Genomic DNA, 72,089 nt, shown 5'->3' with positions numbered 1-72,089 from the left:
TAGCTTCATTCAGCAAGAACCCACAGCGTAGCATTCACGCCGCATGTCACTGGAGAGTGGCATTAGTCGAACATCCCTTCTGTGGGTATTAGCTACTCACAAATGGCACCCTTACAAACTCCAGCTACTGCAGCATCTCAACGAGGATGACCAGATCGGCACACTGAATTTGCAGAATGAGCAAAACAAAAATTGGAACAGTATATTTCTTGTATCAAAGCGCAACAACCCCTATGCACTCTTGTCAGTATTGTGCTATAACCAGGCCTGGCAGCCTTTCAAGAATATACAAATGTGTTGAAGCGCAAAACAAAAGTTGATATGCATACACATAAACCACAAGTTCACATAACATATCCCATGTGCACCATCGATTAGTAAATGTCCCATCAATATTTTTTAGTTATCCCATATACATGGTACAGGGCTTGATGAAATAGACAGTTCCAATTTTCCTTCTTTCATTCACCAGGATCACCCAAATGAAAACAGACTCACCAGATGAATCTGACCACTATTAGACTGGTCAAATATGCACATATCCAGGGAGCCTTGGTGCCTCAGGGTCCTGGTACAGACTTTTGCCACTTTAGTTAATGAAGCATCTTCAAGCTTAGCAATCTTGCTTTGCATTACCTCAAAGAACAAGCCTCATATAGCGTAATTCTGACTGGATGCACTGGGAATTGCAGAGACTACAAGCGAGGAGGACGCGCTATATATACATCTATAGGAGAGGAAACTGATGCTGCCGGGCCCTGCATAGGCCACAGGGGAGAGCCTATATGAAAACTTTGTGCCTGAACTAAAGTCTACCTCATGTGAGTGCAATTTTTTAAGATATTGTTTTTAAACGGAATTACACTATATAAGGCTTGTTCTTTGAGGTAATGCAAAGCAAGTTTGCCAATCTTGAAGATTCGATGCTTCATTAACTAAAGTGGCAAAAGTCTGTACCAGGACCCTGAAGCACCATCGGCTCCCATTGGCTCACATTGATAGGCAGGGTCAGGAGCCTATGAAAACGGCTCCTGACTGGCTCACAGGAACTCTGCCGTCATAGAGACAGCAGAGTGGGTGGCCCAGGATCCTGACGTGCGGCGGTGACGACGGTTGTGGCGGGTATGTGCGGCGATTCATCAGTATTCATTGCTATTCTACCGTTTCTTGTACCAGCAATCTCTGGTCCTTAACCACTTGAGGACCACAGTCTTTCTACCCCTTAAGGACCAGGCACTTTTTCCCCATTCAGACCACTGCAGCTTTCACGGTTTATTGCTCGCTCATACAACCTACCACCTAAATGAATTTTGGCTGCTTTTCTTGTCACTAATAAAGCTTTCTTTTGGTGCTATTTGATTGCTCCTGCGATTTTTACTTTTTATTATAGTCATCAAAAAAGACATGAATTTTGGCAAAAAAATGATTTTTTTAACTTTCTGTGCTGACATTTTTCAAATAAAGTAAAATTTCTGTATACATGCAGCGCGAAAAATGTGGACAAACATGTTTTTGATAAAAAAAAACCCCATTCAGTGTATATTTATTGGTTTGGGTAAAAGTTATAGCGTTTACAAACTATGGTGCAAAAAGTGAATTTTCCCATTTTCAAGCATCTATGACTTTTCTGACCCCCTGTCATGTTTCATGAGGGGCTAGAATTCCAGGATAGTATAAATACCCCCCAAATGACCCCATTTTGGAAAGAAGACATCCCAAAGTATTCACTGAGAGGCATAGTGAGTTCATAGAAGATATTATTTTTTGTCACAAGTAAGCGGAAAATGACACTTAATGACAAAAAAAAAAAAAGTTTCCATTTCTGCTAACTTGCGACAAAAAAAAAATGAAATCTGCCACGGACTCACCATGCCCCTCTCTGAATACCTTGAAGTGTCTACTTTCCAAAATGGGGTCATTTGTGGGGTGTGTTTACTGTCCTGACATTTTGGGCAGTGCTAAATTGTAAGCACCCCTGTAAAGCCTAAAGGTGCTCATTGGACTTTGGACCCCTTAGCTCAGTTAGGCTGCAAAAAAGTGCCACACGTGGTATTGCCATACTCAGTAGAAGCACTATAATGTGTTTTGGGGTGTATTTTTACACATACCCATGCTGGGTGGGAGAAATATCTCTGTAAATGACAATGTTTTCATTTTTTTTACACACAATTGTCCATTTACAGAGTTATTTCTCCCACCCAGCATGGGTATGTGTAAAAATACACCACAAAACACATTATACTACTTCTCCTGAGTACGGCGGTACCACATGTGTGGCACTTTTTTGCACCCTAACTGCGCTAAAGGGCCCAAAGTCCAATGAGTACCTTTAGGATTTCACAGGTCATTTTGCGACATTTGGTTTCAAGACTACTCCTCATGGTTTAGGGCCCCTAAAATGCCAGGGCATTATAGGAACCCCACAAATGACCCCATTTTAGAAAGAAGACACCCCAAGGTATTCCGTTAGGAGTATGGTGAGTTCATAGAAGATTTTATTTTTTGTCACAAGTTAGCGGAACATGACACTTTGTGAAAAAAAAACAATTAAAATCAATTTCCGCTAACTTGTGACAAAAAAATAAAAACTTCTATGAACTCACCATACTCCTAACGGAATACCTTTGGGTGTCTTCTTTCCAAAATGGGGTCATTTGTGGGGTTCCTATACTGCCCTGGCATTTTAGGGGCCCTAAACCATGAGGAGTAGTCTGGAAATCAAATTCCGCAAAATGACCTGTGAAATCCTAAAGGTACTCATTGGACTTTGGGCCCTTTAGCGCAGTTAGGGTGCAAAAAAGTGCCACACATGTGGTATCGCCGTACTCGGGAGAAGTAGTACAATGTGTTTTGGGGTGTATTTTTACACATATCCATGCTGGGTGGGAGAAATAACTCTGTAAATGGACAATTGTGTGTAAAAAAATCAAAAGATTGTCATTTACAGAGGTATTTCTCCCACCCAGCATGGGTATGTGTAAAAATACACCACAAAACACATTATACTACTTCTCCCGAGTACGGCAATACCACATGTGTGGCACTTTTTTGCACCCTAACTGCGCTAAAGGGCCCAAAGTCCAATGAGTACCTTTAGGATTTCACAGGTCATTTTTGTTTCAAGACTACTCCTCACGGTTTAGGGCCCCTAAAATGCCAGGGCAGTATAGGAACCCCACTAATGACCCCATTTTACAAAGAAGACACCCCAAGGTATTCCGTTAGGAGTATGGTGAGTTCATAGAAGATTTTATTTTTTGCCACAAGTTAGCGGAAATTGATTTGAATTGTTTTTCTTCACAAAGTGTCATATTCCGCTAACTTGTGACAAAAAATAAAATCTTCTATGAACTCACCATACTCCTAACGGAATACCTTTGGGTGTCTCCTTTCTAGAATGGGGTCATTTGTGGGGTTCCTATACTGCCCTGGCATTTTAGGGGCCCTAAACCGTGAGGAGTAGTCTTGAAACCAAATGTCGCAAAATGACCTGTGAAATCCTAAAGGTACTCATTGGACTTTGGGCCCCTTAGCGCACTTAGGGTGTAAAAAAGTGCCACACATGTGGTACCGCCGTACTCAGGAGAAGTAGTATAATGTGTTTTGTGGTGTATTTTTACACATACCCATGCTGGGTGGTAGAAATATCTCTGTACATGACAATTGTTTGATTTTTTTTACACACAATTGTCCATTTACAGAGAGATTTCTCCCACCCAGCATGGGTATGTGTAAAAATACACCCCAAAACACATTATACTACTTCTCCTGAGTACGGCGATACCACATGCGTGACACTTTTTTTGCAGCCTAGGTGCGCTAAGGGGCCCAACGTCCTATTCACAGGTCATTTTGAGGTATTTGTTTTCTAGACTACTCCTCACGGTTTAGGGCCCCTAAAATGCCAGGGCAGTATAGGAACCCCACAAGTGACCCCATTTTAGAAAGAAGACACCCCAAGGTATTCCATTAGGTGTATGGCGAGGTCATCGAAGATTTTATTTTTAGTCACAAGTTAGTGAAAAATGACACTTTGTGAAAAAAACCCAATAAAAATCAATTTCCGCTAACTTTTGACAAAAAATAAAATCTTCTATGAACTCGTCATACACCTAACAAAATACCTTGGGGTGTCTTTTTTCTAAAATGGGGTCACTTGTGGGGTTCCTATACCGCCCTGGCATTTTACGGGCCCAAAACCGTGAGTAGTCTGGAAACCAAATGTCTCAAAATGACTGTTCAGGGGTATAAGCATCTGCAAATTTTGATGACAGGTGGTCTATGAGGGGCCGAATTTTGTGGAACCGGTCATAAGAAGGGTGGCCTTTTAGATGACAGGTTGTATTGGGCCTGATCTGATGGATAGGAGTGCTAGGGGGGTGACAGGAGGTGATTGATGGGTGTCTCAGGGGGTGATTAGAGGGGAAAATAGATGCACTCAATGCACTGGGGAGGTGATCGGAAGGGGGTCTGAGGGGGATCTGAGGGTTTGGCCGAGTGATCAGGAGCCCACACGGGGCAAATTAGGGCCTGATCTGATGGGTAGGTGTGCTAGGGGGTGACAGGTAGTGACAGAAGGTAATTGATGGGTGTCTCAAGGTGTGATTAGTGGGGGGAATTGATGCAAGTAATGCAATGGCGAGGTGATCAGGGCTGGGGTCTGAGGGTGTGGGCGGGTGATTGGGTGCCCTAGGGGCAGATGGGGGTCTAATCTGATGGGTAGCAGTGACAGGGGGTGATTGATGGGTAATTAGTGGGTGTTTAGAGGAGAGAACAGATGCAATGCACTTGGGAGGTGATCTGACTGCGGGTCTGCAGGCGATCGGATGGTGTGGGTGGGTGATCAGATTGCCCGCAAGGGGCAGGTTAGGGGCTGATTGATGGGTGGCAGTGACAGGGGGTGACAGGGGGTGATTGATGGGTGATAGGTGATTGGCAGGTGATTGACAGGTGATCAGTGGGTTATTACAGGGAAGAACAGATGTAATTAATGCACTGGCGAATTGCTAAGGGGGGGTCAGAGGGCAATCTGAGCGTGTTGGCGGGTGATTGGGTGCCCGCAAGGGGCAGATTAGGGTCTGATCTGATAGGTAAAAGTGACAGGTGGTGATAGGGGGTGATTGATGGGTAATTAGTGGGTGTTTAGAGGAGAGAATAGATGTAAACAATGGATTTGGGAGGTGATCTGATGTCGGATCTGCGGGCGATCTATTGGTGTGAGTGGGTGATCAGATTGCCCGCAAGGGGCAGGTTAGGGGCTGATTGATGGGTGGCAGTGACAGGGGGTGACAGGGGGTGATTGATGGGTGATAGGTGATTGGCAGGTGATTGACAGGTGATCAGTGGGTTATTACAGGGAAGAACAGATGTAATTAATGCACTGGCGAATTGATAAGGGGGGGTCAGAGGGCAATCTGAGCGTGTTGGCGGGTGATTGGGTGCCCGCAAGGGGCAGATTAGGGTCTGATCTGATAGGTAAAAGTGACAGGTGGTGATAGGGGGTGATTGATGGGTGATTGATGGGTAATTAGTGGGTGTTTAGAGGAGAGAATAGATGTAAACAATGGATTTGGGAGGTGATCTGATGTCGGATCTGCGGGCGATCTATTGGTGTGGGTGGGTGATCAGATTGCCCGCAAGGGGCAGGTTAGGGGCTGATTGTTGGGTGGCAGTGACAGGGGGTGATTGATGGGTGATTGATGGGTGATTGATGGGTGATTGACAGGTGATTGACAGGTTATCAGGGGGGACAGATGCATACAGTACACAGGGGGGGGGGGGGGGGGTCTGGGGGGGTCCTGGGGAGAATCTGAGGGGTGGGGGGGTGATCAGGAGGGGGCAGGGGGCAGGGGGGGAGATGAAAAAAAAAAGCGTTGACAGATAGTGACAGGGAGTGATTGATGGGTTATTAGGGGGGTGATTGGGTGCAAACAGGGGTCTGGGGGGTGGGCAGGGGGGGGGGGTCTGAGGGGTGCTGTGGGCGATCAGTGGGCGGGGGGGGGCAGATCAGTGTGTTTGGGTGCAGACTAGGGTGGCTGCAGCCTGCCCTGGTGGTCCCTCCGACACTGGGACCACCAGGGCAGGAGGCAGCCTGTATAATACACTTTATATACATTACAAAGTGTATTATACACTTTGTAGCGGCGATCACAGGGTTAACATCCCGCCGGCGCTTCCGTATGGCCGGCGGGATGTTACGGCGGGTGGGCGGAGCCAGTTGCCGGGGGAAGCGCGCGTCATCAATGACGCGATCGCTCCCCCGGCTAAGGAAAAGGACGCACCGCCTTAAAGCGTATTGCGGTCCTTAGGGGATCCACTTTGCCGCCGCCCATGGGCTGTGGGCGGTCGGCAAGTGGTTAAAAGGAACCTGTCCTGAGTAAAATTATTTAAAATAAACACATGAGGTAACTTCTAATGAATATTACATAGTTACCTACGGGCAGGACGGTGGCGTAGTGGTTAGCTCTCTCGCCTTGCAGCGCTGGGTCCCCGGTTCGAATCCCAGCCAGGGCACTATCTGCAAAGAGTTTGTATGTTCTCTCCGTGTCTGCGTGGGTTTCCTCCGGGCACTCCGGTTTCCTCCCACATTCCAAAAACATACAGATAAAGTTAATTTGCTCCCTCTAAAATTGGCCCTAGACTACAGTACTTACACTACATAATATAGACATATGGCAAGGGTAGGGATTAGATAGATTGTGATCTCCTTTGAGGGACAGTTAGTGACAAGATATATATATATATATACACTGTACAGCGCTGCGTAATATGTCCGCGCTATATAAATACTAAATAATAATAATAATTACCTCACCATCAGTTCCTCACAGAAGCTCACCATTTGCTTCTGACAATGATCCCTTCCAGTTCTGACAACATTTTGTCAGAACTGAAATATATCGGTTGCTGTCAGTTACAGCTGAGAGGAGAACTGATGTGTCCATGTTTCCCTAAGGCGCAAGTGGGCGAAATTACAGTTAAACTGTGGGCTGAACAGGAAGCCGTTAGGGGGTAATGGCCATTTTCAAGATGGAGGATAGAGAATTCCATTGATTACAGTGGACAAACAGGACACAGGAGAGGAGAAAGAGATTGAGGAGTAGACTACACAGCAGGTAAGTATGACTTGTGTATGGTTATTTTGACTTTTAATGTTTAGTACAAGTTTTCTTTAACCTGCTGGGCGGTCTGGACGAGCTCAGCTCGTCCAGTACCGCCGGAGCCTGCCGCTCAGGCCCTGCTGGGCCGATTTTCTTCAAATAAAAAGCAGCACACGCAGCCGGCACTTTGCCAGCCGCGTGTGCTGCCTGATCGCCGCCGATCTGCGGCGATCAGCCGCGAGCAGCGGCGAAAGAGGGTCCCCCCAGCCGCAAGAGCCCAGCGTAGCCGGAACAAAAAGTTCCGGCCAGCGCTAAGGGCTGGATCGGAGGCGGCTGACGTCAGGACGTCGGCTGACGTCGATGACGTCACTCCGCTCGTCGCTATGGCGACGATGTAAGCAAAACAAGGAAGGCCGCTCATTAATAGAACGCCAGGCAGGTTAAGGGAGCAGAGACCGCTGGTACTTAAATGGTTAAAGAGGAACTGTAGTGAGAATAACATCATTAATAAAATTGCTTATGCTTTACAGTATTCATTTATTTATTATTTAGTCAGTATTTGCCCATTGTAAAATCTTTCCTCTCCTTGATTTACACTCTGAAATGTATCACTGGTGACAACTTTAGTCCTGCCAGGTGATCTGTACAGAATGTTTATTACTGAGAGTTCAATGCACAGAGCGATATATTGCTTGCTTGGCAGTTGGAAAAATATGTTATTTCCCACAATGCAATGACATTCACAGGCACAAAACTGTCAGGACCTTAGTCACGACATCACACTGTGGAAGGCGTTTCATCACAATATCAGCCACACAGGCCCCCCTGATGATTTATTTGAGGAAAGGTAAAGATTTCTTGTGGGAAAGGGATATCACTTACTGATTGGAATGAAGTTAAATTCTTGGTTGAAGTTCTATTTTAAAAGCAAAGTGGGATTGCTGGAAATCAAACTATAGACATGCTAACTAATGCCTACAGGACAATACTACTTTAGTGTTAGACCCTGGCTTCACATCTCATGGGATGTTTGTATCTTTGTATGCAAAATTAAAGTGTACTTGAAGTGACATGTGACATGGTGAGCCAAACATATACACATAAAGGGCTTGATTCACTAAAGCGTGCTAACAGTTAGCACGCTGGTGAAAAGCCTATTATCATGCCTAAACTTAGTTTAGGCGTGATAAAATAAACTCGCGTGCAAAGTCCAGCGCGCAAAGTTTTGCGCGCAACAGCGCCCATTAAACCCTATGCGACGTTGTGCACGCACTGGACTTTTGCACGCGAGTTTATTCCTCAAAACGGTGCTAACCTACTTAGTGCAATGGTTATCATGCCTAAAAGTCTTTAGGCGTGCTAAGTAGGTTAGCACCGCTTTGTGAATCAAGCCCAAAGTGTTAGTCTTACTAAGAAATAATGTGAAGTCCCTTTCTGTTTTTCAGTACAGCAAGAGCTTAAAAAAAACTGCGTTATTTGAAAAAAAAAAAAAAAAAGAGCTTGTGGAACAGCTTGTCAAATTTAGTCTGGTTTCCTGAAAAGTAAAAAAGTAAAAGTAAAGAGAAGTTAAAACAACTGACAAAAAAGCGAGACACTGTGTGATAAAGTTTTAGTTCAGAAAAGTTCAAAGGGTCATTACTCCTGCTTCTTTTTCAGCTTAAAAGGCAGAGTGTAGATTCTAAACAGTAGCTGTGACACTCTGATTTAATATTAAAATATAGCTATAAGACTGAAAAAAATGTAAGACTCTTTTCTTTGCTACTAATGTTCTATTATTTATTATACGTACTACATATACAAATCGTTATCTCATAAGTATATTTTCCCTTCAGGTTTACTTTTAAAAAAAGTATTGTTCGAAACAATTTTCATGAATGTACACAGAGTGTAGGCAACAGAAAAGGCGTGCGCAAAAAAAGAAACGTGATCACAAAAGTGGGCCACAACACTTGAAGGAGAGAGATCTCTCTCCCAGCAGGGAGCGGCAGGGGATGCGGCTAGAGAAAGAGCCCAATGGCAGCTAGAGAGAGCCCAATGGCAGCTCTGGAAAGCCTGCTAGAACACCCCTAGTGGGCGTTTTGAGCAGGAAATCTCTCTCCGTCTATTGACCTCCGAGATAGCGACAAATATCCTCGCTAATTGCAATGGACTATTGCACGGCGGTGGGGGGTCAGAGAGCGGCAATGGGGGGACACAGAGGCATGTCATAAGGCAGAGAACATGCCTCTGTGCCCCATCTGCCCCCCAAGGAGCTTGCTTGTGTTCTCTTTAACAGTAATAAAATAATTTTGACTTGCCTTCAGCAAATAAATGTATGCATCTTGCAGAGTCTCCGGGAACCTGTTAAGGTTCTCAGTACTTCTGGGACTGAATCTTTACTGATATGTGTTTGCCAGTGGCGTAGCAAAAAGTGTGCAGAGGTTGTGACCGCACCGCTGCCCTTAGGCCCTCCCCCAACCACAGTATTAGCTCTCTATTGGTCCTGGGCTGGTAACAATAACTTCTATAGATGCTTTGAATAGTGGTAATCATTAACAAACTGTTCCCCATCCCCGTCTTACACCTCTGTCACTGTGGTTGTCCTTGGCAGGTTTTAGTCAGCAGTATCAATTGTCACGTATAGAGTGCTTGGACGGCCCATTGTAATACTTGCATACAGCTCCTTAGCTATGGCACTGGTGTTGGCTTATACATTTGGGCCCAAGGTGAGTATTTGTTCTGACATACTATGGTCCACTCTGTAGGGAATTCACTGAAAAGCTGTATTGCCAATTTTGGGTTGACTTTGGATAAACTGCTATAGAAGGTCAGTATAAAAACAACTGGCTTTGTACTGAACATTTGCCTATAGAGGAGGCACCATGGTTAGGCCTGTAATTAAACATTCATTGCCCTTCACGTAGCTGTCCAATGCCCTGGATGATATATTGGATAATTAAAATTCCCCAGACATCATTATGAATGGAGTTTAATTTAACATGACAAGTCAATGTTCCATGTTCCCCTAATTGACACATCAAAGTCACAGTTTGTTTTTGTGTGTGTGTGTTTGTACCAGTGTATGCGCATGTATGTGTGTCTTAAAGAGGAACTGTAACATCAAAACGTCCCCTGGGGGGTACTCACCTCGGGTGGGGGAAGCCTCCGGATCCTAATGAGGCTTCCCATGCCGTCCTCCGTCCCTTAGGGGTCTCGCTGCAGCCCTCCGTGCAGCGGTGACATCAATATGTACCTTCCCGGCTCCTGCGCAGGCGCTCTGATGGCCGTCGGCTCCGAAGTAGGCGGAAATACCCGATCGCCGTCGGATCTGCTCTACTGCGCAGGCGCAAGTTTCCGGCGCCTTCACAGTAGAGTGGACCCGACGGAGATCGGGTATTTCCGTCTATTTCCGAGCCGAATGCAGCCATAGCGCCCCAGCTGGAGCCAGCAAAGGTAAATATTGAATCTACAGTCGGGTCTGTCGCCGGCTGTTCGGAGGGCTGCAGCGAGACCCCCGTGGGACAGAGGACGGCGTGGGAAGCCACATTAGGATCCCGAGGCTTCCCCCACCCGAGGTGAGTTTTTGATGTTACAGAGTCTCTTTAAATGTATTATATAAAACTTTACCCTATTAAACCATAGGGGTGGGCAGAAATTATGCCTATGCGTAATCACGCATCTAACTTTGTGGATTACGCGTAATAAAAAATGTCACAAGCAAACGTAATAGCATAATTTATGTATAATTTCATTCGCAAAACCGTTTTACGCATATGAACGGATTTTTCACATTCAATATTTAAATAGCCGAGTGTGTGCAGTATTCTGGCTGATGAACAACATTTTTTTGCGTTGAATATTTAACTAATAACCTCGCATGCGCAGAACACTGGTGAATAGATGCAAATATTTTTACAAATTAAACACAAATTACGCGTATTTGTGCAATAACAGGCATATTTAGGGTTCACAAACGTAGTATGCAGTATGTAACATAATTGGAATTACGCAATGTGTAATTGCGCTAAATTACACAAACTTTAGCATAATCATAATTGACCCATTACGAGCAGCACTATTGTACTCTGATAGGTTGGAACTGGGTGGAGGGTGGAGCTGAACTTGAAGAGCAGCTGACGGTGATGATGAGTGACTGTTCAGGTCACAGACAATAAGCTACCTAGGTTTGCTGCCCCTTCATCCCCTGAGTTGGCAGCTTGAGTGCATGAGTGTGCCAACCCACAGCCTGCCCCTTGCTTCCTGGTGCCCTAGGCCATGGCCTTTGTGCCAGAAATCTGGCCATGTCAATGAGAACTTAGACAGATACTTTGGAAACAGAGATGAGCAGATATGTCCCTAACCAGTGGATTACTGGAATCAAAGTACACAATAAGCCTGATTTAATAAGACATCTTCAGAGATATGGAAGCATCTCCCATGGGACTAACATAAGTATTTCAGGAAATCTGGAATAAATGTGCCTTCACTGTGGCTATGTAGTTAGGATTTGTCATCCTAAGCTGAATAATATCAGGTCACCCTGAGGGTCACAGAGATTTGTGAATTAGTTGTGTGTTTGCAACTGAATGCAACAAAAACATCTCATGTATATTTTTTTGAAGTAACATTGCCAGAAAAATGTAAAAATGTAAAATACAGTACATGTAAACACATACAAATCAGAAGCATGTTTCTTGCAGAGTAAAATGAGCCATAAATTACTTTTTACTTACTATGTTGCTGGCATTTATAGTAGGTAGAAGGACATTACCAACAGATTTTGGGCTAGTCCATATCTCCAGGGGATTCTCAATATGGCCTTTATTCTTTATAAAGCAACTCCTTGAGGCCTCATTCACACCTAAAAATGCAAGCGTTTTGTGTTTTTGTGTGCTTCCCCCCCGGCGCTCCACTGCGCCCTGCGTTTCTGGTAAAATCGCTTTTTTAGGCACTTTTCCAGCATGATTTTGTAATTCACTCCCTGGCGCAAGTCAGGAAGTCAACTCTTTGACCCAGAAAAGAATAAATACAATGTATTTATTCTTAAAAGCGCACGCGAATGGTATCGCTGCACAAAACGATTTTGTGAGCGTTCGCGTTTTTCCTATACCTTCCATTGAGGCGAAATCGCCCCAAAAATGGTACAGGAACCACTTTGCTGCACTCACAGCGCACAAACTGCGCAGATATGAACCTTCTCATAGAGATGAATTGCGCAAGCATTTTGTGGGCGATTTTAATAATCGCCTGCGCTTTAAAAAGGGCTGAAAACGCCCCTAGTGTGAACGAGCCTTGAAAAAGATTTAAAAAATTATGCTGACCAGCCTCCCTGCTCGCTGCACACGTTTTTTGGCACTTAAACGGAGCAACTGCCATTTACTAAGTGCTTTTGAAAATAAAGCAAACCCTGAGAATCCCCCATGAGGAGATGAGCTGGTCCAAAACATGTTGGTTCTGTCAGAGTTCTACTACTTACTGTAAGTGACAGTAGCATAGGAGAAAAGTAATTTATGGCTCATTTTACTCTGGAAGAAACATACTTCTAATCTGTACACGTTTACATTTATTTTGCATTTAAAGATTTTCGCGGCAGTGGTCCTTCTAAGTAAAAAAAAAAAAAAAAGAAAATGCTCTTGGCAGCACCAATTTTCATCCCATTTATTTATATTAATTGAATCAGACGGTCGATCAGCCACTAAGTCGCCTGTTGTATGGCCACCTTTGTTTTCCCTTCCAAGATCGTAATCATCTCTTGTGCATACACTCAGGATGGAGTCCAGGCTTGCCATGGGTGACTGATCAGAACTGCATTTTAAGACTCTAACCAAGCTTACATATAAGTATTCTAATTTTTCATCTTCTGAACAGATAACGATGACATTGATTCACGCAATGCACCAGGAATGAAACGCAGAACTGTGGCACAATGAAGGCTGTGTTATTAATTTCCACTGAAAAGAGATTCGAAACATAGATTAAACTGTTGACGTTTTTTAATGATAACATCATTAACCGATCATTTTTGTTATTAAATTTCTCACCATGATAGAAACATAACCTAGCCTAGGAAAGTCTTGTAAATATAATTACTGCAATGTATGTTTACTGAAGAGAATAAACATACTCTATTAATACAGTGCTTGTCTTACCTCTAGGGTTTAATAACAAGCGTCATTATTTCTCATAACTGCGGCCGAGTGTTTGAGTTCTCACCACGCAACATTGTGGCAGATGTATGAGATGCGAAAGAGAGATAGAAATGAGCAGCTAATTAAATTCTAGCATTCCGTTAAAGGGGCACCACTAGAAACTGGGTGTATTGATGCTACATACTGTATATATTGAGCTAAATATAGACCGTACACTAGCTATATTCACACTAGCGTTAAAGAGACTCTGTAACAAAATGTTCAGCCTTATTTCTTCTATCCTATAAGTTCCTATACCTGTTCTAATGTGCTCTGTCTTACTGCAGCCTTTCCTAGTTGCACAGTGGCTGTATTATCTATGTTATATAATCTAATCTTCTTTCCTTTGAAATTGTTGTCGGCTCAGGCTGGAATGTGCTGCTCTGCTTGTGATAGGAAGAAGCTATACACACCCTCCCCACGCCCCCTGCAGGCTCTGTATGAGTCACAGACTGAGCTTCTCTCAGCCTATCACATGCTGGTTAGCAGGCATGTCTTTTGTTTGTAAACACTGCCTAAAACTGGCAATTACAAGCCAGGATTGCATCAGGGAGTGGCAGAAACAGCACAGAGGGGCCCAGGAGAACATAATGAATAGAATTGTATGCTTTTTATTGTAAGAATTTTAGAGTACAGATTCTCTTTAAAAGCAGCAAGGTCAGCCATACTATGCCAGGAAAAAAACATATATAAGTAGATAACTACTTGTTCTATTTAAAAAATGTATTGTACTGCCCATGTCAGTGAATTTTATATCCTAAAATGCCTGAAAATTCTGTTTCAGGCATTTTCCATCTTGATTCCCTCGGGCTGAAGCCAATCCTGATGTCATTTCCTCCCTTACTGTTTTTTTTTTGTTTGTTTGTCATAACTAGCCTGCTTTGTAAACACTTGTGAGAATCAGATTTCAGCAGCTCACTGAACTGCCCTCATCCAGTCAGTGAGGAACAGGAATGTGGGAGGGGTGATGACAAGCTTCCTTCTCGTCAGCAATGTACCAACCAGAGCCAGCCTTACTGGGATAAGATTTATTACAGCAAAAACATTTCTGAATAGATTGGAGTGCTTGCAATTCAGGGTTAGGCTGCATGCTGCATATTAAACACAGTCTTGTTTGAAGATAATGGTCCGCACCACATCCAAGTATAAATAAGCTTTATTGAAGATCCATAAAATGCTGTGTAGCAGCTACAGCCTGCTGTTTCGGGTTAAATGCCCTTTTACAAGCTGCTCAGCACAAGTGCCACCTTATAATACAGATTTGAGGGAGTGTATATGTCGTGATTCCCCCTCCCATTTTGGGTAGGCGGAACCAGAGCCCATCCTCCCTTTTGCCTCCTCCTCCCTTTTTAAACCTAATGTTGCATGCTGTAAAGTTGCTACGACTAAGGACTAAGCTGAGTCCGAAACATGTAAGCAGCATGCTCCTTTTACTGTGTTGGGACATGTCCTGAATAAACTTGTTTTTGGAGACATTGGGCCTGATTCACAAAGCGGTGCTAACAGTTAGCACCGTGGTGAAAAGCCCTTTATCATGCCTAAACTCTGTTTAGGCATGATAAGTTTAGGTGTGATAAGTTTAGGTGTGATAAGTTTTTAAGTGTGATAAGTTTAAGTACCAACTGGGCTAGCACCGCAGTGCACAGCTGATCAAAAGTTTTGCGCTAGCAAAGTCTGGTGCACTTTGCATAGAGTTTAATGGCGCTGCTTTGCGTGCAGGACTTTGCGCGCAATCTAAACTTATCTAAACTTATCATGCCTAAACTTATCATGCCTAAACTTATCATGCCTAAACTGAGTTTAGGCATGATAAAAATGGTTATCACGCCTAAAGTCTTGGGGCTCGATTCACAAAGCGGTGCTAACCCAGTTAGCATGCCTAAAAGACTTTAGGCATGATAACCATTGCACCATGCTGGTGAAAAGCCAGTTTAGGCGTGATAAGTTTAGGTGTGATAAGTTTAGGTGTGATAAGTTTAGGCATGCTAAGTTTAGATAAGTTTAGATCGCTTGCAAAGTCCCGCACGCAAAGCAGCGCCATTAAACTTTATACAAAGTGCACCAGTCTTTGCTAGCGTAAAACTTTTGATCAGCTGTGCACTGCGGTGCTAACGCAGTTGGCGCTTAAACTTAGCATGCCTAAACTTATCACACCTAAACTTATCATGCCTAAACTTATCACACCTAAACTTATCACACCTAAACTTATCATGCCTAAACTGAGTTTAGGCATGATAAAGGGCTTTTCACCAGCGTGCTAACTGTTAGCACCGCTTTGTGAATCAAGCCCTTTAACTGGGTTATCACCGCTTTGTGAATCGAGCCCATTGGGCTCCATTCACAAAGCGGTGATAACCCAGTTATCACGCCTAAAAGACTTTAGGCGTGATAACCATTGCACCACGCTGGTGAAAAGCCTCTTATCACGCCTAAACTCAGTTTAGGCGTGACAAGTTTAGGCGTGATAAGTTTAGATAAGTTTAGATCGCGCGCAAAGTCCCACGCCGAAATTAAACTCTCTGCGACGTTTCGCGCTCACGAGACCATGCTACTAGCACAAAACTTTTGATCAGCTGTGCACTGTGGTGCTAACCCAGTTGGTGCTATAGTTATCACGCCTAAACTTATCACGCCTAAACTTATCACACCTAAACTCATCACACCTTGGGCCTGATTCACAAAGCGGTGCTAACAGTTAGCACCCTGGTGAAAAGCCCTTTATCATGCCTAAACTCAGTTTAGGCATGATAAGTTTAGGTGTGATAAGTTTAGGTGTGATAAGTTTAGGCATGATAAGTTTAGGTGTGATAAGTTTAGGTGTGATAAGTTTAAGCGCCAACTGCGTTAGCACCGCAGTGCACAGCTGATCAAAAGTTTTACGCTAGCAAAGACTGGTGCACTTTGTATAAAGTTTAATGGCACTGCTTTGCGTGCGGGACTTTGCAAGCGATCTAAACTTATCTAAACTTAGCATGCCTAAACTTATCACACCTAAACTTATCACACCTAAACTTATCACACCTAAACTGGCTTTTCACCAGCGTGGTGCAATGGTTATCATGCCTAAAGTCTCTAACTGGGTTAGCACCGCTTTGTGAATCGAGCCCCTAGGGCTCGATTCACAAAGCGGTGCTAACCCAGTTAGCATGCCTAAAAGACTTTAGGCATGATAACCATTGCACCATGCTGGTGAAAAGCCAGTTTAGGCGTGATAAGTTTAGGTGTGATAAGTTTAGGTGTGATAAGTTTAGGCATGCTAAGTTTAGATAAGTTTAGATCGCTTGCAAAGTCCCGCACGCAAAGCAGCGCCATTAAACTTTATACAAAGTGCACCAGTCTTTGCTAGCGTAAAACTTTTGATCAGCTGTGCACTGCGGTGCTAACGCAGTTGGCGCTTAAACTTAGCATGCCTAAACTTATCACACCTAAACTTATCATGCCTAAACTTATCACACCTAAACTTATCACACCTAAACTTATCATGCCTAAACTGAGTTTAGGCATGATAAAGGGCTTTTCACCAGCGTGCTAACTGTTAGCACCGCTTTGTGAATCAAGCCCCTAAACTGAGTTTAGGCGTGATAAGGGGCTTTTCACCAGCGTGCTAACTGTTAGCACGCTTTTGTGAATCAAGCCCATTGAGTGGACATCCTTTTCTACATTTGTTCTTCTGGACGGGCTGCCCTGGATCCAGTCTCTGTCTCTAAAGTGGGGTGAAGCGGTATAACCCTCTGATTCCTATCATCATTGGAATGGGTTGGACTCCCTTGTCACGGAGGCGGTTGTCACGGAGGGGTATTGCATATAGACAAAGGGGACCCTATGCTATCTTACTTGCAGGGGGACCCCATTCAGTCGAGTTATGCCCCTGGACACAGTCACTCTTTCCAGAAGTGCAGTCATACATGATTGAGGATTGCAGTTATAAACTTACTATCTGGTCAAATGTTCACACATCCCTTAAGGTGGGCATACATCTATTGATTTTGTCAGCTGATCGACCAAGAGATAGATCTCTCTCTGATCAAATCTGATCAGAGAGAGATCTGTTGGCTGCCATAAACCTTAGGTCAATTCCCAGCATGAAATCTTTCAGGAATTGGTCTTGAGACTCTGCCAAGCCGCCTCGCTGCCCCTGGAAGCTGTCCCCCAATCTTTTATGTCCCACCGGTGCCTGTGCAATGTTACTTTATGTGTCATGGCCTCCCCACGTGGTACCAGTACCCACACCATACCTTAGCATTTGCGCCCCCACCTGGTTACCCGCGATACACGTGGTGTGCGTGTGTAACGTCACACATGTAAACCTTGTGCTATATGCCAGTAATCATGTGGGTTCTGGATGCGTAAATAGGGCACGGACACTCAGCGCTGACGGTGGATAGGTGAAGTATAACCGCATTCAAACTGCAGCCAATGTTAGTCAATGGAATAGTTTCCATTGATGCAAATTTACGTTTGCAATGAGATACGGGTAAAATTATGGATAGCATGCTGCAGTTTTCCGCAGCATGCATCCGATTCCCATAGCGGCATTATTGAGCTGCAGGACAACTGTAAATACTCGTGGGTGTATGCAATGCAATACGATGCGATGATAGCATTGCACCGCGGCTAGTGGAAACGGGCCCTTACTGTCCCCTGACCTACCAACCTATCAACACGCAGCAGTGTCTCTCCATAGGCTCCCAATATCACATGACATGTATCAGGAGCCTATGGAGAAATGCTGCTGCACAGTGATAGGGAAGGTACAGGGAAGATGGTTTTGGAACTTGAAATTGTGCATTCACTGTGGCAACTCTGCATAGTGGTGTTGTCAGCATCACTCCCTAGATTTTGCCATCTGAATCACCTAATATAAAGGAAGCATTTAAATCCTTCCCTGACTCCTTCCCAGACTCCAAGAGTTAAACTTCTTCATCCCATTGATCCCCTTTACCAATCAATGGTAAAGATGAATTATGCAGATCAGGTGTTCTGGGTATATGACTCAGACTTCAAAAAGTCAGCACAGCAGTCAGACTAACAGAATTTTTTAAAGGTAATATAAAGCAAAATAAAAAAATCAGTTTAACTTTCCTGGGCTTCTTGCAGCTTCCTGGAGTCAGACCCTCCAGCCAGCAGCCGCGACCCCCGCAAAGCTGACCGGCCACACGTCTCCTTGCTGCATCCCCATTGCCAGCAGTATTCTGTGCATGTGCAGTACAAGAAAATTGCTACTGTGCGTGTGCAGAGCACTCCTGGTGATGGGAACGCAATCAGGGTGTGTGCTGCTCAGGGCAACACATGCGCAGTAGCCTCCGACTGGCAGTGACTGACCAGCTTTCAGAAGGTCGCTGCTGTTTGCTGGAGAATCATAGAAGGATGACGCAGGCACAGGATGACTGCAGGGAGCTGCAAGAAGCCCCAGGTAAGTTAAACTGATTTTGTTATTTTTCTTTAGTAACCCTTTAACTAGAGATGGTCCGAACAGTTCGCCAGAGAACTTGTTCGCGCAAACTTAGCTGGTTCGAGTTTGCAGATACTTAGCGAGGATCGACCTGCCCCCTATACCACATCATTGGGCTAAACTTTCACCCTTTATATCACAGTCAGCAGACACATGGCAGCCAATCAGGCTGCACTTCCTCCTGGAGCTCTCCCCCCCCCCCCCCCTTATAAAATGCAGCAGCGTCAGCCATGTTCTCACTCTGTGTGCTACTGTATTAGTGAGAGAAGGGAGAGACATTGGAGAGATAGGGAAAGCGATAGTTAGGAGGTCTGTTAGCTTGCTCCTTGCTGATATTTGTTTATGAAAAGCACCCCAAAACAGCTCTTTTGAGAGCTAATGTTCTGAAGTGTTTTTTGTGTGTGTGTGTGTGTGTGTGTGTGTGTGTGTGTGTGTGTGTGTGTGTGTGTGTGTGTGTGTGTGTGTGTGTGTGTGTGTGTGTGTGTGTGACACTGACACTGCATATACAGCCCTGTCTGTCGCAGCTGGCCCTTGCTAATTGCTGTACTGTGCCAGGCCCAGCACATTCAGTGCATACCTTTCACTGCCTCTGTGTGACTGCACTTTGTATTATACAATACCACCACCAGTCAGTGCATACCTTTCCCTGCACCTGTGTGACTGCACAATTGTATTATAGCAGCAGTCACTGCATACCTTTTTCCTGCACCTGTATGACTGCACAATTGTATTATAGTAGCAGTCAGTGCATACCTTTTCCCTGCACCTGTGTGACTGCACAATTGTATTATAGCAGCAGTCAATGCATACCTTTTCCCTGCACCTGTGTGACTGCACAATTGTATTATAGCAGCAGTCACTGCATACCTTTCCCCTGTACCTGTGTGACTGCACAATTGTATTATAGCGGCAGTCAGTGCATACCTTTTCCCTTCACCTATGTGACTGCACAATTGTATTATAGTGGCAGTCAGTGCATACCTTTTCCCTGCACCTGTGTGACTGCACAACTGTATTATAGCAGCAGTCAGTGCATACCTTTTCACTGTACCTGTGTAACTGCACATTGTATTATACCACCAGCAGTCAAGTCAAAAAAGTGTTCAGTACCTCACCTTTATCAAAATGAATAAGGCATGGGTCCCAGAGGGCTACTGCCTGCCCGAAGAGTTAGTCAGTCCCCTCACACAGCATCTCTGCCTGCACGCCCGTGTGACTGCCTGCCCAAAGACTAAGTCAGTCCCCACACAGCATCTCTGCCTGCCGGCCACTGCTGCCTGCCCCAAGACTAAGTCAGTCCCCACACAGCACCTCTGCCTGCAGGCTGCTTGACTGCCTTCTCCGCCACCACTAACAGGGTCCAGGACTCCAGGTGGATTCCTGAATTTTTATGGCCGCTGCTGCTAGCAGCGGCTGCTACTAAACATAATAATAATTTTTCTGGTGCGTGTACATGCCTAATTTTTCTGGCTGCACTGTGGCTGCAACAACAAAACAAAAGGCATGTACATGTGTCAATTCCCCTTCGCGATCGTTACCTTGCCGCGGTGAAGGGGCTTGCGTATCACTATGAAGCAATGACCGGCTATATGAGTGTGTTGGGGGAGGGGGGGACAGCCATCGCCTGCACTCTCACCATCCTTCGCACCAGTCCAGCACAGCTATCACTACACAAACAGCTGTTTGCGGTGCGTTACATAGTGAGTTTGGTCTGTCAGTGTGAAGCAGTACACTACTTACGCTAACTGCTGATCCATGTATACACACGCAAGATGTTTTCAAGCACCTTAGGCCTCTAATTTAGCAATGCAATGTGATTTCTGCCTTTAAGAGATTATAACCCTGCTGTGCGTCAATTCTGTAATTTTCCCCGGGACTTTTGGTATGTATCCCACTCCGCCCCCCCTCCAGGTGTTAGACCCCTTGAAACATCTTTTCCATCACTTTTGTGGCCAGAAACATTGTTTGTAGTTGTTAAAGTTTGTCTGCCCATTGAAGTCTATTGCGGTTCAAAAAGTTTGCAGGTTCGCAAACTTTTTTGGAAGCTCGAGTTCGAGGTTTGCGAACTGAAAGTCGGTGGTTCGAGTCATCTCTACCTTTAACCTTCCTGGCGGTAATACTGAGTGTAGCTCGGGCTTGCCACCCAGAGTTCAACAGAGTATAGCATGCAGCGGGCACTTTTACTCACCTCCAGGGGGAACCAGACGTTGGTAGCTATTCTCCTTCCTGTCCTCTGAGGCTATGAATCACTCTGCTGAGATCACCGTCATCGATGTCACTACAAAGTTACAGCGCCACGCAGAGGACGGAGTTAAAATTGCAGCGCTGGAGCCCAGAGAGGTGAGTGAGAGCAGGGGCTGCTGCAGATACTCTGGAGGCATGATTTTTCCTGATTTTAGGGTCAGAAACATTTTAAAAAGACCCTAAAATCCAGAAATAATCATGCCGCCAGGGAAGTTAAGGGTGGTACAATGGTAGCCTCCATAGTCCTGTCATTACAGATTATCTTTAATCATTCTTTCTTTCCTTTTTTTTATTGTTTAATTTTTTTTTCCAAAACCAAGCTGATAAATGATCCTTCTTGTAAGAAAAGGAGACTACAGCACTTGTCCCCAACCTTTCTGCAGACCTTGAACTGGACACAGGAGAAGAGAAGAGTCAGCAGCATGCACTGAGTGCAAGTCTGGCTGATATGGAATGATGAATGGAGATTGCTCCCTTAGTGACACATGTATTAGTTAGAGTCAGCAGGAGATACAAGTAGAGTTGGGCCGAACGGTTCGCCGGCGAACGGGGTTCGCGCGAACTTAGGTGGTTCGCGTGCGGGTACCGCACGCGAACCTTTTGCGGAAGAAGTTCGGTTCGCCCCATAATGCACCTGAGGGTCAACTTTGACCCTCTACATCACAGTCAGCAGGCCCAGTGTAGCCAATTAGGCTACACTAGCCCCTGGAGCCCCACCCCCCCTTATATAAGGCAGGCAGCGGCGGCCATTACGGCCACTCGTGTGCCTGCATTAGTCAGAGTAGGGCGAGCTGCTGCAGACTGTCTCTCAGGGAAAGATTAGTTAGGCTTAACTTCTTCCTGGCTGCATACCTGTTCTGTTCAGTGAGCCCTCAGCCCACTGCATACCTGTACTGTGATCCTGCCACTGCATACCTGTTCAGTGATCCTGCCACAGCATACCTGTTCTGTTCAGTGAGCCCTCAGCCCACTGCATACCTGTACTGTGATCCTGCCACTGCATAGCTGTTCAGTGATCCTGCCACAGCATACCTGTTCTGTTCAGTGAGCCCTCAGCCCACTGCATACCTGTACTGTGATCCTGCCACTGCATAGCTGTTCAGTGATCCTGCCACAGCATACCTGTTCTGTTCAGTGAGCCCTCAGCCCACTGCATACCTGTACTGTGATCCTGCCACTGCATAGCTGTTCAGTGATCCTGCCACAGCATACCTGTTCTGTTCAGTGAGCCCTCAGCCCACTGCATACCTGTACTGTGATCCTGCCACTGCATAGCTGTTCAGTGATCCTGCCACAGCATACCTGTTCTGTTCAGTGAGCCCTCAGCCCACTGCATACCTGTACTGTGATCCTGCCACTGCATACCTGTTCAGTGATCCTGCCACAGCATACCTGTTCTGTTCAGTGAGCCCTCAGCCCACTGCATACCTGTACTGTGATCCTGCCACTGCATAGCTGTTCAGTGATCCTGCCACAGCATACCTGTTCTGTTCAGTGAGCCCTCAGCCCACTGCATACCTGTACTGTGATCCTGCCACTGCATACCTGTTCAGTGATCCTGCCACAGCATACCTGTTCTGTTCAGTGAGCCCTCAGCCCACTGCATACCTGTACTGTGATCCTGCCACTGCATAGCTGTTCAGTGATCCTGCCACAGCATACCTGTTCTGTTCAGTGAGCCCTCAGCCCACTGCATACCTGTACTGTGATCCTGCCACTGCATACCTGTTCAGTGATCCTGCCACAGCATACCTGTTCTGTTCAGTGAGCCCTCAGCCCACTGCATACCTGTGCTGTGATCCTGCCACTGCATACCTGTTCAGTGATCCTGCCACAGCATACCTGTTCTGTTCAGTGAGCCCTCAGCCCACTGCATACCTGTACTGTGATACTGCCACTGCATACCTGTTCAGTGATCCTGCCACAGCATACCTGTTCTGTTCAGTGAGCCCTCAGCCCACTGCATACCTGTACTGTGATCCTGCCACTGCATACCTGTTCAGTGATCCTGCCACAGCATACCTGTTCTGTTCAGTGAGCCCTCAGCCCACTGCATACCTGTACTGTGATCCTGCCACTGCATAGCTGTTCAGTGATCCTGCCACAGCATACCTGTTCTGTTCAGTGAGCCCTCAGCCCACTGCATACCTGTACTGTGATCCTGCCACTGCATAGCTGTTCAGTGATCCTGCCACAGCATACCTGTTCTGTTCAGTGAGCCCCCAGCCCACTGCATACCTGTACTGTGATCCTGCCACTGCATACCTGTTCAGTGATCCTGCCACAGCATACCTGTTCTGTTCAGTGAGCCCTCAGCCCACTGCATACCTGTACTGTGATCCTGCCACTGCATACCTGTTCAGTGATCCTGCCACAGCATACCTGTTCTGTTCAGTGAGCCCTCAGCCCACTGCATACCTGTACTGTGATCCTGCCACTGCATAGCTGTTCAGTGATCCTGCCACAGCATACCTGTTCTGTTCAGTGAGCCCTCAGCCCACTGCATACCTGTACTGTGATCCTGCCACTGCATAGCTGTTCAGTGATCCTGCCACAGCATACCTGTTCTGTTCAGTGAGCCCTCAGCCCACTGCATACCTGTACTGTGATCCTGCCACTGCATACCTGCTCAGTGATCCTGCCACAGCATACCTGTTCTGTTCAGTGAGCCCCCAGCCCACTGCATACCTGTACTGTGATCCTGCCACTGCATACCTGTTCAGTGATCCTGCCACAGCATACCTGTTCTGTTCAGTGAGCCCTCAGCCCACTGCATACCTGTACTGTGATCCTGCCACTGCATACCTGTTCAGTGATCCTGCCACAGCATACCTGTTCTGTTCAGTGAGCCCTCAGCCCACTGCATACCTGTACTGTGATCCTGCCACTGCATAGCTGTTCAGTGATCCTGCCACAGCATACCTGTTCTGTTCAGTGAGCCCTCAGCCCACTGCATACCTGTACTGTGATCCTGCCACTGCATAGCTGTTCAGTGATCCTGCCACAGCATACCTGTTCTGTTCAGTGAGCCCTCAGCCCACTGCATACCTGTACTGTGATCCTGCCACTGCATACCTGTTCAGTGATCCTGCCACTGTATACCTGTTCTGTGAACCCGCCACTGTATACCTGTTCTGTTCAGTGGACCCGCCACTGTATACCTGTTCTGTGAACCCGCCACTGTATACCTGTTCTGTTCAGTGGACCCGCCACTGTATACCTGTTCTGTGAACCCGCCACTGTATACCTGTTCTGTTCAGTGGACCCGCCACTGTATACCTGTTCTGTGAACCCGCCACTGTATACCTGTTCTGTTCAGTGGACCTGCCACTGTATACCTGTTTAGTGAACACGCCACTGCATACCTGTTGTGTTCAGTGAACCTGCCACTGCATACCTGTTCTGTGAACCCGCCACTGTATACCTGTTCTGTTCAGTGGACCCGCCACTGTATACCTGTTCTGTGAACCCGCCACTGTATACCTGTTCTGTTCAGTGGACCTGCCACTGTATACCTGTTTAGTGAACACGCCACTGCATACCTGTTGTGTTCAGTGAACCTGCCACTGCATACCTGTTCTGTGAACCCGCCACTGTATACCTGTTCTGTTCAGTGGACCCGCCACTGTATACCTGTTCTGTTCAGTGGACCTGCCACTGTATACCTGTTCTGTTCAGTGGACCTGCCACTGTATACCTGTTTAGTGAACACGCCACTGCATACCTGTTGTGTTCAGTGAACCCGCCACTGTATACCTGTACTGTTCAGTGAACCCACCGCATCAGTGCGCATACCTGTGCAGTTAAGTGAACCCACCTACCTACGTGAGTGCACGCAGTGTGATATACCACTCCGTGCATACCCGATATGGACAAAACAGGTAGAGGAAGAGGAAGAGGTAGTGGCAGAGGCAGAGGAAGGCCACCCGGCAGGTCTGCGCGAGGTCGTGTAAATGTAATTTCGTGTGGACCTGGCCCACAGTACAGTGCTCGGAAGAAGGCACGTCCCATCACCTCCCAAGATTGTCAGGACGTGGTTGAGTATTTAGCGACACAGAACACCTCATCTTGCTCAGCCACCAGCGCTACTACTAGCACCACTTCCGCTGCATTTGACACTTCGCAAGAATTATTTAGTGGTGGTGAAATCACTGATGCACAGCCATTGTTACAGCCAGATGAATTTTCACCAGCTCATATGTCTGCGTTACGCGACAACACTATGGATGTAACGTGTAAGGAGGATGAAGGACCTACACATTTGGATTTTTCTGAGGCAAGCGAAGCTGGGCAGGATGATTACGATGATGACGATGATAGGGATCCTCTGTATGTTCCCAATAGAGGAGATGAAGAGGGGGACAGTTCAGAGGGGGAGTCAGAGAGTAGTAGGAGGATAGAAGTTGCTGAAAGAAGCTGGGGCAGCTCTTCGTCAGAAACAGCTGGTGGCAGAGTCCGGCACCATGTATCGCCAGATTCGCCACCTATGTACAGCCAGCCAACTTGCCCTTCAGCATCAGCTGCTGAGGTGCCCACATCCCAGGGTGGCTCAGCGGTGTGGAAATTTTTTAATGTGTGTGCCTCAGATCGGACCAAAGCCATCTGTTCGCTCTGCCAACAAAAATTGAGCCGTGGAAAGGCCAACACTCACGTAGGGACAAGTGCCTTACGAAGGCACCTGCAGAAAAGGCACAAACAGCAATGGGATGGCCACCTGAGCAAAAGCAGCAGCAGCACACAAAAGCAAAGTCACCCTCCTTCTCCTCTTCCTCCTTCAGGTGCATCATCTGCTTATGCCGCTCTCTCCCTTGCACCTTCACAGGCACCCTCCTCCACTCCGCCTCTGCCCTTGAGCGGTTCCTGCTCCTCTGCCCACAGCAGCAGTCAGGTGTCCGTGAAGGAAATGTTTGAGCGGAAGAAGCCACTTTTGGCCAGTCACCCCCTTGCCCGGCGTCTGACAGCTGGCGTGGCGGAACTGTTAGCTCGCCAGCTGTTACCATACCGGCTGGTGGACTCTGAGGCCTTCCGTAAATTTGTGGCCATCGGAACACCGCAGTGGAAGATGCCAGGCCGCACTTATTTTTCCAGAAAGGCCATACCCCAACTGCACCGTGAAGTTGAGAGGCAAGTGGTGTCATCTCTTGCGAAGAGCGTTGGGTCAAGGGTACACCTGACCACGGATGCCTGGTCTGCCAAGCACGGGCAGGGCCGCTACATTACCTACACAGCCCATTGGGTGAAACTGGTGGTGAACGATGGCAAGCAGAAAGCGGCGGACCAAATTGTGACACCTCCACGGCTTGCAGGCAGGCCTCCTGCCACCTCCTCTCCTCCTGCTACATGCTCTTCGCTGTCCTCCTCCTCCTCCTTGGCTGAGTGGCAGTTCTCCTCTCCAGCTACACAGCCCCAGCTCCGCAGGGCCTATGCTGCATGCCAGGTACGACGGTGTCACGCCATCTTAGACATGGCTTGTCTCAAAGCGGAGAGTCACACTGGAGCAGCTCTCCTGGCTGCTCTTAAGAAACAGGTGGATGAGTGGCTGACCCCGCACCACCTGGAGATAGGCAACGTGGTGTGCGACAACGGCAGCAATCTGCTTGCCGCTTTGCATATGGGGAAGCTGACACACATACCCTGCATGGCACATGTCATGAATCTGGTGGTTCAAAGATTTGTGGCAAAGTACCCTGGCTTAGCGGATGTCCTGAAGCAGGCCAGGAAGTTCTGTGGGCATTTGAGGCGCTCTTACACAGCCATGGCACGATTTGCAGAAATTCAGCGTAAAAACAACATGCCGGTGAGACGCCTCATTTGCGATAGCCCCACTCGCTGGAACTCGACCCTCCTCATGTTCTCCCGCCTGCTAGAACAGAAGAAAGCCGTCACCCAGTACCTCTACAACTGGAGTAGAACGAAACAGTCTGGGAAGATGGGGATGTTCTGGCCCGACAACTGGACAATGATGAAAAATGCATGCAGGCTCATGCGGCCGTTTGAGGAGGTGACCAACCTGGTGAGCCGCAGTGAGGGCACCATCAGCGACTTAATTCCCTACGCGTACTTCTTGGAGCGTGCTGTGCGTAGAGTGGCGGATGAAGCTGCGAATGAGCGTGACCAGGAACCGTTACGGCAGGAACAGGCATGGGACCAATTTTCATCAGACCCAGCTGTTTCCTCAACACCTGCGGCAGCACAGAGGGGGGAGGAGGAGGAAGAAGAGAGGTCATGTGCAGAAGATGAGTCAGACTCAGAGGATGATGAGCAAGGTGTTTCTTTGGGGGAGGAGGAGGAGGAGGAGGGGACAGCGGCAGGAGAACAACCGCAGCAGGCGTCGCAGGGGGCTTGTGCTGCGCAACCTTCCCGTGGTATTGTTCGCGGCTGGGGGGAGGAGGTTGACTTACCTGACGTCACTGAGGAAGAGCAAGAGGAGATGGAGGGTACTGGATCCGACTTTGTGCAGATGTCGTCTTTTATGCTGTCCTGCCTGTTGAGGGACCCCCGTATAAAAAACCTCAAGGGGAATGAGCTGTACTGGGTGGCCACACTACTAGACCCTCGGTACAGGCACAAAGTGGCGGACCTGTTACCAACTCACCGGAAGGTGGAAAGGATGCAGCACATGCAGAACCAGCTGTCAACTATGCTTTACAATGCCTTTAAGGGTGATGTGACGGCACAACGCCAGCAAGGTACCACTGCCACTAATCCTCCTCCCGTGTCCACGCAGTCAAAGACAGGACGCTCCAGCGATCTCATGGTGATGTCGGACATGCGGACGTTCTTTAGTCCAACGCCTCGCCGTAGCCCTTCCGGATCCACCCTCCACCAACGCCTGGAACGGCAGGTAGCCGACTACCTGGCCTTAAGTGTGGATGTAGACACTGCTGTGAACAGCGATGAGGAACCCTTGAACTACTGGGTGCGCAGGCTTGACCTGTGGCCAGAGCTGTCCCAATTTGCCATCCAACTTCTCTCCTGCCCTGCCGCAAGCGTCCTCTCAGAAAGGACCTTCAGCGCAGCTGGAGGCATTGTCACAGAGAAGAGAAGTCGCCTAAGTCACAAAAGTGTTAAGTACCTCACCTTTATAAAAATGAATGAGGCATGGATCCCGGAGGGCTGCTGCCCGCCCCAAGACTAAGTCAGTCCCCGCACATACAGCATCTCTGCCTGCACGCCGTGTGACTGGCTGCCTGGCCTGCCCCAAGAAGACTAAGTCGCTCCCAGTCCCTCCACACAGCATGTCTGCCTGCAGGCCGCTTCACTACCTTCTCCACCACCACCAACAGGGTCCGGGACTCCAGGCGGATTGCTGAATTTTTTAGGCCGCTGCTAGCAGCGGCCGCTGTAATAATTTTTCGGGTGCGTGTACATGACTGCCTAATTTTTCTGGCTGCACTGCGGGCAGCTGCAACAACAAAAGAAAAGGCATGAACATGCGCCCATTCCCCTTCGTGATCATTACCTTGCCGTGGTGAAGGGGCTTGCGTATCACAATGGAGCAATGACCGGCGCCTAGATGAGTGTCTCGGGGGGCACACCCACGATAATAAGGTCGTTGCCTCATTGTGGTCAGACCAAATTTGATCAGCTGGACAGTCACTGTTCTGTCATTCAGCTACATCAGCCAGGTGACTGACCATATGGGCTGTAAAGCCACCAAAACCTGCACTCTCGCCATGGTGCGCACCAGTCCAGCACGGCCGTCACTACACAAACAGCTGTTTGCGGTGCGTTACACGATGAGTTTGGTGCGTCAGTGTGAAGCAGTACCTTAATTACACTACCTGATTGATGTATACACATGCAAGATGTTTGAAAGCACTTTAGGCCTGTCATTTAACATTCAATGTGATTTCTGCCCTTAAAACGCTGCTTTGCGTCAAATCCAGATTTTTCCCGGGGACTTTTGGCATGTATCCCACTCCGCCATCCCCCCCTCCAGGTGTTAGACCCCTTGAAACATCTTTTCCATCACTTTTGTGGCCAGCATAATTAATTTTTTTTTTCAAAGTTCGCATCCCCATTGAAGTCTATTGCGGTTCGCGAACTTTAACGCGAACCGAACCTTTCGCGAAAGTTCGCGAACCCGGTTCGCGAACCGAAAATCGGAGGTTCGGCCCAACTCTAGATACAAGCACAAGCAGTCAGCCGGCCACTATTTGGCTTCTAAGCTAAACTTTCCCAATGAAGACTCCAAAGATTTGCTGTACACTTGGGAGGTAATGCTATTATTTGTGTTTCTTTGAATTCTGCATCATTACTTCTGTCTATTTTTATATTGGAATGTGAAAGGTCAATACCTCTGCCAAGTTTTTATTATTGTTGTTTTATTTCTTTGGGATTGTATTATTTTTTTTGTTTTATTTATTGCATTTTAGATGATCATTATACTACTTATATGTAGTTATTAATTATTGACCTTGTAATATACTAATATTACAGTGTACTGTTCATTAAGAATAGTGTTTAGCTCTTTAACCTCCCTGGCTGTATGATTATTTTTGGATTTTATGGTCTTTTCAGCACATTTCAGACCCTAAAATCAGGAAAAAATCATGCCGCCAAAGAGCCAGCAGCAGCCCCTGCTCTCACTCACCTCCCTGGGCTCCAGCACTGCAATTTCCCCTCCATCCTCCGGGTGGCACTGTAACTCTGTAGTGAGATCACTGACGACGATCTCACCAGAGTGATTCAGAGCCTCGGAGGACAGGAAGGAGGTCGGCTACCAACGTCTGAATCTCCCGGCGGTGAGTAAAAACGCCTGCTGCGCGCTATACGTTGCATAGAGCTCCCAGCGGCTAGCCCGAGCTATGCTTAAACGGTACTTGAAGTAACATAATGATATATACATGTGTATGGGCAGTCTCAGTCTTACATAGAACTACTCTGTGTTCCTATTATTTTTATATTTTTCACACAGTAAGGGTTAAAGGAAGGGATCAGATAAAAATGGCACAGGACAAGCACCTATAAAAATGGCGCTACCATAGGCAGCAATAGTACAAGCCGTGATTAGCTGCAAGAAGGTTAAATTATGGGGCCCAATAAATAGTGGGCGTCTAGAGCCCGCTATTTATCAGGCACCATAATTTAATCTCCTTGCCGCTAATTGTGGCTTATACAGGGTGGAGCTAGAGGGAGGGGGGTTAGCGTTAAGCAGCAGGGTGGCAGCGAGTTAGGGGGAGTAGTCCACTATTAGGAATAGGCAGCGGGGAGTAGTCCTGGGATAGGCAGTGGGGCTGCAGCAGTCAGGTTTAGGCATAGATAGAGGGAGGGTTTCGTATGAGAGTAGGCAGGGGGTTTGTATACATTACCTGCTCCTGAGTGATTGCATCTTCTACACTTAGTTCCTACTTAGTTTGAATGAGTCTGGCAGCCACCCAATCACCATGTGGATACAGTCCCTGCATGGTGATTGGCTGGCTGCCAGGACTCTTGCAAACTAAACAGGAAGTGGAGAGGAGACGAGATTGCCGGGACCAGGTAATGTATCACAGATGCCGCTAATGACATCTTCTTACTCAGGTTATTTAACGTTTTAGGACATCTCCAAATAGTTAAATAACTTCAGTAGCAAGATGCCATTATTGGCTTCACCATATGCCAGTTTTGTGCAGTGCCATTTTTGAATGTACCCTAAAGAAAACCTAAAGAAAAAAAATAAAGAAAAAAAAAACAGTTTAACTTACCTGGGACTTCTACCAGCCCCCTGCAGCCATCCTGTGCCTGTGCCGTCACTCTGTGATGTTCCTGTCACCAACAGCACCCCTCTTTCAACTGGATGCATAGCCCTGCTCTGCGCGCCCCCTGATCCCATGGATGGGAGTGCAGTACTGGGCAGTGGCCATCGATGGAAAGAGGGGCGCTGTGGGGAATGGAGCATTGTGCAGTGATGGTACGGGCACAGGAAAGCTGCAGGGGGATGATAAAAGCCTCGGGTAAGTTAAACCGTTTTTGTTTGTTTGTTTGTTTGTTTTCGGTTCACTTTAAGAGTCTGGAGATCTAAATTACAGTTCTCTGAAGTTGGAATGCAATCAAGACTGCAACATTTTCACTAATAAGTTATTACAGGTCTTAAAACACCTGTGTGTCTGGCTGAGAAAAGGAAAAGAAAAAAAAAAGTTCAATAGATCAAGATGCGTCTGTATGTGAGCTAGATAAGCATTATCACTTGAGCCATTTGAAACTTTAAACTTGGATATCTAACTTTTTGAACCAAAATAAGACGATGAGATTGCAGAAAAGTCCAATTTAGCATTAGGACTACAGTGTTTATCATCGGTTTATTTTTTACTAGAGGTTGGCTTTAAGAATAGTACATAAACACTAAGTAACATGCAAAATCAATGTCTTTCATGAAACTATCAACCCAAAAGACTGGGCCCAGTATCCCATTTATCCCCCATAGCAAACTGGGGCTTGGCTCCCCCAAACCCCCTGCGCTCCCTCCCTCCCCCCAACTTAGTGTGACAAGTATAACAACTTTGCTTCTGCACAGTAAAGTGCGGCCTATCAACCCCACCCCCACTTACAACGGTGGTAACTCCACTCTAAAAACAAATAATCTAATACTTGTCTTGGACCAAACAACCTCAATTATAGCAGTCTTTTTAAGCACTAATCACAATACCTGTGCAGCCTAGCGCACCGCTTGTGTGCTCTTCTAGATCAGACTGCACTATGCTGCATTGATTGGGCTTTTATTTCCCAGCTGAGGAAACCTCCCAAGGGAAACAGCCAAATCCTGGTGTGGATTCCTTTGCTTACCGTTGACCTCAGGGAAGAGGAAAAATCCATGAGCGATCAAAATTGTTCTTTCAAAACCGCAACTGTGACAGTATGATGCAAGGTTATAAAAACAGCTATAGAACTGGAAATAGAAATATGAGACCCTTTATTTGCTACTAATGTTCTATTCATTATCCGTACTACATATAAATTCATTATATCATAAGGTTTTGTTTTGTTTTTTCACTTCAGGTTTGTTTTAAAAGCACATTGAAAACAACCAAAAATCATAGTTTATACTGTATGTGCATATCTTGTTCAAATGTAAATCATTTATCCATGTCTGACACGGGACTCAACTTTCAGACAAGTTCATCTTACAAACAAACTCCATGTATATTTTTAAAGTGAAAATGATTTTTAGCACTTAGGGCTTGATTCACTAAGACAAATAGCATGCCTTATCAGAGTTAACACACCTTATCAGAGTAGCATAGCGAGCGCTATGAACCCGCAGGGGCTCAGGGCAGGACGAGTGGAACTCTCGTCATTGCCAATTAGCAGGCATAAAGTCGCTATGCTACTCTGATAAGGCGTGTTAACTTTGATAAGGCATGTTATCTCTGATAAGGCATGCTATGTCTCTTAGTGAATCAAGCCCTTAGTGTTTTAAACATTTAAAAATCCACAACGTGAATTACCAGTGTATTGTTATTCTGTCTGCTGATCATTAAAGTTGCCAGAACAGCTGATTCGAAAGGCCAAAGAGGATCACAGGACTTCTGCTAACAAATCCATCTTGTGTCGCGCATTGATTTTCTAAATGGCGGAGTTACTGTCTTGAAATAACTGCTCTGTTTGCCTGTTAATTTCAGCAGCAGGAGTGTCACGTCAGCTGTCATCGCGCCACTTGTAGACATGTCAGGAATTTCCGGTGAGCACAGTGTGAAAGACAATTGTATTCTGAATAATTAAACATTATTAAATTACTCTGCTTTTCTGCATTCTCGACACTATATTTAACCATCTTAATTTATTATTTTTTTCCCTTTATTTATTTATTCCTTCCATAAAACATACCCTTTCATAGGTTTCATTCATGTATTGTTTGCCATAGGTATCTAAGACCCAGATACATTAAAGTAGACCAGAACTTCACAGGACAGAAGGAAAACAGAGAGAAAAATGCACCCTGTATGTATTTAGAGAGCTTAGCCTGTTTAATTCCCCCTCATTTGTGTCTAATCCCAAGTTGTAATTTGATCTCCCCTGTGTCACATGACTGCCATGGCAGAGATGGCAGATAAGGGCATTTGAAAGCACAGGATGTTAACAATATGTCTGCTTCCATGAATCAGGAAGGAGAAACAGTGCAGATTTATTTTAGGATTTGTATCAGCTGTAACAAAGAAATGTTTTTTTTTTTTTTGTTTTGTTTGACGAGACACTGAAGCGAAAAAAAAATGATATAATAATTTGTATGTGTAGTACAGCTAAGAAATAAAACATTAGGAGCAGAGACATAAGTCTTATGCTGGATACACACCATGCGTTTCCGCGTTCGATGCGGCCGTCGATACGCGTCGATTCGATTATTTCCGACATGTCCGATTCAAGCTTCGATGGATCGTTAGGTCGATTTGCCATACTTTACATGGCATTCGACCTAAAAATCATCGAAATTCGTTCAGAAATGTTCGGAAATAATCGAATCGACGCGTATCGACGGCCGCGTGCGACGCGGAAACTCATGGTGTGTATCCAGCATAATATTGTTTCCAGTACAGGAAGAGTTAAGAGAAACTCCTGTTGTTATCTTATCTATGTTATCTATGCAAAAAAGCCATTGAGCTCCCAGTCACAGAGAGCTCTGTGTTCTGAAGCTTGTTATCTCAACTGTCAGTCATTGTATCTTCTTTTTCTCTGCTGAGAAGGAGTTCAAAAGTTCACTGCTGCTCTGCAAAATCATTTAGAATGCTGAGTAGTGTGTAAACTGTAAATATTAGAGAATGATGCAATGTTTTAAAAAAACAACAACTATATAACTGAAAATAAAAATATGATATTTGCTTTGCTACTAATATTCTAGTAATTATCCGTACTACACATACAATTCATTATATCATATTTTTTTCTGCTTCAGTGTCTCTTTAAAGGTTATTATGCTGTTGCGTATCTTTTAGAGCAGAGAGGATGTTCTGAGTTCAGGTCCGCTTTTACCACCACTTGAACATTACGTGGGCACACAAAGACATTAAAGCCATTAGACTGAAACTGTGCGTGTTTGTGAGAATCCGCTCAGCTGCCTGCGCAGGCAGGCAGCCTTTTGACCATTGTTTAGGTTTGCATGCTGCAGGACTCTGGAACAGAGACCTGTCTTTCCATTGCAAGTTCTGGTCTGTTCTCTTGCTGGGGAATTTGCATACATTCGCCAAATCCCCTACCTGCCTTCTTTGATGACTGGCACTATAAGAGCTTTATGTTTCCCAGAAGGCTTTGCTGGTCATTTCCTTTCCATGGTCTGCTCCTGATGGACACTGCTGGAGTGTCAGCCATTGCTATCTAGTATAGTTAATTCCTGGTGGTTGCTTTAGGCTCCCCTTCTAGCCCAGTCAGGTTGTATTATCTGTATTGCCTGTTCTGTCTTGTCTTGCCTGTTGCCATTGTCCTGTCCCAACGGTGGTCGACAGGAAATGGTTCTGATCTCTGTTCTTGGAGTATAGCTGGTGCAGCGGTTGCTATCAGCTATCTCTTCTGTTCTGTCTCCTGGGATTGCGCTAGCTACTTTTCGCTAGCGCTGGGGATCCTTCTGTTCTGTCTTCTGGGATCGCGCTAGCTACTTTCCGCTAGCGCTGGGGATCCTTCTGTTCTGTCTTCTGGGATCGCGCTAGCTACTTTTCGCTAGCGCTGGGGATCCTTCTGTTCTGTCTCCTGGGATCGCGCTAGCTACTTTTCGCTAGCGCTGGGGATCCTTCTGTTCTGCTACTCTGTACCTGGATCGCACTCGCTTCTCGCTAGTGCGGTGGATCCTATCTCTCGCTTGTCCCTGTTTTCGTGTGTCTGTCTTGTCTGCTACGCTTCCTGGAGGCTCGGTGAGGTAACCGTTAAGCAAGCGCTCGCGTCCTCTGTTTAATGTTTGTCTGTCGATGGTTAGTTAGGCGTGCTTGTCTCTATTGTGCTTATCACGTGGAGACCGCGCATAACCGCGTGCACTGTTGCGAATGAGTGCGGTGTTCGCGGTTAGCTAGCGTTTGTTATTTTCCGTATCTTCTCATTGTATTATTTGCTGTGCCTTTGCTACCCTCGTATTCTATTCTGATCTGCCTTGTGTCACGTCTGGCGATCGCACCTCTCGTGATCACGTTCCTATTTCAGATCTGCTGTTGTGTGTGCGCGGTCGCGGGGTGGCGACTGGATTGGCGCACACACATACAACCTGTCCCTTTGCTCGCTCTCATTCGCAATCGCCTCTCTTGCGATTGCGTTCTGCGCTTCGTACAATTCCTGTCTGGCACTTGTGGAGGTACAGAGGATTGGTTCCTCTGCACTCCCCAGCGCCATCTGCCGACAGGAATTTCCCTCTACAGGTGCGTAGCACCTTTTGCTGGGTGCCTGCACATATATACGCTTGTGGAGGATTTCCGCCGTGTCAGCGCACGCGTTGTGCGCTGATCACGGAAAAAGTTCCACAATCGTTACAGTGTTCTTCAAATAGTGTAACTTGTGTTAAATATGTAATGTGTACTTTACTTGTACAATGTGTGTTAGTGGCTGACCAAATCAGCCGGTAATGCATTTTATACAAGAAGTGGTCTTCTTCATTGTTTGTTTAACACTAGACAAACAATCAAACAATGAAGACCATTTCTTGTATAAAATACATTACCAGCTGATTTGGTCAGCCAATTGCATATGGCCCTAGCTATTCTATTTAAAGAGAGTCTAAAGCGAGAATAAATCTTGCTTCAGACCTGATAGATAGCAGGGGCATGTGTGCCCCTGCTAAAACGCCGCTATCGCGCCGCTAAACGGGGGTCCCTTCACCCACAAATCCCCTCCGTACAGCCGGGGAGCGCTTCCGCATTGGGGCAGGGCTAACCGCCGCAGCCCTGCCTCATGCGCGTCTATCAGACGCGTACCTCTGCCTCTCCCCCGCCCCTCTCAGTCTTCCTTTACTGAGAGGGGCAGGGGAGAGGCGGCGATGCACGTCTGATAGACGCGACTAGAGGCAGGGCTGCAGCCGTTAGCCCTGCCTCCAGGAAGAGATATTTCACGACCAACTTTGCGACCAAGTCTTGCGGGGTGGGTTTGGGGGTGAAGGGACCCCCGTTTAGCCGCGGGATAGCGGCGTTTTAGCAGGGGCACACATGCCCCTGCTAACTATGAGCTCTGAAGCGAGATTTATTCTCGCTTCAGAGTCTCTTTAAGTGACACAAACTAGAATTACATAGTCTGTGTATCAGTAAGACTTCACATGCACTACATGCACACGTAAAGTTTAAGGCTACGTTTCCACTTGTGTGTTTTGTGTCTGATTTTTCTCTCAGAAAATTTGCAATGATTGTAGTGAATGGGGCAAATGCAAAATGCCAATTTTCGTACGCATGAAAAAATCTGAGGTCCTGCATAATGTTTTAGGACACCGCCTACGATTCACGTACAATGCTTTGCATAGGCAACGCATAGCAACACAAATGTTTGCTTTATTAATGCAAAAATGCGCATTAAATCCATGGTTACAGGAAGTTGTCAGTAGTCATGACTAAGTTGTTTCCAGGTAGATTATGTTACATTTCACATTTTGTAAATTCGCATAAAAACATGCACAAATTTACAAGCAAATTTTAACCAATCAGAAAAATATTATAAGATTTTTTTTGGACGCGAAAATTTCACACTACAGTGGAAACATAGCCTAAGGGTAGTTAGTGAATCTGGACCAATGCAACAAGGGATCTAAGCTTCTTGTACTAAACAAAGGGGTTTTTGAGATGCGCCCAATATGCATTGTGCTCTTGGTCAATAAAATTAAAATAGCTAGAGATATCTTACCTCTTACATTCACACCAAACTAATGGAACATTTTTTATTGATATGGTTATTCTGTTGACAATGGATTTTGCGGGTACTCGCGCGCCCCCCCCTCCTCAGGTCAATAACACAGACTCAACCTGATCAGTAGTCTGTATGCAGCATGGGCACCTGTATAGTTTATACAGATGCCCACACTCCATACAGACTACTGATCAGGTTTACTCTGTGTTACTGACCTGAGGAAGCAGACGAGTAGCCATGAAACGCCTCCAGTGTCCCCCTCTGTGTCACCTCTGCCCTTTGTACCTACTGTCTTTATACAAGTTTAAAAGCCATTTTTCCTTTGAATTTTTTTAAAATCGATTTTCTCAAAAGTACAAGTCCAGTTTAAAAAAAAAATGTTTTTGACTTGTTCCCATGGAAACACAGAATCCATGCCATTTATATTGGTGGGTCGTTCGTAAGTCAGGCGTTTGTAAGTCGAGGACTACCTGTATTTGATAAAATAGACTTACACCTATGAAACTTGAGGTATTGAAGGATTGGTTGCAACTGTGTCACACCTCCCACAGCCTCAGATCAGCAGAGCCTTCTGTCATGCTGCTCTCACCCTTCGGAATGCCTTGCCACACCCAATCAAGACAGGTCCAACCCTGGAGGAATTTAAATCACAACTGAAAAGTCATCTGTTTAGTCTGGCATGTTCATCTCATAACGTTTCCCCCTGTAACATATTACTATGTACTGATCTGGGACAAGCTTATGCACTTTGGGTCCTACGGGAGAAAAGTGCTTTACAAATGTTTTTGGTTTTTTTTGCAATTTCTTGCCAAATTCACCCTCTCAGAAAGTAAGTGAGTCAAGGCACAACACATTTATATCGTGCTTTTCTCCTGGTGGACAAAGCGCCAGAGCTGCAGCCGCTAGGACGCACTCTGTAGGCTGTAGCAGCGCTAGGAAGTTTTGCCCAAGGTCTCCTACTGAATAGGTATTGGCTTAGTGAATAGAAAGAGGCAAGATTCAAACCCTGGTCTCCTGTGTCAAAGCCTTTAACCACTTTCCTGCTGAGGCATTTTTCCCCCATCTGGACCAGAGCAATTTTCACCTGTCAGCGCTCCTCCCATTCATTCACCAATAATTTTATAGCTACTTATCACAATTAAATAATCTATATCTTGGTTTTTTTTCAACACTAAATAGGCTTTCTTTGGGTAGTACATTTTGCTAAGAATAATTTTATTCTAAATGCATTTTAATGTGAAGAATAAAAAAAAATGGAAAAAAATCATTATTTCTCAGTTTTTGGCCATTATAGTTTTCAAATAAAACGTTCTACTGTGAATAAAACCTACACATTTTATTTGCCAATTTGTACCGGTTATTACAATGCTTAACCACTTTGTCCTCCTTGACGTATAAAAGCGTCAAGGAGGACAGGCGCGCTCCCGCGCGCTCCAGCGGCCGATCGCGCGCGTGCACGCGCACTAGCGGCCGCGGATTCGGTAGCCACGGAATCAATGTATCGGGCTATGGAGCCCAATCACTGATTCCTCTTCCCCGCTGAAAAAGTGACAGCTTCTCTCGGAAGCTTAGCTTTTTCTGAAGCTATGTCCCTCTAAGCGTACATTGTACGCTTAGAGTGACGTCATGTAAACAAACTCAAGATTGCCATCTTGTGGCCAAAAAGTAAAACTACAAGTAAAAGTTAAAAAACATTACAATACACAAATATTTTCCCAAATAAAACACTTTTATATCCCACCCTCCCAAAAATGCCCACATAAAATGTTTAATAAAAAAAAAAAAAAACATTACTATAAAAAAAACACATATTTACCTAAGGGTCTAAACTTTTTAAATATCTATATAAAGATGAAATACTTCTCTCTATTTTTTTTATAAGCTTGTAAATAGTGATGAATGCAAAACGGAAAAAATGCTCTTTTATTTCCAAATAAAATATTGTCGCGATACATTGTGATAGGGACATAATTTAAATGGTGAAATAACCATGACAAATGGACAATTACAATATGTGGGTTTTAATTATGGAGGCATGTATTATTTTAAAACTATAATGGCCGAAAACTGACAAATAATGAATTTTTTAATTTTTTTTCTTATTCTTACTGTTAAAATGCATTTACAGTAAGGTAGCTCTTAGCAAAATGTACCCCCCCAAAGAAAGCCAAATTGGTGTCGGAAAAAACAAGATATAGATCAGTTCATTGTGATAAGTAGTGATAAAGTTATAGGCTAATGAATGGGAGGTGAACATTGCTTGGATGCATAAAGTGAAAACGACTGAGAGCTTAAGTGGTTAAAATATGTTGCTAGTACAATGTATGGCACCAATATTTTATTTGGAAATAAAGGTGCATTTTTTTCAGTTTTACATCCATCACTAATTAAAAGCCGATATTTTAAAAAATAACAGTAATATACTCTCAGGACATACATATTAAAAAAAAGTTCAGTCCCTAGGGTAACTATTTATGTTTTTATTTAATTGTCATTTTTTTTTTAATATGCAAAAACAATTTTTTTTTGGAGGGGGGTTAACTATGGGAAAGTGGGGGAGGTAAGGGGTTAGTTTTAATGGTATATATGTTATTTTTTATTAAATAAAATGTATGTAGGTGTAATTTTACTATTTGGCCGTAAGATGTCTTCGTGCATTTCCATCCTGCCGTGTACTAATAGCACGTGAACAGGAAGTAATGCATGTAAGTGTTATTGCATTTTGTTACATTGGCCAGAGGCATCTCATTGATGACAGTGATCAATGACAGGGACACTTAGATCGGTAAATGGGATCTGTGATTCCATTTACTGATCTTTTGGCTAACAGGCAGTGACAAGAACACGCATGTGCGTGCATGCAGGAGCGAGCAGGAGTGTGCACAGCAACCATCACGACAAGGGCCATATATCTATGCTCCTTTGCGAATACTGAAGTTCTGCGGGGCGTAGAGATACTGCCGTGGGAGTGAAAAGGGGTTTACCAGTATGCTATCCAACTAGTGTCACTAACACTCCTTTTAAATATTCGTAATTATTTTAGCATTATAAGGATTGATTTATAAAAGGCTGTGCGGTAAAAAAATCTGGTTGAGAGAATACCACATTTGGTATTTTAGACTTTTGTGTGCTAATTCATAAAAATGTTCACAGGTGCGGTAGAAGTGCAGTAAATTACTGAAGCCCAACTGTCGGTAACAGCAGAAGAGTAGTTGTCTGTGTTGTTACATGCTGTTCTCCGTGCAGAGACAGCATTACAATATAAGAGACATCCCAACTGTCCTTTAGATGTGCATGTTTTGTTATACTGCCTCTGCTGGCTCTGAATCTGCTGTGAATCTGTCTATTAGTCTTTCTTTACATTCTATTTAATTGCCACAGCTTAGAAGAACTTGAAGAAACTTTACACATGCTATGCTTAGGTGATTTTGACCTCCAGCTCCTACCGTCGTACGTATCATCCACACAGGAACTCAAGAGGTTAAACAGCCAGAGGAATTCTGGAGTAGCCTGTTTTGTTCCTATCAATTTGCTGCTGCATGGGGAAGATCTCACTGCTTCTGCTTGTGAGTCAAGGCTCCCAGCACAGTCCCACACAGACTTCGCAACCACTTCAAAGCACATGGTATTGTTTTGTGCCTTTAAAGCCTGTTCTAATCTTCATGAATTGACATTTACTGACATTTGTTGAGGTATTTACCGTAAAAGTCACTAATTTACCTCACTGCTCGGTAATTTCAGCTTTTCATGCGGTAACAGCCTTTATGAATTGACATTTTCCTAAGTGCTCGGTAAAGTCAGATGTTTTCTGCATTACTGAATGCAGTAATGCTTTATGAATCAACCCGATATAGTGTCTAACTTCTACATCGGAAACATGTGACAGGCTGGAAAAATGTTTGCAGAACTTCTTCAAGGTGACTTCAAATATATTATACTTCCTGTGTAATTTTAATTATTGGCTTTAGTTTATCTTTAATAAGCCCAAACGCCGCTAGCATTTTTTTTTTCACCACTCAGACCGACACTTTAATAGAAACTTCTGCTATAGCCGGCCACAAAGGACTTACTGGTCTGTGTCTGAGAACTCTATAACGCAAGAGTATTTTAATTTTTCTTTCAGATAAGGAATAATCAAGGACTGGAAACAGCCTAATTAATCTTACAAGAGTTTTCTGCTGTTTCAGTGGTGAAATATCGCCATAATATGCAAAGCTAGATTAAATACAACCTAGCAAGAAGTAACTAACAAACAAAACAGAGCTGACACAATACAAATGGCATTATCTGTCATGTGAACCCGGGAAGAATATAATTAAGCTCTTGGGGGGGTTGAACATCACGCTAGTGCTTTCATCTGCTAAGATTGATTTGCAAGGGAAATATTGTTTCCAAAATGCATGTAAGTACGTTCATTAGTTGGGATGTGTTTTGACAAGGACACGAAGGCACTTATGGGATGCACTATTTGGAAAGCTTGTTTCATAAACAAAGCCTACTGATACTTTTGAACTTCTTGTATATTTTGTATTGTGTAGCCGTATTACTCCACAATCAGACTTATACGTTATACTGCTCTCTGAACAGCCTTTGGACTGTGGATCTATATTCTATGGTATGATCTGGAAGCAAATGGACACTATTTATAAAGTTTGCTTATTCCCTATTAAAGGGAACTTAAAACGAGAGGAAAATGGAGACGGCCATCCTCATTCAGTGTCAGTTGCCTGGCTGGCATGCTGAACTTAAAAGGACCCTGAGTAGGTTATAAAAGCAAAATTTACACTTACCTGGGGCTTCCTCCAGCCCACCGTAGGCTGCGAGGTCCCCGGGCCTCCTCCTGGCTCCTTCCCTGGTCCTGGCTACGGTTACAGAGCGACTTCAACCTGAAGTCGTCAGGTCTGCTTCCCGCTTATGTGTATAGTGCCATTACATCACTTGGCTACGCGTCAGTCCTGTGCATCCGCGGTTCAATCATAGATAACCACGCATGTGCAGGACTCTCATTCTGGTCGGCATAATGGCACTATACACAGAAGCGGGAAGCAGACGATGACTTCAGGCCGAAGTCATCCTGTAACCGGAGCCGGGACCAGCGGAGGAACCAGGAGGACGCCAGGGGACCTCACAGCCTACAGTGGGCTGGAGGAAGCCCCATGTAAGTGTAAATTTAGTTTTTATCACCTGCTCAGGGTCCCTTTAAGGCTTTAGTTGTTTTTGTGTCACACAACATGGTTTATCTGCCATCTCTGCCATAGCAGTCACGTGACACAGGGGAGATATCAAATTACAACTTGTGATTAGACACAGATGAGGGGGAATTAGACAGGCTAAACTCTCTAAATACATACAGGGTGCATCTCTCTCGGTTTTCCTTCTGTCCTGTGCAAGAGTTCAGGTCCACTTTAATGATATGTTTTGTAAATCTTTTTTATGACAAAAAAAAACTCAAGCAAAATATTCACAAAACGTTATTCTTTTATTATTATTCTTCAGACAAATTAGCAATGGTCAAAAATCACCTCAATAATAATAAATAATAAACAATTACATTTGTAAAGTGCTTTTTCTCCCATAGGATTCAAAGCGCATAGATATGTTTCCGATCAATACACAGTTGCCGGCTGGACTGTGCTGCAGATAAAAAAGCCAGGTTTTTATAAATGCCACACACAACAAGTGGCTATGCAGTTTGGACTTCAATGCTTCAGAGGGTGAAGATGTCCTTATTGGGTGTGGTAAGGAGTTCCAAAGAGTAGAGGCAGCATGACCTGGCTCTGTCTCCAAAGGATTTGAGATGGGCTCTGGGGGTGACCAAGTTATTAGATCCTTTTGATCTAAGATTGTGGGGGTGTAATGTAGTTGTAACAGATTCTTCAGGCATCTACTGCCAAAATTATGCAAAGATTTGAAAGTAAATAAGCGAATCTTCCATTTTATGGATAGCCAGTAGAGTGAGTGAAGGATAGTGTTGGGCGAACAGTGTTCGCCACTGTTCGGGTTCTGCAGAACATCACCCTGTTCGGGTGATGTTCGAGTTCGGCCGAACACCTGACGGTGCTCGGCCAAACCGTTCGGCCATATGGCCGAACTAAGAGCGCATGGCCGAACGTTCCCCGAACGTTCGGCTAGCGCTGTGATTGGCCGAACGGGTCACGTGGTTCGGACCCGAACGCGCTCTGATTGGCCGAACGGTCACGTGGTTCGGGTAAATAAATACCCGAACCACGTCATATCTCCGCCATTTGTCTGTGGGTTTAGCTTTGGGTAGGCAGGCAGGGTAGTTCGCGCTCCAGCCACGCTAGCCAGGGTCCCCCCTGTCATTGTGTCACTGCTGGGAACAGTAGTACACCGCTTGCTCAGCCACACTATATAGCATTCTGTTTACTGCCACTCTGTGTACCTCGCTCAGCCACACTATATAGCATTCTGTTTACTGCCACTCTGTGTCTGCTGGGAATAGTAGTACACCGCTTGCTCAGCCACACTATATAGCATTCTGTTTACTGCCACTCTGTGTACCTCGCTCAGCCACACTATATAGCATTCTGTTTACTGCCACTCTGTGTCTGCTGGGAATAGTGGTACACCGCTCGCTCAGCCACACTATATAGCATTCTGTTCACTGTTCTGTGTCTGCTTGGAATAGTGGTACACCGCTCGCTCAGCCACACTATATAGCATTCTGTTTACTGTTCTGTGTCTGCTGGGAATAGTGGTACACCGCTCGCTCAGCCACACTATATAGCATTCTGTTTACTGTTCTGTGTCTGCTGGGAATAGTGGTACACCGCTCGCTCATCCACACTATATAGCATTCTGTTCACTGTTCTGTGTCTGCTGGGAATAGTGGTACACCGCTCGCTCAGCCACACTATATAGCATTCTGTTCACTGTTCTGTGTCTGCTGGGAATAGTGGTACACCGCTCGCTCAGCCACACTATATAGCATTCTGTTCACTGTTCTGTGTCTGCTGGGAATAGTGGTACACCGCTCGCTCAGCCACACTATATAGCATTCTGTTTACTGTTCTGTGTCTGCTGGGAATAGTGGTACACCGCTCGCTCAGCCACACTATATAGCATTCTGTTTACTGTTCTGTGTCTGCTGGGAATAGTGGTACACCGCTCGCTCAGCCACACTATATAGCATTCTGTTTACTGTTCTGTGTCTGCTGGGAACAGTAGTACACCGCTCGCTCAGCCAGAGTATATAGCATTGTGTTTACTGCCACTCTGTGTACACCGCTCAGCCAGACTATATACCATTGTTTACTGACACTCTGTGTACACCGCTCAGCCAGACTATATACCATTGTTTACTGACACTCTGTGTACACCGCTCAGCCAGACTATATACCATTGTTTACTGCCACTCTGATTCTGCTGGGAACAGTAGTACACCGCTCGCTCAGCCAGACTATATAGCATTGTGTTTACTGCCACTCTGTGTACACCGCTCAGCCAGACTATATACCATTGTTTACTGACACTCTGTGTACACCGCTCAGCCAGACTATATACCATTGTTTACTGAAACTCTGTGTACACCGCTCAGCCAGACTATATACCATTGTTTACTGCCACTCTGATTCTGCTGGGAACAGTAGTACACCGCTCGCTCAGCCAGACTATATACCATTGTTTACTGACACTATATAGCAGACTATATAGCATTGTGTGTACACCGCTCAGCCAGACTATATACCATTGTTTACTGACACTCTGTGTACACCGCTCAGCCAGACTATATACCATTGTTTACTGCCACTCTGATTCTGCTGGGAACAGTAGTACACCGCTCGCTCAGCCAGACTATATACCATTGTTTACTGACACTCTGTGTACACCGCTCAGCCAGACTATATACCATTGTTTACTGCCACTCTGATTCTGCTGGGAACAGTAGTACACCGCTCGCTCAGCCAGACTATATAGCATTGTGTTTACTGCCACTCTGTGTACACCGCTCAGCCACACTATATAGCATTGCGTACTCTGCCAGTCAGTGTGTATATTGCTGGGATCAGTAATACTCCACTCTAGTGTTGGGCGAACACCTGGATGTTCGGGTTCGGGCCGAACAGGCCGAACATGGGCCAGATGTTCGGCATGTTCGGCCCGAACGCCGAACTCAATGGGAGTCAATGGGACCCCCGAACATGCCCATTTTGGGGGCCCTATGGGGTCGCAGGCATAAGGGGGGAGCATGCCCCGGTCGCGGGGGGGGGTCGGAAATTCCCCCCACCCCCTCCGCTAGCGCTCCCCCCTCTGCCCGCTTCCCCATACAAAAAGTTTAAATCAAGTTCAATAGTACCTGGGCTGGTGGCATTGGCTGGCAGTGGAGTGAGGAGGAGGAGGAGTCCGAATAGCAGAGTGACGTTGAGGCCGGGCAGCGGGGCGGTTCAGCGCTAGTACCCTTGTGGTACTTCCGCCCTTTCTCTGACCTCACGTCCTCTGCGTGATGACGCATACGAGGGTACGCGTGATGCGTACCCTCGTATGCAGAGGACGTGAGGTCAGAGAAAGGGCGGAAGTACCACAAGGGTACTAGCGCTGAACCGCCCGCTGCCCGGCCTCAACGTCACTCTGCTACTCGGACTCCTCCTCCTCCTCACTCCACTGCCAGCCAATGCCACCAGCCCAGGTACACTACTATTGAACTTGATTTAAACTTTTTTTATGGGGAAGCGGGCAGAGGGGGGAGCGCTAGCGGAGGGGGTGGGGGGAATTTCCGACCCCCCCCGCGATCGGGGCATGCTCCCCCCTTATGCCTGCGGCCCCATAGGGGGGCCGTATTGCGGCCTGTTCGGCCGAACAGGGCCCTGTTCGCCCGAACAGGGGCCCTGTTCGGCCCTGTTCGGGGGCATACAGAAGTTCGGGGCGAACCCGAACTTAAAAGGCCGAACACCATCAGGTGTTCGGCCGAACTCGAACATCACCCGAACAGGGTGATGTTCTGCAGAACCCGAACAGTGGCGAACACTGTTCGCCCAACACTACTCCACTCACCGTCAACCACTATATGAGCTCAACATGAGTTCCCCAGAGACCTCCGCTGTGAGCAGCACTCCCAACAACAGCAACAGCCAACGCCCCACGCAAGCTATAACATCCACCCCAGCAGCCAGTGGTCAGCAGCAGCCCTCCCCGGAGGAGAACGTTGTGTCCATCAGTCCGTCGCCAGAGCGATTAATGAGGGCTGCCATTGAGGAGATGATGGGGCCTGATGTGGAGGAGGAGGTCTGGCTCAGGCCAGCATCCCAAGTTAATGTTGAGGACGATGAGGGGTCTGTGTCTGGGGATGTTGGGGTGGCAGAGGTGGTGGGTGGGTCAGACTCAGGAGAAGAGTTGTATGATGAGGATGATGATCGGGACCATCTGTATGTGCCTCAGAGTCCGACCCCGGAAAACATGTTGTATCGTGTGTTTAGGTACTAAAATCTGCGTTCCCTCCCAGTAGTGTTGGGCGAACAGTGTTTGCCACTGTTCGGGTTCTGAAGAACATCACCCTGTTCGGGGTGACTATATAGCAGACTATATAGCATTGTGTTTAATGCCACTCTGTGTACACGGCTCAGCCACACTATATAGCATTGTGTTTACTTCCACTCTGTGTCTGCTGGGAACAGTAGTACACCGCTCACCCGCCACTGTATAGCATTGTGCTCTGTGTCACTGCTGACAATAGTGGTACACCGCTCACCCACCACTGTATAGCATTTCTGTACTGCCACTGTACTGCTGCCAGTCAGCGTGTACTTTAAGGATAAGTGAAATGAGGAAGAAATCCGGTGAAAGAGGGAGGGGCAAGGGAAGAGGTGTTTCCCCTGACGGTTCACGTACAGGCCACAGGGGAGCACCCAAGAAAACCCACTCAATACTGCCCATGTTGTCCAGGACAACAACCCTCACAGATCCAAAAGAACAGGACCAGATAATTACTTGGATGACCTCTCAAGTGTCCAGCAGTGGGTTAAGCAGCACCAGCACATCACGCACGAGGTCCGAGTCCTCAGCCAGTTAAAGTCTGGGCTTTCTTTGAAGACTGCACTGAGGATGTTACCATGGCGATTTGCAAGGTGTGCAAGACCCGCCTGAGCAGGGGGAAAAGTATTAACAACCTCTCCACCACCAGCATGAGCCGCCACATTCTATCCAAACATCCCACTCTGTGGGCAAACGCGGCAGGACAGGGTACCACCAGCAACACTGCCTCCCTTGGGTTCACCAGACTCACCACCAGACCCGCCTCAGCAGCAGCAGTAGCCCAGCCATTGCGTGGTTCACAACATTCACAAACATCAGACGATGCTGACACTGTCACTTTCCGGACTAGTGCTCTTGAGGTCTCCCAGTGTTCATCAAACACAACAACCAACAGCCCTTCGGTGTGCAGCGCTACGGTTGAGTTGTCTGTCTCTGAGATGTTTGAGCACAAGAGGAAATTGCCAGCAAATGACCCCCGGGCCGTGGCAGTAACAGCCAGCCAGCATAGCCAAGCTTCTGGCCTGCGAAATGCTGCCATATCGAGTGGTGGAGACAAACAGCTTCAAGGGCATGATGTCAGTGGCCATGCCACGTTACGTGGTTCCCAGCCGCTACCACTTTGCGCGCTCTGCAGTGCCTGAGTTGCATGAGCACGTGGTCAGCTAAATAACCCGAAGCTTGAAGAATGCCGTTGCCTGCAAGGTTCACCTCACCACTGACACCTGGACGAGTGCGTTCGGCCAGGGTCGATACATCTCCCTTACCGCGCACTGGGTGAACCTTGTGGAGCCTGGCAGCGATTCCTCACCTGCTACGGCGCGGGTGTTGCCCACGCCGCAAACAGCTGGATAACAACAGCAGCACCTACCTCTCTGACTCCTTCTCCTCCAACGCATCTCAAAGCTGTACCTCATCCGGAAATGCTAACCCAGCACCAGCAGCAGTAGGATCGTGGAAGCAGTGCAGCACAGCTGTTGGCATGCGTCAGCAAGCGTTGCTGAAGCTGATCTGCCTTGGGGATAAGCAGCACACAGGGGAGGAAATTTGGAGGGGAATAAAGGAACAGACGGATTTGTGGCTGGCACCGCTGGACCTGAAACCGGGCATGAAGCTAGACACCTGGCACGAACTGGCAATGTACGCAATAGAGGTGCTGGCTTGCCCGGCAGCCAGCGTTATGTCGGAACGCTGTTTCAGTGCTGCCGGAGGCATCATCACAGATCGGCGTATCCGCCTCTCCACAGAAAATGCAGACCGTCTGACTCAAATTAAAATGAATCAATCCTGGATTGGAAACGACTACGCAACACTCCTGGACCCCAACCAAGTAACATGACCGATAAACATCTGGGATGGTTTAGCGTTTCCGGTCCCTGTTTATTGAACCTCTCATCCGTATTACATTTATGACTGCATGGCGGCAAAAAGCATTGCTGCTATATCCGCACGCTTTTTGTCCTCATGCAAGGCCTGGGTTGTTGTGTCTCACAAAGCGTGGCCTTCTCCTCCTGCGCCTCCTCCTGTTCCATCACGTGTGCTGCTGCTGCTGCTGCTGGGTTACCGTTGCCGGTCCCTGTTTATGGAACCTCTTATCTTTATTACATTTATGACTACATGGCGGTACAAAGCATGCTATCCGCACGCTTTTTGTCCTCATGCAAGGCCTGGGTTGTTGTGTCTCACAAAGCGTGGCCTTCTCCTCCTGCGCCTCCTCCTGTTCCATCACGTGTGCTGCTGCTGCTGCTGCTGCTGGGTTAGCGTTGCCGCGTGGTCCCTGTTTATTGAACCTCTTATCTTTATTACATTTATGACTACATGGCGGTACAAAGCATGCTATCCGCACGCTTTTTGTCCTCATGCAAGGCCTGGGTTGTTGTGTCTCACAAAGCGTGGCCTTCTCCTCCTGCGCCTCCTCCTGTTCCATCACGTGTGCTGCTGCTGGGTTAGCGTTGCCGCGTGGTCCCTGTTTATTGAACCACTTATCTTTATTACATTTATGACTGCATGGTGGTACAAAGCATGCTATCCGCACGCTTCTTGTCCTCATGCAAGGCCTGGGTTGTTGTGTCTCAAAGCGTGGCCTTCTCCTCCTGCGCCACCCTCCTCCTGTTCCATCACGTGTGCTGCTGCTGGGTTAGCATTACCGGTCCCTTTTCCTGGAACCTCTTATATGTATTACATTTATGACTGCATGCCGACAAAAAGCATGTTACCTGTGCAAAGAAAACAGACATTTCCCGCATTTAAAAGACAGTTTTCCTTTTGAAACTTTAAAATCGATTTTCTCAAAAACTATAAGCTCTTTTTGCTAAATTGTTTTTCCTCTTGTACCCACTCCCAAGGTGCACATACCCTGTAAATTTGGGGTATGTAGCATGTAAGGAGGCTTTACAAACCACAAAAGTTCGGGTCCCCATTGACTTCCATTATGTTCGGAGTTCGGGTCGAACACCCGAACATCGCGGCCATGTTCGGCCTGTTCGGCCCGAACCCGAACATCTAGATGTTCGCCCAACACTAGTGAAGGATCGGTGTTATGTTGCACTGGCAAGGTTGGTTTGTTAGCAACTTTGCAGTGGTATTCTGTACTAGTTGCAGGTGGTGCAAGTCTTTGTTTGAAAGGCCTGCATAGAGAGTAGTGCAAAAGTTCAACCATGATGTGATGAAGGTGCTTAATATTTGCGATATTCCTCAGGTGAAAAAAGGAATGTTAAACAACTGAGACTTGATTCCTGAATTTTAATTCCCCATCAATTAGTATACACAGTCTGCGCACAAAGTCTGTTCAGGTCTGAACTCAATATCCTTAGAGGTACTGATTATGGCCCAGTGCACACCAAAACCGCTAGCAGATCCGCAATACGCTAGCGGTTTTGGGAGCTGATTTCAGAGTGATTCTAGGTATGTTTAGAGAGGTTTTCTAAACATACCAGCGGTTTTGGGTGCGTTTTTGTGTAGCAGATTACACATATTGTTACAGTAAAAGCTGTTACTGAACAGCTACTGTAACAAAAATGCCTGGCAAACCGCTCTGAAGTAGCGTTTTTCAGAGCGGTTTGCGTTTTTCCTATACTTTACATTGAGGATGAAACGCTTCCAAAATCCGCAAACGCGCAGCAGGAGGCGCGTTTGCGGCTTGGCAAAAGCCGCAAAAACCGCCGGTGTGCACCATCCCATTGCAATACATTAGACAAGCGGTTTTATAGGCGGATGCGGCCGGCGGATCGGTGTGCACTGGGCCTAAGACTGGAGCTTCTTTGCTGTTGAGTGCTGACCTCTGATGGCAAGAACCTCAGTTTTTATATTTGTACATTAGGGTATGCACACCCTTAGAAACATATTAAGTATTAAATATTACAAAAAAACAACCTTGTGTGCAGTGTAAATCATAAACACCAATATTCAAACAATCACACACACAACAGCATAAATGTGTTTGCAGAAGAACCTAAATTTTGCCATCATTTAGTTTTAGCCAGCTATCATTCATCCAGTACCGTAGCTCATCTACGCATGCGTTTCATTGTGAGTAGGGTCTGTTTGAATGATAAATATAGTTTTTAGTTTATGAACAGCAGAGTGGATAACTTTGAGCCCTGTGGCCAACCGTATTTTAGTGATACAGGGCTAGATAGGGAAGGTCATAAGGATACCCGTTGTGTTCTGCCAGCCAAGAAGGAGTTAAACCACTGGAGAACTAAGCCATCTATCTATGCCACAGTACTCTTGCAGCCTGCTATGCAAAACTTCATGATCAACTGTAGCAAAATCGGACAAACGAACCAAGAATGACTGATTTGTCGTTGCAGGCCACACAATCCCCTTGAAGGCACTCAGCCCTTTTAGTTTAGTAAATTTGCAATCGCTGTTTTCAGTGATCATAAATTAGGGGCTTTTTTTTTTAGTAAATCAGGCCAGGGTCTCTCAGTGGGAGGTAAATTACACAGTAAGCTGTCTATAGATGTTCTCTTTGAAAGATAACCATTTAAAAATGAATAGCAAGGGTGAATCCCGGAACAGCTGGTAAGGTACATCCAGTCCTACAAATATAAAAATCCCTCTTCTCTATTTGCATTTAAACAGCCAGAGACAAATGATTGCAGCCATGTTAGCAATACAAGGAAAGTCACTCACTGTAGGAAGAGTCTCATTTACATTGATGAATATAAACCAGCATTACCGGGCTGCATTCTAGAACAGCACATCTCTGTGCAATATTTTAATGCAATTAATAAATGGAGGAAAATTCAGAGGATTTTTAAAAATTAGACATAAATTAGGTGTAGCTTCTGAAGGGGCAGAATAAACATTACCATGGTTTCTAGCGAGCCGGGAGAGAGGCGGGATTGGAAGAATAAGTTATTTGTCCTTTGGTGCTACTGCTGGTGCTGTATATCACAGACTGTTACACGCCAGTACAGGAATATATACGGCCACGGAGTACTGCTACATTTACAATGAAGGCAACAAATAAAGGCAACAAATAAAGTCAATCTGTGACATATAAATACTACCCAAGGGACAGTACAGCTGTGCTAAACTCTGAGTTCCTCCACAGCTTACCTAGAAGCAAAACTGCTGCATCCCTGGGCATTCAAAACTATAGCCTATCATAATCAGGGGTTCATTTAATTAAAAAATTAGTGCATGTCAACATGTAGTTCTAGTGGTGCATATTAAAAGGGACCTTAACTCAGAACTTAGGTCAATGAAGAAAAAAGATGGGCACCGCTGCATAAAACACCCTTTATTGTGACCGGGCCGACACAATTGTTACAGCAGTGGGGGGAGGAACGTTGTCTGACAGCTGTTTCGCAAGGGTTAACCTTGCTTCATCAGTCTCTGATAACCCTTGCGAAACAGCTGTCAGACAACGTTCCTCCCCCCACTGCTGTAACAATTGTGTCGGCCCGGTCACAATAAAGGGTGTTTTATGCAGCGGTGCCCATCTTTTTTCTTCATTGACCTAGATTGTGTACTGCATTGGAGCACGCTGCAGGTAAGCCCAGTGTGACCTGGGATCCATCCCTGCCGCATTTAGTGCCAGTTTTTTGCTCTCTCTACAATTGAATTAACTCAGAACTTGCTCTATGCGCTAAAAGGTACACAACAACATACGTAATAACCTGTAAAGAAAAACATTTCCTTGTTAGAGCTGATACAAATCTTCCAATAAATCTGCAGTGCGTCTACTTCCTGCTTTCATGGAAGCAGACATAGGCTTAACATACTATGCTTACAAATTAGCTGCTCTGCTGAGGCAGCTAGCGGACACAGGTGAGGGATCAAATTTCACTTGTGATTAGTCACAGATGAAGGGGATTACTAAGCCAGGCTAAACTCTGTACATACACACAGGGTGCATTTCTCTATGTTTTTCTTCTGTCCTGTGCAAGAGTCCAGATCCACGTTAAGAAAGTCAAGGTGCAAATGAAACAATTTTAGCGTGACAGCTTCAGAACTGGTGTGTGACTGTTACAACTCTCTTGTACGACTCGCTTATCTTTAATTTGGAACTAAGCTCAGAACTTCCTCTCTGCTCTAAAAAAGTGGCCACAGCAAGCTAACCTTTAAGGACAAAAAACATTTCTCCCTTACAATTTATGAAAATCCTAAAAAAAAAAAAAAACCTGCCGTTTTAACTTGATTTCAGTTCTGCAGGGAGAACTGAAAGGGTTAAAGTGGCTCAGAGCTGTACTAAAGAAAACATTTTATACATACCTGGGGCTTCCTCCAGGCCCATACGCTCAGATCGCTCCCACGCCGCCGCCTCCTCTGCTCGCAGCTCTGGTACCGGTTCCCGAACTTTCGTCAGCCGGGCCAGACTACGCCAGAGAAGTGCACCCTCTACGTATCTCTCCAGTGCCTGCTGGAGAGATATGCAAATAGCAGACTTCTCCTACGTCAGACTGTCTCCAACTGACGAAAGTGCAGGGAGTGGGACCTGGTACCGGAGCTGCGAGCAGAGAGCGTATGAGGCTGAAGGAAGCCCCAGGTATGTATAAAACGTCTTCTTTAGTTTAGCTCAGAGTCCCTTTAAGCCTCAGTGTTTACTGTATGGAGAGCTGCCTAGGCAGAGCCTTCCTGCATTCTGTTCACAGTTGCTGATAAAAACTAATTAGACACTTTGATCTGGCTAAAGAAACACAGAATACAGAGAAGTGAATTTCTTCAGCAACTTTATGTGGAATAAAGACTTTTCTTTGTGGGCTATGCTAGAGTTTAAGTCTGCTGTAACAAATTCAAATTAAAGTTGAAAAAAAAATCCACCTCCAGTTTGGCTGACAGCATCACAAGGGATCACACTGGGAGGACACTGATGGAGGTGACAGACTATAGAGGGCTGAAAGAAACCCCAGGGAAGTAAAAAGCTATTCCCCTTGTATCAGATTTATTTAAGATTGAGGATCGCGTACAGGGGCATAGCAATAGGGGGTGCAGAGGTAGCGACCGCATCGGGCCCTTGGGCCAGAGGGGCCCCAAAGGGCCCTTCCTCAACTACAGTATTAGCTCTCTATTGGTCCTGTGCTCATAATAATCACTTCTATAGATGTAGTAATAGGAAAACAGTGCTGGGCACTCAAGCTGGATGCTTAAAGAGAACCCGAGGTGTGTTTAAAGAATGTTATCTGCATACAGAGGCGGGATCTGCCTATACAGCCCAGCCTCTGTTGCTATCCCAAACCCCACTAAGGTCCCCCTGCACTCTGCAATCCCTCATAAATCACAGCCGTGTTGTGAGGCTGTGTTTACATCTGTAGTGTTAGTCTCAGCTGCTCCCCCGCCTCCTGCATAGCTCCGGTCCCTGCCCCCGTCCCTTCCCTCCAATCAGCAGGGAGGGAAGGGATGCAGGCGGGGACTGGAGTTCTGCAGGAGGCGGGGAGAGCAGCAGACTGACACTATAGAGATAAACACAGCCACCTCTGACAAGCTGTTTGTCAGCAGCGTGGCTGTGATTTATGAGGGATTGCAGAGTGCAGGGGGACCTTAGGGGGGTTTGGGATAGCAACAGAGGCTGGGCTGTATAGGCAGATCCAGCCTCTGTATGCAGATAATATTCTTCAAACCCACCTCGGGTTCTCTTTATGGTTTATTTCCACAGGTAACGTCAGACATTACAGGCATACATAGGGAGAAAAGGGTCTAACAGCCATTTCACAGGCTTCTTGCCTGCTTCCTCCGAGATCAACTATACAGCAGAACATGTCCCTCATTTATAATAAAGTATAAAGTCACTCACCGCCAGCCCGCCCATTCAATGGGCATCCACGAGCACGCCGGGAGCCGCAGTGTTACAAGTCCCGCCCCTTCCGGGTGCATGTCAGGCTGCCGCCGTCCAATCAGGACCTTCGGTTTTCGCCCAATCAGGAATTTAGGCTTTCGCCCAATCGGCTTACCCGGCAGCTACTATGTAGGTCCCGCTGGTGGCTGTAAACAAAAGAGGAGCCGGGGATTGTTGCTATGGAGACCCAGACCGCTGCTGAATACAGCGGTTCCTGTGTATATATGATTCTTCTCTAAAGGATTGCATATTTCTCACCCGGCCTCCCAGGGATCTATGTTCTAAAGGCAGAAAACATATATAGAACATGTAAATACATAATATAAACATGAAATACATAAATTACTTCACATATTACAAAGAGAAACAAAAAACCACAAACAGGTAAAATCAATCATAAAACAGTGAGGCACTCCGTATCTGGCAGACCACACAAAGCACTTCTACGACCATACAAAGCACTTTGAATAGTGGTAATTATGAACAAACTGTTCCCCATCCCCTTCTGACACTGTAGTTGCCATTGGCAGGTTTTGGTGCGCCGTATCAATTGTTATGTATAGAGCGCTTGGGGAGCCCCATCGTAAAACTTGCATCAGGGCCCACAGCTCCTTAGCTACACCACTGATCACGTTTCCTATGCTATACATTTTGGCACTTACAATTGCAATGAAGAACACACCAGGTCGAAGGAAAGTTTTGCATTCAGATATGTTTGAATTTTAAGTCTCTCTACAGAACTTCATCTGTCCTGATAGCCGATTATTCTGTGCTGGTAGTGACCTTCTCGTCTTATCACCATTGTGTCATCTCCGGAGTAGATTTCTACTGGATTGTGTCACAATTCTTGTTGCTGTCAAGAAAAACTGAAGCTGCTAAATCATGCATACCAGCTACAGGTATGAACAAATGAAGAACAAGACAAGTATGACAACCCTGCTAATCTGATAAATATAATCCACTTTATTACTCAACCAAAAAAAAAAAAAAAAAGTAAGTCAATAAACACAACGCCATTTCAATCCATTCTATGCATGATTGCATAATTAACAAATTATAATCACTTAATTATCCAAGGGAATTAATATATCAAATGGTACAAATAGTACAATAGTTTGTACAGTAGACGAAAGGGTGCCCTAAACTCCAGTGGTTCAGACTTGCCAACATCGGGGGTTTGCGTTCGAGGCAAACCGTGAACTTTATGCGAGTTCGACCCGCCCCCTATACTACATCATTGGGCTAAACTTTGACCCTCTACATCACAGTCAGCAGACACATCGCAGCCAATCAGGCTGCACTCCCTCCTGGAGCCCCCCCCCTTCTCTTATATAAAGCAGCAGCGTCAGCCATTTTCTCACTCTGTGTGCTTCTGTATTAGTAAGAGAAGGGAGAGAGGTTGATGCAGACATAGGGAAAGCTTAGTTAGGCTCTTGTTAGCTTGCTCCTTGCTGATATTTGTTGCTGAAAAGCACCACAAAAACAGCTCTTTTGAGATCTAAAGTTCTTGTGATGTGTTTTTTTTTATTTGTGTGGCCGCTGACACTGCATATACAGCCCTGTCTGTCACAGCTGGTTCTTGCTAATTGCTATACTGTGCCAGGCCCAGTATATTCAGTGCCTAGTGTGACTGCTGCAAATTGTATTATAATACCAGTCACTGCATACATTTCACTGCATCTGTGTGACCGCACGCTGTTTTATATAGCAGTCACTGCATACATTTTACTGCACCTGTGTGCCTGAACATTGTATTATACCAGCAGTCAGTGTATACCATTCACTGCATCTGTGTGACTGCACATTGTATTAGTCAAAGGATGAATGGGTCGGGACCACCAAATGTACTCAAAGCTCTTTTAATGAGTCATCAAATAGCAGTGACAGACGCTGTTTCAGGCTGACAAGCCCTTTTTCAAACTGCTCACTTTCAAGATCCGCGTAGGGACAACTACCTTACGAAGGCACATGATTACAAAGCACAAAGTGCAATGGGATGACCACCTGAGGAAAAGTAGCACACAAAAGCAAAGCCACACACCGCAATGGAAGATACCAGGCCGCAATTATTTCTCAAAAAAGGCAATACCCAAACTGTACCGTGAAGTTGAAAGGCAAGTGGTGTCATCTCGGGCACACAGCATTGGATCAAGGGTCCATCTGACCATGTATGTCTGGTCTGCAAAGCACAGTCTGGCCTGCCCAAAGACTAAGGGCTTGATTCACAAAAGTGCTAAGTGTTAGCAAGCCAGTGAAAATCCGCTTATCACATGCAAACTGCCTGGTCGCGCGCTAGTGCGCACGTAAGAGTTTGAGCATGTAAAGTTTAGCGTGCATAAAGTTTAGCGCACGTAATGTTTTATGCGCACTACTTCACGTGCAAAATCAGCCGCTCCGCCTGCTAAGTAGTGTGATAAGCATACTTTTCATGTGAAGTAGCTGATTTTGCACGCAAAGTAGTGCGCGTAAAACTTTACGCGCGCTAAAATAGCACACGAACAGTAACAGCTTTGCCGTGCAAACTACTTAGCACCCTAGTTTGCACGTGCAAAGCTTTTAGGTGTGCTAACTGTGTTAGCACCCTTTAGTGAATCAAGTCCTAAGTCAGTCCCCACACACAGCATCTCTGCCTGCATGCCGTGTGACTGCCTGCCCCAAGACTAAGTCGGTCCCCACACAGCATCTCTGCCTGCAGGCCACTTGACTGCCTTCTCCGCCACCACAACAGGGTCCAGAACTCCAGGTGGATTCCTGAATTTTTAAGGCCGCTGCTAGCAGCGGCCGCTATAATAATTTTTCTGGTGCGTGTACATGCCTGCATAAATTTTCTGGCTGCACTGCAGCTGCAACAACAAAATAAAATGCAAGTACATGTGTCAATTCCCCTTTGTGATCATTACCTTGCCGCGGTGAAGGGGCTTGCGTATCACAATGAAGCAATGACCAGCTATATGAGTGTGTTGGGGGGAAAACCCAAGATAATAAGGTCGTTGCTTCATTGTGGACAGACCAAATTCGATCAACTAGTGGACAGTCACTGTTGTTCTGTCATTGAGCTACCTTAGCCTGACCATATAGGCTGGAAAGCCACTATCACCTGCACTCTCGCCATTGTGCGCACCAGTCCAGAATGGCCATCACTATACAAACAGCTGTTTGCAGCCACTGCATACATTTAACTGCATCTGTGTGACTACACGTTGTATTATTATGCCAGTCAGTGCATACCTTTCCCTGCATCTGTGACTGCACATTGTATTATACCTGGCAGTCAGTGCATACCTTTCACTTGAAAAAATGGCAGACTTGCCCTCCATAGCAGATTGTTGTTAAAGGATTTCAAGTGTATTCATCTCATCATTATACAGCAGGGCCTCAAAAGAGTCCTCCTGTATTGTTATTTTTCCTCCCTACCTCCCTGAGTCAGGACTTGCGTGCCGTGCCTGCTGCCTTCCTTGGATGTGTGGTGGTAGTCGTTCTTGCTCCTTTGCCCACAGCAGCTGCTAGGTGTCCGTTAGGAAAATCTTTGAGTGGAAGAAGCCAATGACTGCCAGTCAGCCCCTTGCCCGGCGTCTGACAGCTAGCTCACCAGCTGTTACCATACCAGCTAGTGGACTCTGAGGCCTTCTGAACATTTGTGGCGATTGGTACACCACAGTGGAAGATACCAGGCAGCAATTATTTTTCTAAAAAGGCGATATCCAAACTGTACCGTGATGTTGAAAGGCAAGTGGTCATCTCTGGCACACAGCGTTGGGTCAAGGGTCCATCTGACCACAGATGCCTGGTCTGCAAAGCACGGTCACTGCAGGTACATTACTTATACAGCACATTGGGTCCTTCCTTGGATGTGTGGTGGTAGCCGTTTCTCAGGCTCCCTCTCCGGACCGGAATCGAACCCTGATTCCCCAGACGTTACCCGTCGTCACTATGGTACTGAGGAGTAATATGGAAAGTTTATCACACAGTTGAATGAATGGCAGACTTGCCCTCTAGTCTATAACAGATTCTCATTGAAGGAACTGAACAGACAGCAAAAAAAGTAATTTAAAAAAATAGATGTAAGCTTAAACAATGGTAGAGAAAGAACCATTGAAAGTTGATAAGGCAGTCAGACATTACCTGACATCACTGACGAAGAGCAATCTCGCCATGGTGCGCACCAGTCCAGCATGGCCATCACTACACAAACAGCTGTTTGTGTTGGGTTACACAGTGAGAGTTTGGTCTGTCAGTGTGAAGCAGTACACTACTTACACCACCTGATCCATGTATACACATGCAAGCTGTTTTCAAGCACTTTAGGCCACCAATGTAGGAATGCAATGTGATTTCTGCCCCTTAGGGATTATAACCCTGCTCTGTGTCAAATCTGGAATTTTCCTGGGGACTTTTGGCATGTATCCCACTCTGCCATGCCCCCCTCCAGGTGTTAGACCCCTTGAAACATCTGTTCCATCACTTATGTGGCCAGAAACAGTGTTTGTAGTTTTGAAAGTTCGCCTGCCCATTGAAGTCTATTGCGGTTCGCAGAGTTCGCACCGAAAATCGGAGGTTCGAGCCATCTTTAATATATATATATATATATATATATATATATATATATATATATATATATATATATATATATATCGTGTTAAACCAGCAACATATGCATTGCATATATAATGCAAGTTGCTCTATTTCTGCTATGCATTTATGCACTTTATGTAATGTCCTCTAAACTTTATAACTGAAAGCTTTTCACAACGCACTGCCTGCAACATTGTTCTGCCCGTTGTGGACTAAACTGGTTAAGCATAGAACAACTGATCAGTAGTGATTATCATAATCAGCTAATTACGATTATGCATAATCTTGTGTAAATTTGCACAATTACGCTTATACGTAACGACAGTACGATGAATAAATTCAATTGATTTTTGCATAATTTTTGCATAATTTTGTGCCGAATTGAGCAGTGAATAGCAAAGCCTCCATATATGCTATTGTCACCAAAATTGCTACATATGTTAAGTAGTGGGTACAAGTAAAAAAATAATTTTTCAAAAATTTTAAAAATGCAAAGAAAAATGTTTTTTAAACTCAGAAAAATGACAATTAAAAAAAAAAATGTCCTTTGCATTTTTAAAATCAATTTTCACAAAAACTACAAGGTCTTTTTGAAAAATATATATTTTTTTACTTATTACTTTTTACAATTTTGGTGGCAATAGCATGTATTTGCTATTAACAGCAAAAGTTGGCACACATCTAGGCAAAAATGACACAGAAATGTACGCAAAATTACGAAGGATTACAATTACAAAATTCATTACGATTTTTCCTAAAATTCTGCAATACAATTTTGCATTGTAATTGCAAATATCAATGCGATATTACGTCTACCAAACTTGTGCTCAACACTAATGATCAGGCAAAAGGTATCAGTTGTAATCAGTTGTCAGCATAAACCCAGCCTAAAAAAATGTGTCAGTACAGACACTGACTTCATGGATTTTTTTTTTCTTATATGTGCAGACTTGTAGGCAATCCCTGAGCCCAAACCACAGCAGTAAAAATCCATATACTGTTGCTATGGTTTCCAGCAAGTTTATTTTGAATCTTTAAAATGTAGCAGAAAGTTATAGTTCCTGCAAACCCCAAAAAATGTAGTTTCTCACAGCATTAAATAAAAAAAGAATGTTCATTATCCATTTTTTATGAAAATAGATTTACCCTTTAGATTAAACAGGAGAATAGGTCAAAGTCAAAGGATAAACAAAGTCTGAAAACTGTTACTAGCAGTAAATATCATGCACGGGTTCACAACTAGCAATAACTAAATTGACCTTTCAGTATCAGTTCATTTTTATTTCCAAGGGGACGTCTTGAGTCACCTTAGTTTACTGTAACTGTACTTATGGGTGAAGTCACAGAGTGATGGAGAAACAAATTTTATTCCCCAATTCAAAACAAGTATTGAACAGCGATCAATTTTTTTTTTGGTTTTGACTGAGTTTAATTGAAAGAATATTATACTGTATTTGCACTTTTTGACTGAGTTTCTGGTTGAACCCTGATGGATGGAGGCGTTTTTGCTGGCTTAGATTCAAATAAATAACAGTTACCCCTGTTATAGCCTGAGAAAGCGGGCCAAGACCCGTTAAACGCTTTGCAAATTATAGAGTTACAAATGAAGATTTTTTGCTGATAATTGATTGTTTTGAGTCTACTTGAGAAGGTAAGTCCACCACTGCCTCTCTTTTTAAACTTTTTACCCTTCTTTTGGTGTGGCTCCGTCTCTGACTCAGGAGGCCAGGGTACAAATTTCATCTCTTTCTGTTCAGTAAGCCAGGCTATTCAGTGAGGAGACCTTGGGCAAGATTCCCTAACACTGCTACTACCTATAGAGCGCACCATAGTGGTTGCAGCTCTAGAGCTTTGAGTGGGCCAGGAGAAAAGAATAATATAAATGTTATTTGTCTTGTCTCTGTTCAAATATTACCGTAATCACCTGATTATTCTTCAATTCAAAATTATTTTATTGATTGAACACTACAGCACATATTCAAACATAGTAGTAGCAGTAGGGTATTGTACCATGTTAGCCATCAGTAAAAGCAAGAAGTTTTAAATCAGGATGATACCATTTATTGGCTAACTAAAAATGAATAAGAATAAACAAGTTTTCGGCCTTGCAGCCTTTGTTGTGCTTACATCCTGTTAGTTTGCAGGCTGGTGGTATAGACAGCTATATACATGCAACATCAAAAGGGAAAACAGATTTTTTTCAAGCATAAATACATGTCATTAAGATGCCTTAAGTGAAACAGAACATCCAAATGGGGTGAGAAGTTGTTAGCTGAGATAAGGGTCCTTGTTTACTCCATGCTCACAGACCTGGGAGTTGGACTGACACAGAGGTATCGTAAATTATGAGTTTACAAGTTCAGCTATATAGGCTGAGAAAGAGTTTAAATATCGTCAGCCTCATACCAATATAAACAGTTTTTGTCCTTATTCAAGCCCTTGTCCACAGCTTTGAACCAATTTATACATTTTGTTTCTGCTATTAATTGATCATTTGACATTTTGAAGCCACCCTTCAGGGCAGTGACACGAAGATCCTACATGTTGTGTCCGTTGGACCGAAAGTGTGTAGCAACTGGGAGTTCAGATTCGGTATTGTTAATAGTGTTTCTGTGTCCATTCATACGTTTGCGCAGAGTTTGTCCAGTTTCTCCCATGTACATAACATTGGGGCATTTATCACACATGATCAGATATACCATATTGGTGGAACCACAGGAAAATGTGCCTTGTACTTTGTACTCCTGTTGTGAACCTGGTATCGTTAACCTGTCAGTGGAGTAAATGTGTCTGCAGTTCCCACATCTTTTTTGTCGGCGGGATGATGTTCAGTTTTGTAGAGGCCTATTCAAAGAACTTCTGACAATCATCTGTTTTAGATTGTGTGGTTGCCGATATGACAAGAGGGGAGGTTTAGGGAATATCTTTCTCAGTCTGTGATCCTTGTGTAAAATGGGATGAAGTTCCTTAGCAATCCTCCTTAAGATTTCCAGGTGTGGGTTGTAGGTGACAACCAAAGGGACACGGTCCTCTTTCTGGTTTTGCTTATATTTCAGGAGTTCAGTCCTGGGGATGATGCTGGCTTTCCTGATTTGGGCCTCAGCCATAGGAGGACTGTAACCTTGTTTAATGAAGGTGTTCTTAAGACAAAAACATCTTATACATTGTAATTCTTTACTGCAGATATTGATATTCTTCTGTTGTCTATATATCCTAAATCCGCCTATTAGTACTAGCTCAATTTAATCACCTGATTATATGATCCTTCGGGTCTAGGCCACACATTTCTAGAAAAACCCACAGGTCTAACTTTTACAGCATGTAGCGATTAGCAGACATGCTTCATCTGCCCTCTAATATCTAGTTATTTTTAACCACTTCACAACTTAGGGGTTTTTACCCCCTCAGCAGCCGAGCAATTTTTTCACCTTTCAGCTCTCCTTCCATTCATTTGACGATAACTGTATCACTACTTATCACAATAAATTGAACTACAGTATATATTGCTTTTTTTTTATTATTATAACGGGAAAATAAGAAAAACATTTGGAAAAATCATTGTTTCAGTTTTTGGCCACTATATTTTTTAAATAATGCATGCTATCGTAATTAAAATCCACGTAATTTATTTGCCCATTTGTTCTGGTTATTACACTATTTAAATTATGTCCCTATCACAATGTCTGGTGACAAAATTTTATTTGGAAATAAAGGTGCATTTTGTCAGTTTTGCATCCATCACTATTTACAAGCCCATCATTTAAAAAATAACAGTAATATACCCTCTTGACATACAGAATAAAAAAGTTCAGTGCCTAAGGTAACTATGTATTTTTTTATTGTCATTTTTTTTATTATCATTATTATTATACAAACAAATGTTTGAGTACCTTGGGGAGAGTGTGGGAGGGAAAGAGTTAAGTTTAAATGAAACAAAAGACTTAATGAAAAAAAGTTTGTTGATGTAATTTTATTATTTGGCCACAAGATGTACTCGGTAATTTTTTTTAAATGTGTCCTGAAAGCATACTATTATGTTTACAGGAAGTGAAGGGTGAATAGGAAACTTTTTTTTCAGAATGATAATGGCAGTATTTGTATAGCGCCTTTCTCCTGTCGGACTCAAAGCGCTTGCGAGGCAGCCACTAGAGCGCACTCAGTAGGCAGTAGCAGTGTTAGGGAGTCTTGCCCAATGAACTCCTTACTGAATTACTGGCTTACTGAACAGGCAGAGCCGAGATTCGAACCCAGGTCTCCCATGTCAGAGGCAGAGCCCTTAACCAGTACACCATTCAGCCACTTCTCATAGAAGCCGCCGATCATTGCTACTGGGACTCTCCGGGCAAGCGGGCGATGACGTGAACGAGCGCGGGAGCACGTGCACGATTGAGCGGGAGCACAGACAGTAGTGGTGGCAGCGGGGATACGTATATCTACTCCCCAGGTGTGGAAATGAAGTTTAAAGGGGTGTGGATATACTGTCCCCGGGTGGCCAAGTGGTTAATATGACACACTGATATTTATTTGCATTACCAAAAAAACAATCAAATCTATGTATCTCCTTCTGATATTCAAATCTGTAGCAAACAATTGTAAACTTTAAAATACAGTCCATCACAACAAAAACTTCCAGGCACAGGAAGGCTTTGTTCACATCTAAAATCGCAATCGCTGACGCCAGCGATTTGCGATTTTGTGGGCAATTTTTTCCCCTCTCTTGGCTCTCGGCTGGGCGCTGCAGTTTTTTTAATGCACTTTTCTAAGCGCTTTTGCAGAGCGATCCAGCTTTTTTCACTTCCTGACGCAAGTCCCCTATACTTTCCTAGTGGTTTTGGGTCACCCCGAGCTGATTGGTTACTCTGTTGTACTTAAAATATTCTATGAGGTGATGGAGTCATCCACAATCTGTTAGATCTGCCAGCTTTTTACCAGGAAAAAGTAATTTATAGTGCATTGTACTCTGGGAGAACTGTACATTTTATGTGTTTGTTTTTTACATTTTACATTTTTTCATGACAGTGGGTCTTTAAGGTATGCTTTTTAATATTTTATTCAATACATAAGAATATAGAGTGTGAAGAAGGTATGATTATATATCTGAAACCTTACTCTCTGATTATTTACAAATCATGTAAAACGTATTTAATAAAACTATAGGGAGGACAATGGCATCTGGAGGTGGTGATTCACCTTCCAGAAAGGAGATAAAAAACAAAAAAATATCAGAAGCCCCGTATAGAGAAGAATTGAGATGGCCCGAACTGTTTGCGAACGGGAACCAGCGAAGTTCCGGGGTTCGCAAACTTTTCCAGAACTTCGATTCGCCCCCATAGTGCATCATGAGGGTCAACTTTGACCCTCTACATCACAGTCAGCAGGCACATTGTAGCCAATCTGGCTACACTCCCTACTGGAGCCTCCCCCCCCCCCCCCCTTATAAAAGGCAGGCAGCGTCAGGCTTTTCACTCACTCGCGTGCCTGCAGTAATTAGAGAAGGGAGAGCTGCTGCAGACTCACATAGGGAAAGATAAGTTAGTAGGGATGGTCACTGGATTCCACGGAATTAAGATTTCCGCGATTCCGGCTGGAATTTAGTGATTCCGGTTCCGTTGCGATGAAACGGAATTGCTATAGCGCTATGGTGGAATTTCCGCGGAAAATGTGGAATTCCGCGGAATGCAAATTTTTGTTGCCACCAAATGGATTTCTGCCTAAAAATAAGAATTTCTCCTCGACAGTCTTACAAGTTCCTCCACCCTCTTCCAGGGATTTGTAGGATGTCAAAAGCCAGCTCACATACATTGGCCAGGAATCAAACCCAGGTCTACTGCTTGGAAGGCTTGGAATCCCCATATAATCATTCAACAGCAACTGCGTGCACAGTTTTTTTGGTACACAGTCTCTGTGGCACAATCGGTTAGCGCGTTCGGCTGTTAACCGAAAGGTTGGTGGTTCAAGCCCACCCATGCATGGCCTTGCCTTTTGTGTTCAACAGTTGTCCGAAGAGATCCCCAGATAGCCATGTAGATTCATCTCTCTCTTTCTCTCTAGTAGGGATGGTCACCGCTTTCCGCGGAATTGTATTTTCCACAATTTTGGGCGGAAATTGGTCATTCCGTTCCGTTTGGTCGGAATGGAATTGCTTTTTCAATCCAGTGGAATTCCGAAATTGCCTGGGAAATTCTTCCATTATCCGTTGATGGTGGTGTAACGGTGAGGTTTGCTGTCTTACAAGCGGTAGGTCTAGGTTCGATTCCTGCCCAATGTATGTGAGCTGGTTTTTGACATCCTACGATTCCCTGGAAAACAAGAAAAGGAGGAGGTGGAGGGAGAAAAAGGACCAGGGGAACCACCAACAGGTGCTATGGGCTACCATTTAGCATAAACAAGGTTTCATTTGCGATTACTTTAATTTTTCAGCCGGAATACGGAATTTCGCAAAATTCTGGTGGAAAATGTCATAGCGTCGAAATTTAGAACTGGCGGAATCTGTGAATTTGCTCTTTCCGATCATCCCTATTAGTTAGGCTCTTGTAGGCTTGTTAGCTTGCTGCTTACTGGTTCTTATTGCTAAAAAAAAAAGCACCCCTCAACAGCTCTTTTGAGAGCTAATCTTGTTCTTGTGATCTATTTTTTTTTTGTGTGTGGCCCACTTGCATTATATACAGCCCTGTCAGTCAGTCGCAGCTGGCCTTTGGCCCCTTGGTGGTATAATTACTACTGTGACAGGTGCACATTGTAATACCCATCACTGCATATACCTACCTGTTGTTCACTTCAGTGCACCCACCTACCTACGTGAGTGCATGCAGTGTCACTGTGCCTGTCCGGTACCTGTGTGTGTGTGTGACAGGTGCACATTGTAATACCCATCACTGCATATACCTACCTGTTGTTCACAGTGCACCCACCTACCTACATGAGCGCATGCAGTGTCACTGTGCCTGTCTAGTAACTGTGTGTGTGTGTGTGTGACAGGTGCACATTTGTAATACCAGTCATTGCATAATTGTTTACAGTACCTGTGTGACCACACGCTGTGTAATATACCACTCCAAGCATACCTGTTAACTGCACCTTTGTGACAGCTGCACATTGTATTGTAATACCAGTCACTGCATACCTTTCACTGCACCTGTGTGACTGCACATTGTATTAGTCAAGTCAGTGCATACCTTTCACTTCCCCCCCCCCCCACCCCAGTATGGACAAAACAGGTAGAGGCAGAGGCAGACCCAGAGGCAGGCCACCCGGCAGGTCTGTTCGAGGTCATGTTGACGTGATTTCGTGCGGCCCTGGCCCAAAGTACAGTGCTCAGAAGAAGGCACGTCCCATCAACTTCCAAGATTGTCAGGACGTGGTTGACTATTTAACACAGAACACCTCATCTTCCACAGCCACCAGCGCTACTACTAGCACCACATCCACTGCATTTGACACTTCGCAGGAGTTATTTGGTGGGGAAATCACTGATGCACAGCCATTCTTGTTACAACAAGATGAAGGCACTAAGCAAGTTACACCACCTCATATGTCTGAGTTAGGCGACATTATGGACATAACGTGTGAGGAGGAGGATGATGAAGTACCTGCTGTTGGTGCAGTTTATGAGGTGTCTGAGGCAAGCAAAGCTGGGGAGGATGATTATGATGATACGGATGCCACGTGGGTTCCCAATAGAGGAGATGAACAGGGGGACAGTTCAGAGGGGGAGTCAGAGAGGAGTAGGAGGAGGCGAGTTGCTGAAAGAAGCAGGGGAGCTCGTCGTCAGAAACAGCTGGTGGCAGTGTCCAGCGCCATGTATCGTCATCTTCAGCCGCTTTCTCCCTTGCACCTTCACAATCACAGCCACCCTCCTCCACTCCGCCTCTCACCTTGAGCGGTTCCTGCTCCTCTGCCCACAGCAGCAGCCAGGTGTCCGTGAGGGAAATTTTTGAGCGGAAGAAGCTAATGTCTGCCAGTCACCCCCTTGCCCGGTGTTTGACAGCTGGCTTGGTGAAACTGTTAGCTTGCCAGCTGTTACCAGCTGGTGGACTCTGAGGCCTTCCAAAAAATTGTGGCCATTGGGACACCGCAGTGGAAGATACCAGGCCGCAATTATTTCTCCAAAAAGGCAATACCCAAACTGTACCATGAAGTTGAGAGGCAAGTGGTGTCATCTCTGGCACACAGCGTTGGGTCAAGGGTCCACCTGACCACGGATGTCTGGTCTGCCAAGCACAGTCAGGGCAGGTACATTACTTACACAGCCCATTGGGTCAACCTGGTGACCGATGGCAAGCAGGGAGTACGTGGCTGTGCAGTGGAACTTGTGACACCTCCACGGCTTGCAGTCAGGCCTGCTGCCACCTCCGCTCCTCTTGCTACATCCTCTTCGCTGTCATCCTCCTCCTCCTTCTTGGCTGAGTGGCAGTTCAACTCTACTGGTGCTGCGATCTCCTTTCCAGCTACACAGCCCCAGCTCCCCAGGGCCTGTGCTGCATGCCAGGTACGACGGTGTCATGCCATATTAGACATGTCTTGCCTCAAAGTACAGAGTCACACTGAAGCAGCTCTCCTGGCTGCTCTTAACAAACAGGTGGATCAGTGGCTGACCCCGCACCAACTGAAGATCGGCAACGTGGTGTGTGACAATGGCAGCAATCTCATTTTGGCTTTGAATTTGGGAAAGTTGACACATGTACCCTGCATGGCACATGTGCTCAATCTCGTAATTCAGAGATTTGTGTCTAAGTACCCAGGCTTACAGGACATCCTAAAGCAGTCCAGGAAGGTGTGTGGACATTTCAGGCAGTCTTACACGGCCAGGGCATGCTTTGCCAATATTCAGCGGAGAAACAACTTGCCGGTGAGACGCTTGATTTGCGATAGCCCGCCTCGCTAGAATTCGACCCTCCTGATGTTCAACCGCCTGCTACAACAGGAGAAAGCCGTCAAACAGTATCTCTACAACTACAATCAAAGGACACAGTTTGGGGAGATGGGGATGTTCTGGCCGAAGTACTGGACACTGATGTGAAATGCCTGCAGGCTCATGCGGCTGTTTGAGGAGGTGACAAACCTGGTGAGTCGCAGTGAAGGCGCCATCAGTGGCTTGATCCCATATGCCTTCCTCCTGAAGTGTGCCGTTCATAGAGTGGTGGATCAAGCTGTGGAGGAGCGTGAACAGGAACAACAGGAAGAGTTGTGGGATCAATTCTCAGCAGAAGCAGATGATTCCTCAACACCTGCGGCAGCACAGAGGGGGGAGGAGGAGGAAGAGTCGTTTGGGGAAGAGGAGTCAGATGATGAGGAAGGTGTTGTTTTGGAGGAAAAGGCGGCAGAAGAACAACCGCAGCAGGTGTCGCAGGAGGCTTGTGCTGCTCAACTTTCCAGTGGTATTGTTCGTGGCTGGGGGAGGAGGAGAACTTAGCTGACATCACTGAAGAAGAGCAAGAGGAGGTGGATAGTACGTCTGCATCCAACGTTGTGCAGATGGCGTCTCTCATGCTCTCCAGCCTGTTGAGGGACCCCCATATAAAAAAACTCAAGGGGAATGAGCTGTACTGGGTGGCCACGCTACTAGACCCTCGGTATAGGCACAAAGTGGCTGAGATGTTTTCAAATCACCAGAAGGCAGAAAGGATGCAGCACTTGCAGAACAAGCTGGCAATTATGCTTTACAATGCGTTTAAGGGTGATGTCACAGCACAACGCAATAAAGGTACCACTGCCAGTAATCCTTCTCCCATGTCCACGTAGGCAAGGACAGGATGCTCCAGCGATATCATGGTGATGTCGGACATGCGGAAATTCTTTAGTCCAACGCCTCGGCTTAGCGCTTCCGGATCCACTCTCCACCAACGCCTGGACCGGCAGGTAGCCGACTACCTGGCATTAAGTGTGAATGTAGACACTGTGAGCAGCGATGAACCCTTGGACTACTGGGTGCGCAGGCTTGACCTGTGGCCAGAGATGTCACAATTTGCTATCTAACTTCTGTCTTGCCCTGCCTCAAGCGTCCTGTCAGAAAGGACCTTCAGCGCAACTGGAGGCATTGTCACTGAGAAGAGAAGTCGCCTAAGTCAAAAAAGTGTTTAGTACCTCACCTTTATCAAAATGAATGAGGCATGGATCCCAGAGGGCTACTACCCGCCCGTAGACTAGGTCAGACCTCACACACAGCATCTCTGCCTGCACGCTGTGTGACTGCCTGCCCCATGACTAAGTCGATCACCACACAGCATCTCTGCCTGCAGGCCGCTTGACTGCCTTCTCTGTCACCACCAACAGGGTCCAGGACTCCAGGTGGATTCCTGAATTTTTAAGGCCACTGCTAGCAGCGGCCACTATAATAATTTTTCTGGTGCGTGTACATCCCTGCCTAATTTTTCTGGCTGCACTGCAGCTGCAACAACAAAACGAAAGGCATGTACATGTGTCAATTCCCCTTTGTGACTGTTACCTTGCCGCGGTGAAGGGGCTTGCGTATCACAATGAAGGCTATATGAGTGTCTCGGGGGGTGACACACCAAAGATAATAAGGTTGTTGCTTCATTGTGGACAGACCAAATTTGAGCAGCTGGACAATCACTGTTGTTCTGTCATTGAGCTACCACAGCCCGGCGACCATATGGGCTTGAAAACCGCTATGGCCTGCACTCTCGCCATGGTGCGCACCAGTCCAGCATGGCCGTCACAACATAAACAGCTGTTTGTGGTGCATTACACAGTGAGTTTGGTCTGTCAGCGTGAAGCAGTACACTAATTACACTCCCTGATTGATGTATACACATGCAAGATGTTTTAACCACTTCACCACTATGGGGTTTTACCCCCTGAGCACCAGAGCAATTTTCACCTTTCAGCGCTCCTTCCATTCATTTGTCTATAACTTTATCATTACTTATCAGAATGAAATGAACTATATCTTGTTTTTTCCGCCACCAATTAGGCTATCTTTAGGTGGAACATTATGCCAATAATTTTTTATTCTAAATGTGTTTTAATGGGAAAATAGGAAAAATGTGGGAAAAAATTTATTATTTTTCAGTTTTCGGCCATTATAGTTTTTAAATAATGCATGCTACTGTAATTAAAACCCATGAAATTTATTTGCCCTTTTATCCCGGTTATAAAACCATTTAAATTATGTCCCTATCACAATGTTTGGCGCCAATATTTTATTTGGAAATAAAGGTGCATTTTTTTCAGTTTTGCGTCCATCCCTAATTACAAGCCCATAGTTTATAAAGTAACAGTGTTGTACCCTCCTGACATAAATATTTAAAAAGTTCAGTCCCTAAGGTAACTATTTATGTATTTTTTTTAATTGTACATTTTTTATTTTTTTTTTATTACAAAAAAAAAAAAAAAAAAGGGGAGTGTGGGAGGTAATGAGTTATTTTTTGTGTATAAGTAATTCATTTGTATGTGAAAAATGTTTAGGGCGTAGTTTTACTATTTGGCCACAAGATGGCAACAGTAACTTTTTGTTTAATGCGACCTCCAAGCGTCCTTCCGGACGCTTGGAGGAAGTACTAGGAGGCTGGGTAAGTTTTTTTTTTCACAATGATCTCGCTGCTTAGCGGAAAAGCAGCGGATCATTGCGGGGCTTAGATCAACGAACGGGAATGGATTTTCCCGTTCATTGATCTCCGGGCGAGCGGCGGGCGGCGTGTTTACCCGCAGGAGTGCGCTCTAGAGCGAGCGGGAGTGCGGGCAGCGGCGGGAGCGCGGAAAGTACGGACGGAGAAATTCGAACGGGCGGGGGTAAAGTGGTTAAAGCACTTTAGGCCTGCAATTTAGCATGCAATGTGATTTCTGCCCTTAAAACACTGCTTTGTGTCAAATACAGATTTTCCCCGGGACTTTTGGCATCTATCCCACTCATCCATGCAAAAACTCAGATGTTAGACCCCTTGAAACATCTTTTCCATCACTTTTCTGGCCAGCATAAAGGTTTCTAGTTTTTTCCCCATTGAAGTCTATTGCGGTTCACGAAAGTTCGCACGAACCAAACTTTTGCGGAAGTTCGCGTTCGCGGTATGCAAACCGAAAATTGGAGGTTCGGGCCATCTCTAGTGAAGAATACAATTAGGAAGTAAATCACAAATAAAATAAAAAGAGAGATACTCACAAACCCAGGTTATAAGTTCATAAACCCTGGTTAATCCCCTGTGAAAAATGGCCATATTCCCCCGGGTGTTTGGTAATGTATGCAGATGTAGGTGGTGCTCTCCAATCAAAAGTAATTGTGGATAAAGGAATTATCATGCTGGCCCCCAAAAGAATGAAAATGTACTATGGGAAGGAGGTGGGCACTCCACCAAAACATAAAAATGTAAAAACAGTTTAAAGTGTTAACGGTAGCTTACCTCATTGACACAGACTTCACCATAGTTGAGAAAAAGGATATATATATATATACAATACATTTCATCATGGGTACACCCCAACCTTCCCAGGTCATTGCGAGTATCTGGAGGTACAGCAGGAGTGTACCTGCAAAATGCATTGTCTATGTATTTTAATAAACTACCCCTTATTTTCCCTTTTATGGTGATGTATCATTGAGGTAAGCTACCCCCACCCCTCCCCAACTCCCCATTGCTTAATAATACTTGTGACAAGGTGTCACAGTGCTTTACAGAAAGGGTCTGGGAGGGGGTTTATATTTCACCCAGACTCCAGCGCTGTATTTTCTAAAACTCCAGGAAAGTGTAGATTTTCTTTTATCTGCAAGTTATGTGAAAAAAGAAATCCAGTTAGGGTCCTGGAGTTGGCCAGGGAAGAGCAGGGTGGGTTCCCTGGCCATCCGGTCCAGTCCGGGATGTGTTTCAGCCTGTGTTGTTACACAGGTGAGTTATTTAGTCTAGCAGGTCTGAGATTGGGTGGGGCTCTGCATTCAGTCTGACACTGAAGACTGAGAGGAAAGGAGCCCTTGGCCTGCTGTGAGCTGATGAGAAATTACAGCTAATGTAAGTTGCTCTGCATTTTGTTTCCTTTTGCTAAAAAGACAGTTTTTGTTTAGACTAGTTAGCATTACCTAGTGAGGTGTTTAGGAGCCAGACGGCTAGGATTTATTTTGTGTTTGGTTTATTTTGCTGAGCAACTAACTAATAAAGCACAGGCATTGGCCTGCTTGCACTTGCACCTGCTGGAAGTATGCTTATTTCTGCACTCAAGACCCCTTGAGTGTGGGTAGCACCCCACAATTGGTGGAGGATGCGGGCACTAGGATCCGCTACAGTGTGCAAAGAATATCACTGCAGAAGCGTGGTGTAAAGACAGAAAAAAAAAATTTTGACATGCAAATTATATGCACCTGAAATGGAGGATCTTGTGTTGCGTTTAGCACAACTGAGTGCAGCACAGCAGGAAGCCAACAATGTGCAGCGAGAGACAAATTCTCGGCTTCAAGAAGCCAGTGACAGACAGCAGCAGGCACTCCAAGATGCGACTGTCAGGCACCAGGAAGCTCATCTGGAGACAGTCTGCCTTCTCAGTGCACAGATTTC

General features: G+C 45.5%; 1 long non-coding RNA gene across 2 annotated transcripts; it reads left to right on the top strand.

Moving 5' to 3' along the window:
* The first annotated feature begins 29,099 nt into the window (after positions 1 to 29,099).
* LOC137531939 (uncharacterized) lies at positions 29,100 to 54,974 on the top strand. Of its 2 annotated transcripts, none has more exons than XR_011023804.1 (3): positions 29,100 to 29,182; positions 32,567 to 32,625; positions 54,746 to 54,974. It is a non-coding gene; the product is annotated as an uncharacterized lncRNA (long non-coding RNA). The 2 variants fall into 2 exon arrangements; XR_011023805.1 differs by lacking the exon at positions 54,746 to 54,974 and adding an exon at positions 32,809 to 32,855.
* Positions 54,975 to 72,089: the final 17,115 nt, after the last annotated feature.

The sequence above is a fragment of the Hyperolius riggenbachi genome, chromosome 9, assembly GCF_040937935.1.
Source record: "Hyperolius riggenbachi isolate aHypRig1 chromosome 9, aHypRig1.pri, whole genome shotgun sequence".
Classification (NCBI taxonomy): Eukaryota; Metazoa; Chordata; class Amphibia; order Anura; family Hyperoliidae; genus Hyperolius; species Hyperolius riggenbachi.
The sequence above is the reverse complement of the archived record's forward strand: the minus strand, read 5'-3'. Positions and strand labels throughout refer to the sequence as shown.